Source organism: Mytilus californianus, unplaced genomic scaffold (genome assembly GCF_021869535.1).
Source record: "Mytilus californianus isolate M0D057914Y unplaced genomic scaffold, xbMytCali1.0.p SCAF_7, whole genome shotgun sequence".
Lineage (NCBI taxonomy): Eukaryota > Metazoa > Mollusca > Bivalvia > Mytilida > Mytilidae > Mytilus > Mytilus californianus.
This window is the reverse complement of record NW_026262723.1, coordinates 146,292-218,380: the sequence shown is the minus strand read 5'-3', so window position 1 is coordinate 218,380 and position 72,089 is coordinate 146,292. Positions and strand designations below refer to the sequence as shown.

The 72,089-nt window shown below is 34.0% G+C and overlaps 1 long non-coding RNA gene across 6 annotated transcripts; it reads left to right on the top strand.

The window, feature by feature from the left end:
• Nucleotides 1–35,944: 35,944 nt before the first annotated feature.
• LOC127709416 (uncharacterized) lies at nt 35,945–61,601 on the top strand. Of its 6 annotated transcripts, none has more exons than XR_007985632.1 (9): nt 35,945–36,097; nt 44,726–44,805; nt 49,832–49,886; nt 50,822–51,004; nt 51,726–51,830; nt 52,718–53,023; nt 54,670–54,796; nt 57,260–57,389; nt 61,065–61,601. It is a non-coding gene; the product is annotated as an uncharacterized LOC127709416 (long non-coding RNA). The 6 variants fall into 6 exon arrangements; XR_007985631.1 differs by lacking the exon at nt 61,065–61,601 and adding an exon at nt 58,338–59,456; XR_007985634.1 differs by lacking the exons at nt 35,945–36,097; nt 61,065–61,601 and adding exons at nt 37,098–37,197; nt 58,338–59,456.
• Nucleotides 61,602–72,089: the final 10,488 nt, after the last annotated feature.

Sequence of the window (72,089 nt, the reverse complement as noted above, 5' to 3'; positions counted from 1 at the left end):
ATAAGGAATAGAATTACAAAAAAAGATAAATGCATTTCTAAGGTTTTCATAAGTATTTATTTAATTCATAAGTGGGGTGAGTTGAAACGTCATAATTCAGTACAGTTTAATTCTTTCATTCATGAGTGGGGCGAGTTGTCAGACCTATATCTAACAGGGTTTTACCATTTTTCATAAGTGGGGCGAATTTTTAAAAAGTTGGGCAACATTTACATAATGTACGAGGGTCTGGATGGGAATCGAAATGAAAGATGGACTGAATGAAAGAAATCATAGCCACAGATAAATTTAATAGTAAAACAATTTGCTTGAGAAGTTTTCAGAATTTATTTTTTAACTTGGTAGTCTAGACCTATATTCAGCGGCATTTTACCCTTTTCTAATTTCATAAGTGGACAATCGTCAGACCTATATTCAACGGGATTTTACCCTTATTCATAAGTGGGCGAGTTGGTAAACAAGAGTGGGACGTTTTTTAACAAGAGGCTCTCAAGAGCCTGAATCACTCACCTGTAACTTTTTGCTGAAAATCTTTCATCAATGATTATTTTTGCTTTTCAATATTTATTAATGAGTGGCTAAAAATTGCCATCTAAATGTTCTTTGTATCTGTCATATTTTATTCAAAAGCAGAAAAATGCATTTTACCCCTATGTTCCTTTATAGCCATAGTGGCTATGTTTCTTGACGTGCAAGGAAATAAATTACAAAATTAATACTAGATTCTTTGAAACTCATTCAGCCCTAGTTTGGCTCAAAAAAATTCAGCAGTTTCAAAGCAGAAGATTTTTTAAAGTAAGGCAAGCAAACTAGATAAACAAAGTGTGAAAAATAGTCTTTAAAGGGCAATAACTCCTTAAGAGCATGAAGAGGTCAATTGACAATTTTGGTCATATTAAACTTTTTTGTAGATCTTACTTTACTGAACATTTTTGCTGTTAACAGTTTATCTGTATCTTCAATAATATTCAATATAATCACCAACAACTGCAAAATTTCCTTAAAATTACCAATTTAGTGGCAGCAACCTAACAATGGGTTGTTCGGATAGGCTGAAAATTTCAGGGCTGATAGATCTTGACCTATTGAACATTTTTAACTGATGTCAGATTTGCTCTAAATGCTTTAGTTTTTGAGATATAAGCCAAAAAACTGCATTTGACCCCTATGTTCTATTTTTAGCCATGGCAGCCATGTTTGTTGATGGATCAAAACTTCGGAAACAATATATTAACTAGATACCTTAAGGAACATTCAGTTAAAGTTTAGAAGTATTAGGCCCAGTAGTTTCAGAGAAGACGATTTTTAAATGTAAGCAAACATGATGAACAAATAGTGTAAAATTGTCTTTAAAGGGCAATAACTCCTTAAGGAGTCAATTGACAATTTTGGTCATATGGAACTTTTTTGTAGATCTTACCTTGCTGAACATTATTGCTGTTTACAGTTTATCTATATCTTTCATAATATTCAAGATAATAACCAAAATCTGCAAAATTTCCTTAAAATTACCAATTTAGTGGCAGCAACCCAACAATGGGTTGTTCAGTTAGTCTGAAAATTTCATGACTGATAGATCTTGACCTGTTGAAAATTTTTACCCGATGTCAGATCGCTGTAAATGCTTTAGTTTTTGAGATATAGCCAAAAACTGCATTTGACCCCTGTGTTCTATTTTTAGCAATGGTGGCCATGTTTGTTGAAGGATCAAAACTTCGGATACAATTTATAAACTAGATACCCTAAGAAACATTCATTTAAAGTTTGAAGGTATTTGGCCAAGTAGTTTCAGAGGAGAAGATTCTTGAAATAGTTTACGTCAACGTCGACAACGACGACAGAAGACAATGGACGCCAAGTGATGGAATAAGCTCACATGGGGCCCTTCGGGCCCGGTGAGCTAAAAAGTGGGGCGAGTTGGTGAAAAAATGGGGCGATTCGGTAGTGGGGTGAGTTGTCGTGGATTCCTTAATACCACAAACTAACACGTGGTAATAAACACGACTTGTTGCAGATCCACAAACATAGTAAGGTTTACCAATACGATACTCCAATTAAATTTACAGAAGTATTTGATATTGTGATAGTAAAACAAGCAACAGAGCCCCTATTTATTCTTTTAAAACATCAAAATCTAATTCATAAAAAACAAGAAATGATTGTAACAGGATGCTGTTACGAAGTCTCCCAAACGAAGCTCCCATAATTCGTAATTCCCAGGGTCGCCTGACATTAGGCAAAGTCCAGTGAAAATTGGTTTGGTTCAGTAAAGTTATATGCATTAGTGATGCCTGGGGACTAACCCTGTATATCATTCAAATCATCTTGACATGACAAACCAGAATATATATAGTTTAGGGGTGGGTATCTCGACCATTTACAAGATATTAGAACTTTCTCAAATGGCAGGGGGTCGGGATGACCCCTGGGGACTAACCCTGTATATCATTCAAATCATCTAAGCATGACAAACCAGAATATATATGGTTTAGGAGTGGGGATCTTGACCACTTACAAGGTATTAAAACTTTCTTAAATGGCAGGGGGTGGGGGTGACCCCTGGGGACTAACCCTGTATTTCATTTGATGGGCTTTATCATGACAAACCAGAATATATATAGTTTAGGTGTGGGGATCTCAACCATTTACAAGATATTAAAACTTTCTCAAATGGCAGGGGGTCGGGATGACCCCTGGGGACTAACCCTGTATATAATTCAAACCATCTTAGCATGACAAACCAGAATATATATGGCTTAGGGGTGGGGATCTTGACCGCTTACAAGATATTAGAACTTTCTTAAATGGCAGGGGGTGGGGGTGACCCCTGGGAACTAACCCTGTATTTCATTTGATGTGCTTTATCATGACAAACCAGAATATATATGGTTTAGGGGTGGGGATCTCGACCATTTACAAGATATTAGAACTTTCTCAAATGGTAGGGGGTCGGGATGACCCCTAGGGACTAACCCTGTATATCATTCAAACCATCTAAGCATGACAAACCAGAATATATATGGTTTAGGGGTGGGGATCTTGACCACTTACAAGGTATTAGAACTTTCTTAAATGGCAGGGGGTGGGGGTGACCCCTGGGGACCAACCCTGTATTTCATTTTATGTGCTTTATCATTTAGAACATTTTCAATTAAAAAGATTGTGTCTATCATAAACGCTTTTCAATTTATAATCATTTGAAAATTTTAAAAAATAAAATCCCATAGGGTTCTATAGTAAAACCTTTCTTTCTTTTTGCCCCTCAAAGTACCCCTTTATAAACCCCATTGCACAAACAAAACCCTGATTGCACCACTAGACATGTTAGTCTAACATATTGTAAAACCCTAAGTTAATCTGACAAGCGGTTTTGGAGAACGGGTGCGGACAAGTTCAAATTAAAAGCAGCGGAAGAGGAAGAAGAATAATAATAAGAAGAACTGAGCAAAAACAATAAGTCTTCCCAAACTTCGTTTGGGAGACTTAATTAAATTAACCATGTTGGTACGCTTTAAACTGGTAAAAAGACGGATCTAGATTAGACGATAGAGGGCGCTGAACTTCTTGTATCACTGCTTTCGAACATGAGACCTGTTACGTAACCTTTCACGGATAAAAATTTCTAAGTTATAGGGTTAACTATTAAACTTCCATTTAAGGAATGCTTAATCAACTTAACTTAATTTTCAATACAAAAATCAAGCAAACACATACTTTTACTCGATCTTTCAATAACTGTAGAATGAAAAACGTGTGCACTCTATTTTGATGATAAACAAAATGGCCATACCCGATAACAATAAAAGCAAATGCATTTAAAACCTAAAGACCGAGCCCCACCAAAGGTTGGGGTGATCTCAGGTGCTCTCGAAGGGCAAGCAGACTCTAATCCACATGTGGCACTTGTGTTGCTCATGAATGTAAGTACAAACTCAGTGATAGGTCTAATTTAAAGACGCTCGTCAATGGTTGAATACAATTTGGACCTCTTTCACTGAATGGTTGCTGTCTCATTGAGTTGACTTCTTGGTTAAAAATCTTATTGCTATTTTTTGTTTCCCATATATATTTAAAAAAGTAGATGAGTGCAAAATATTAATATTGTTAGCTCTTGATTATCTCGAGGAGCTCCACTTAAAGAATTTTAACAATTACAATTGAAATATATTTCTGAATTTCATTTGATAAAATAAATAGCTAAATGTTCCAATACAATTTGACTATAATGTTCACTTACCTTTACTAAGTAATAAATTGACTGGACTTGAATCAAATAAAAACAGTAGATCTTTAAACTGAAAATATAAAATAGCTAAAGTTCAGTTTCAGCTAAATATCGGTTGAACCATTTGTGAATATGTATATATACTGTATTATTAACAAGGCTGTCTAGTGAGAGTTATTTATGTGACACGTCACTGTGTTATAAACAAGGATGTCTAATGGGAGTTACTTTTGTGTCACGTCACTGTTTTATTAACAAGGCTGTATAAGGCAAAAAAAAATAATACTTGTGTTTCCGCTAACGTGCTGTGAAAAAATTGGGTAGGTAGGTAGGCAATATCATTTTATTTTACAAACATTTTTTAGCTGGTTACTACTAGGGAATCAGTCTGACTTTAACAGTGCTTGTTCCAAAATGGCATAAAAAGTGTTATGGTAGGCATTAATAATTAGGGTAGGTAGGGTAAGTGGAAACACATGTATTATTTTTTGGCCTAATGGGAGTTATTTTTGGGTCACATCACTGTATTATTAGCAAGGCTGTCTATTGGGAGTTATTTTTGTGTTACTTCACTGATTTATTAACAAGGCTGTATAATGGGAGTTATTTTTGTGTCACGTCACTGTATTATTAGCCAAGCTGTCTAATGGGAGTTATTTTTGTGTCATGTCACTGTACTATTAACAAGACTGTCTAAAGGGAGTTATTTTTGTGTCACATCAATGTATTATTATATTTAGCCAGGCTGTCTAATGGGAGTTATTTTTGTGTCATGTCACTGTATTATTAACAAGACTGTCTAAAGGGAGTTAATTTTGTGTCATGTCACTGTATTATTAGCCAGGCTGTCTAATGGGAGTTATTTTTGTGTCATGTCACTGTATTATTAGCCAGGCTGTATAATGGGATTTTTTTTTATACGACTGCAAAAAATTTTGTGGTCGTATATTGGTATCTCGTCGTCATCGTCGTCCGAAGACAATTGGTTTCCGGACAATAACTTTAGTATAAGAAAATAGAAATCTATGAAATTCGAACACAAGGTTCATAACCACATAAGGAAGGTTGGGATTGATTTTGGGGGTTATGGTCCTAACAATTAAGGAATAAGGGGCCAAAAAAGGGCCCAAATAAACATTTTTCTAGTTTCCAGACAATAACTTGTGGAACGGTGTATGAATCTCTCTGAAATTATACCACAAGTTTCCATACCAGAAAGGGATGGTTAGGATTGACTTAAGGGGGTTATGGCTCAAACCGTTTAGGAATTAAGATCAGAAAAGGGGGAAAAACAAGGAATTCCTGGTTAATGGACAATTTAAAAGCAGAAAATCCAAACACATTTAAAGTACAATGCTGTGTATGTTTGGATTTACCTCCCTTACACTTCTTTTAAATTATCTATAAAGACAGGTTGTATTGTCTTGAGGTGATTAGCTGTCAATTTATTTTTAGAAGTTATTATTAAGGATTATTAATATTAGACATGAAGATGTATGTCATTTTCTATTTTAAGACTTTTATGATGTATTTAAATTGGTAATTATGGTTGCAAACTCCATTGGAAATTTGAATTGAGATTAGGACCATATCTTGAGGGAAATAATTTTTTTTTTTGGGGGGGGGGGTTGGGGGGGGGGGTTTGGGGGGGGGGGGTTGGGGGGGGGTTGCGGGGGGAGGGGGGTTGGGCGGGGCAATCTTTTCTCATTTCAGATTTCAGAAATTAAAAAGAAAACATTTTTTTTTTTGGGGGGGGGGGGGGGGGGGGGTCAATTTACAACAGCATAGTGTATTGCACAAAAGTGCACAAAAGCAAAAATTGAATATAAATTCAAATCATATTCCCAATTCTAAGTTCTTTGACTACAATTATTTTGCACGTCAGAAACCTATTATGTGTCAGATATTTAATTACAATCCAAATTCAGACCTGTATCAAGCGCGAATATTGTGTCCATTTTTGCCCCAATTGTTCAGGGTTGTACCTCTGCGGTCGTATCCAGCTGCGCTCAGCGAAGCATTTTATTGTTTCATGTCACTGTAATGTTAATAGTCAACCTTTTTAATCTGAATCTCAACTTTATAAGTCATTTAATTATATTTTTTTCCACAATAAGGGAACTTTGTCTGCATCCCCCTCCCTTGTTACGGATGTGGCATGTTATAAATTTAGAAATTTTAGCAAAGACTGTAGTTTGATGCATGTTTATTAAACCAGATAGCGGCAATGTTGGTTGATCAACCTGGAAAAAAAATCACAAACTTTGTTGTTGACATTCAATAGGAGGTAATACCACCATTGATTTTATTAAATTGGCACTTTTCAAACAATTGTGCAGAATTTATCTTTGATTCAAATAAAGAAATACTTGGCATGAGTAAAGTTTTATCCTGATCAGTACTACAGACAAAAAAATCACATAACATTTCATTGCATATAAGATAGTCAATTATCAAAAGTCAACATTCAGTCCTCAACAATAGACATGTGTCCTTACAAAATGTCAATGAGGTATACATCAGTCAGATGATAGATCCATGTTTTTGCTCGCTTGGCTTTATAATAATTAATAACTATCTAATTTTCTATTCTATAAACTACATATATATATACATTTACGCTACAAATCTACAACTCCAAGTTTTAGGCTACACATGCTGTTCTTATCTATAGTCATGCATATTCATCAGCTTTGTAGGCGTGTAATAGTCACATAAGCGATAATGACCAGCCAGTACACACTGTTTTGATTTCATTAACCAGTATTAAAAAGATAAATATAACATCCCCGCCCACAAATTAGAAATTTCTAAAAATTTCTTACTGGTAAATGAAATCTGTATAAAAAAAATTATGAATAATAATAATAAAATGCTCCACTGGGCGCAGCTTGAAACGACCGCAGAGAACGAACCCTGAACAGTTGGGGCAAGTATGGACACAACATTCAAGCTTGAAACAGCACTGAATTTGGATTGTGATTAAATATTTGACACAGCATAGGTTTCTGACATAGAATGAATGTGGTCCAAGAACTTAAAAAAATTTAATTTACCTATTCAAACCATATCATTATTATTTGCTTTTATATATAAATCAGAAATAACCAATTTAAAATGAAAAATTTTAAAGAAAAAAAAAGGAAAAGGGAACCCCCCCTCCCCCAATTTTTTGAACCTCCTTAAGATTCATTACCCCCAAACTCAATCCCAGCCTTCCTTTTGTGGTATGGTACCTTGTAGTATAATTTCAGAGAGATCCATACACTTGAAAACAAGTTATTGTCTGGAAACTAGAAAAATGCTTGTTTTTTGGCCCCTTTTTGGCCCCAAATTCCTAAACGTTTAGGGCAATTATCCCCAAACTCAAACCCAGCTTTCCCTTTGAGATATGGAACCTTGTAGTACAGTTTCATAAAGATCCATACACTAACACACAAGTGATTGTCCTGAAACTAGAAAAATGCTTGTTTTTTTCCCCTTTTTGGCCCCTAATTCCTGAAAATTTGAGGCAATTACCCCCAAAATCAATCCCAGCCTTCCCTTTGTGGTATGGTACCTTGCAGTACAATTTCAGAGAGATCCATACACTAGAACACAAGTTATTGTCTGGAAACTAGAAAAATGCTTATTTTTGGCCCCTTTTTGCCCCTGATTCCAAAACGTTTTGGGCAATTACCCCCAAACTCAATTCCAGCTTTCCCTTTGAGATATGGAACCTTGTAGTACAATTTCATAAAGATCCATACACTTATACACAAGTTATTGTCATGAAACTAGAAAAATGCTTGTTTTTTGCCCCTTTTTTGGCCCCTAATTCCTAAAATTTTGAGGCAACTACCCCCAAAATCAATCCCAACATTCCCTTTGTGATATGGAAACTTGTGGTACAATGTCAGAGAGATCAATACACTAACACACAAGTTATGTCTGGAAGTTACAAAAATGCTTATTTTTGGCCCCTAATTCCTTAACTGTTGGTACCATAACCCCCAAAATCAATCCCAACCTTCCTATTGTGTAAAATTTCATAGAGATTCATTCACTTAAACTAAAGTTAGAGTGCGAAAACCAATGTGTCTTCATTATACGACCGCAAAAAAATCTATATGCAAATAAATTGTATACACATTAAAAAAAAATCAAAAGTTCTCATTAAGATACTTTGTTTTAAATTGAATAACAATGAAATTTGGTGACAAAAAAAAAAATATTTTAGTGCATAAAATGTAGCTTTAAAATATACATGATATACATACATGTTCAAAGTGATGACACTAGCAGAGACCTGTGACTCTTAATAAATTTCAAATAATAATTACTAGTTTATCTCACAAACTCACACAATTATCCATTAATCCCTGGCCGGAGATTAAACATTCTTAGAACATTCCATCAAAAAAGATATTAATATATGAAAACATTGGTTATTTCTAGCATAACATCTTTTGCGCTACTACATCTGTTGTTCAACGTTCAAACAATTAACGAAATCCCGGCCATTTTTGGCCACTAATATTCCACTTTAAACCTCTTGAATCATTTGATTCCACCCAAAAATTCCTAATACAATTCGCCACTCAAATAGCAAAAATAACTTTTACAAATAACCTTATCAGCACGATTTAAGGATCAACAAAATTACAACAAATTTTACTACTTCTAAATGCAGTCACGTGTAGCCCTATATATAAGCATGCAAAAGAACCAATTCAATATAAGATCAAATAAAACAAACAAACGAAGCAAATGTCACTAACAATTCCATGTCAATCAGTGTTCTCATTAACATCATGCTGATTAACACATATTAACAAAATGTCAAATTTCAATATTGTCACAAAAATGTTCTTTCATCTACATCTGTGGTTTGGTATTTAGATATATCGATAGTGGCGAGACAATCACTTTACAAGTGCCGAATCAATATTCACACACTCAATGTCAGAGTGAGAGTATGGTAAAGAAAGCATACAGTGAAAACTTTAACATGTCTAATGGTTTTTGTAGTAAAATAAAAGTGTTATTAGGCAAACTTGGTTTTCAGCATGTTTGGGAAAATCAAAATACTATGTCAAAGACAAAACTAATTTTTTCATTTCAAAAGAAATTAGAGGAGGAATTCATAAAATCCTGGAAACAAGCTCTTTTTTGTGACTCTAATAAAGATAGTCATGGTAATAAACTAAGAACGTCTCGTAAAGTTAAAAATAATTTCGAATTAGAAAAATATCTCCTACTGGACCTTAACAAAAGTGTTATTTTTAAAATGGTAAAAATTAGAATTAGTAATAGCAAATTACTAATAGAAGTTGGTAGATATACTAGAACGCCTTTAGAACAGAGAATTTGACCACTTTGCAAGGATGGAATTGAAGATGAATTCCATTTCCTCATTAAATGTAAAGCGTTAGAATTTAATAGAAATATACTCTTTTGTAATTTAAGTGATATAGTTCCATCTTTTGTTAAAATGTCTGAACAAGATAAATTTAGTTTTATTTTGAAAAGTAATGATACTGACATTTGTACTGTATGTGTAGCTGGAATAAGCGATATGTATGATTCGAACATTCATTTAAAGCAAACATAATGTTGTTAAGAACTGTTGTAGTATTAAAGCTTATTGTTATAGCTTGAATTAATAAAATAGTATGAATAACACCTCCACGCAATGTAAATATAAAATATGTGTCTCTTATCATTGAGAAAATATGTCTCTGTATATTTTTTTTTGTTTATTTTTGTCTATTTTTGTATTTGTATTTTGTAAATGTCAGCTGGTATCATTAATATTCCTGTATTGGAATTTACACCAATACAATTATTTGATTTGATTTGACTCTTGTGGCAAGGCAATTCTCACACACAAGTATAATTTCTTCAAATAATGTTCACTAGCTGTGGCAAGGCAATTCTCACACACAGATCAGTAAGAAACGTATGAAACAATGTTGGTTGTCATGGCTGTGGCGAAAGAATTTTCACACACAAAAATAAAATCACATTATTATCGGAGCATTTTAAATGGTAAAAATATATACACTTTATACAATAACATCTTCGTGATTATCCTTTTTTCACATTTAGAAGCAATTTTGGAGCAAATAGATATATAAATGCAAAATCCCAGAGAGTTTCGTAAACTGGCCTACCTCTAATATGAAGATGAAAATCTCATGGTCCATAATAATATTGAAAATTCCGTTGCTGTATATAGTTCCACACATAATATATAATTATGTTGAAAAGTTATGGTTAGCTAATATGTCTCACTTGTTTTAATCACCGTACTGGTCATAACACCACCTCCGATATCAACAGAAATGTTTTTAAATCAGCAAACAATCCATATAAATTAAATGAATAGTTTATTTATCCAGGAGAAAAACCTTTGTGAGCTGATCATCCAGCAACTACTACGAAATTAGGCGAGGTGTATCTTTCCGTTTGGCATTGTTTGAAAACACTTCAACTCGATGAAATATCCAATTCACAGAAAATTAATATACAAAGCTAGATAATTAAAAGTTTAAATTGAGTTAGGTCCTCCACCATGATACATGTAGATCCGTGTTTCTTCTCGCTTGGCTTTATAATAATTAATAACTATATTTCCGATCTAATTTTCTATTCTATAAACTACATAAATATAACACAGACAGAAACACAAGGGCAATAACCAAAAGTCAATATAAAGTCCTCAACAATAGACACATGTCCTTACAATTTGTCAGTGGTGTATACATCAGTTAAACAGCAACCCAAGGGCAATAATCAAAAGTCAACATACGGTCCTATACCATAGACAGGTGTCTTTACAATGTCAGTGGTGTGAACAATTAACATCAGTATGACAGCAACCCGAGGGCAATAACCAAAAGTCAACATACCGTCCTCAACTATAGACAGGTGTCTTTACAATATGTCAGTGGTGTTTACATACATCAGTATGACAGCAACCCAAGGTCAATAACCAAAAGTCAACATACAGTCCTCAACCATAGACAGGTGTCTTTACAATATGTCAGTGGGGTATAAATCAGTATGACAGCAATCCAAGGTCAATAACCAAAAGTCAACATACAGTCCTCAACCATAGACAGGTGTCTTTACAATATGTCAGTGGGGTATACATCAGTATGACAGCAATCCAAGGTCAATAACCAAAAGTCAACATACAGTCCTCAACCATAGACAGGTGTCTTTACAATATGTCAGTGGTGTATACATCAATATGACAGCAACCCGAGGGCAATAACCAAAAGTCAACATACATTTTTGTACAGTCCTCAACCTTAGACAGGTGTCTATACAATCATGAAAATATGTCAGTGGTTAATAAGACTGTTGTTTATAGATATACATGTAAGAAGATGTGGTATGAGTGTCTACAATATATATCACAAGGATAAGAACCAGGACAACCTCATAGGTACTTGGGGACAGGAGAATTTTTTTTGCCCTCCCCTTTTTTTCCAAAAATCAGTTATTTATTCGTTTTCTATTGATTTCAATTATTTTCGCGTTTTTCTGTATTAAACGAACATAAATATACGACAAATAACTTGTATTTGCTATTTACTATCAATTCCAAGTTTACTATCCACAGCTGTCACTGATGTTTTATATAGAGAGAAGGTATCTCACTTCGTACCTTATCACCTAATTAAGTTATTTCCTACTTGAATTCTAAGAGGAATCCCAATTCTAATTCATTAAATATTTAATTTCCTTTGGGTCAGTGGGTATGACTCGTTTTCGCAAACATTCCTCTTCTCACAGTGCCGACATTTTTAATATTATTCAACATTTATCGACAGAACAGATCAATTTTAATCGTCGTGTCGTCATTTTGATTCTTAATTGACGGAAGTATTGTATGGGCGACAACTCTAAATTTGGTTCCCTGTAACAAACGTTCCGAATGTTATTGTACAGCAGGATAAGGTACGAGAGCACGTCATAACAGTATAAAGTATAATTAAACGGTAAACCTGCTCGACTTTATTTATGCTTAATACTGTTAAGGGGAACTCTCGTACCTTATCGTGCTGTAAAATAACATTCAGAACGTTTGTTACAGGGAACCCGATTTAGAGTTGTCGCCCATACAATACTTCCATCAATTAAGAATCAAAATAAGACAACACGATGAGCAAAATTGATCCGTTTTGTCGATAGACGTGGAATTATAATATTAAAACTAAAAGTGCCGGCACTTTTAAGAAGACGAATGTTTGCGAAAACGAGTCATACCCACTGTCCCAAAGGAAATTAAATATTTAATGAATTAGAATTTGGATTCCTCTTAGAATTCACATAGGAAAATAGGTGATAAGGTACGAAGTGAGATACCATCTCTCTATAATATTAATAGAATATATAATAAAAAAATTAATATATCAGTGACTGCTGTGGATAGTAAACTTGGAATTGATAGTAAATAGCAAATACAAGTCATCTGTCGTATATTTATGTACTTATAAATACAGAAAAACCCGAAAATAATTGAATTTAATAGAAAACGCAAAAATAACTGATTTTGGAAAAAAGGGGGAGGGCAAAAAAAAATTGTCCTGTCTCCAGCTATGCCTATGGACAACCTGGGACCAACATTTTCAAACTACACGTCTTATTTTAACTTACTTCTATGCATTCTCATAATATCTTGGACATATCTTTGAGTATGTTTGACCAAAACCTGCTTTGCCATTTCTTTCACAAACCTATTTTTGACAGGGGGCGCGAAAACTAGTGCGCACAATATACAACTCGAGTCAAGATTTGTTTCCGGAAAATCTAAAGATGAGATAAGTCAGATAAGGACATCGAAAAATGAATGTTGGTTTCCTTTAATAGAGGGGCGTAATGGGGGGGGGGGGGGGGTATCTGCACAGAAGAACGCGAAATGAAATTGCCATTGTATGCATGTACGAAGATCCCTCCGTGAATGGAATCCATGTACACTCCCTATCAGGATTAATGGAGATGTAACAATTACTTATATACAACCCACCACCAGGACAATCCCAAACCCAACACAGAGGGAGTGTTCGGAGACACAGGGAAGTCTGTTCTAACGATGAATTCCTTGCACGTTGATCTTTTTACCGATTTCACGAAACACGGTGAATAACGAACCGTGGGCTTTTTCACGGCTGCATGTTGGGCGGGGGGGGGGGGGGGGGAGGGGAGGGGGGAGGGGAGGGGGGGGTTGCACCATGAAACCAAAATTAGATATTTGTTTAGAGATGTATATATGCGAGTGTGTGTGGTAATGGTTGTGGTGTGTGTGGGGAGGGGGGTTAGATCATCGTTTCTATATCTTTTATTTTTTTACCATTTCACTCTATTCTTTATTCTTTGGTCTCTATTATATTCGTCCTACACATGCATGAAATATTTGCCACTGGACATTAAGCCGGGCAACCAACAATCAATCAATCATTCTATTCTTTATATTTTATCATCTCTTTATTCTGTTTATAGTTTTTGGTCCGATCCTAATCTAACTTTTTTGTCCATTATTCTCTTATCTGTAAACCCCATCATCATATCCTCATAAATGGTGACCCATTCATAGCCTCATACATGGTATAAATTGAAACAAGAAAAATATTCATATATTAATTTACTGTATGCTTGGACTAATAGATAAATTTATTAGTCACAGATTATGTTATAAAGTAGTTCTTATAAAAATACAATAGCATTTTATTGATGATTATATATATTAGCAGAAGTCCATTACTAGACGTCTAGTAATGGACTTCTGATATTAGACAATGCCAATTCATTTTTTGTGGAAAAGGGGGGAGGGGGGCAAGGTGTTTTTAAAACAAAGTGTTGGTTTCCTTTGAAAATAAGAGGGTAAAGAAATACGACATTCAGTTAAAAAATCTTGTATGATATTGAAAAAAAATATTTTGCTGTTGAAGGAAGTCACATAAAAGATATTTTCGAGAAAAAAAATATATTCACAAGAAATGGTAATGTGAGTATTTTGTTATGCATGAAGACAAATCCCATATCGATACCATCATTCTTGACACTAAAACATCTATTTGTACCTATTATTTAAAAACACAGATTTTAGTTGGTAATTTCTTTCCTGAGTCAGAAGATTTAACCTGTTATTCAAACTTAATCTGTAATATATTGTATTAAAAACAAATAAAAATATTCGTACTATTCCAATCAATATGTACATGTAGTTTACATAAAAGCTTTTGAAATATAAATTACACACAGGTGTCAATATTTACACACCCACCGATAAGTTGTCATAAATCACGCATGTTGAAGATGGGGTTAATTAACGGCCAGTTTAAGAAGTCACATCAAGCTGTGATTAATTTCCTTTCTAGATAAGCAGATTCAGTAGCAATAAAATTATGTTAGAACATTTTTTTGTGACCTGGACCGGGGGGGGGGGGGGGGGCACGTGCCCCCTATGCCCCCCCCCCCCACACTTAATCCGCCACTGTTAACCTGACAACCTTATCACAAATAATAATATATTAAATGACAGTCAACATGGGTTTAGGAGTAAAAGGTCTTGCGAGACCCAACTCATTATCAGTATACAAGATGTAGCAAAATAATTGGCAAATGGCAATCAAATAGATGTTATACTTTTGGATTTTTCTAAAGCATTTGATAAAGTCCCCCATCAAAGATTAGCTCAAAAATTAGATTTTTATGGTATTAGGAATCAAAACTTAAATTGGATATCAGATTTTTTAGCTGACGGGCAACAGCAGGTCCTCTTAAATGGTGTTAAATTTTCTAAATTAGCTGTTGACTCTGGTGTTCCTCAGGGAACAGTATTAGGCCCAACATTATTTTATTATTTATTAATGACTTACCAGAACATGTAACTTGCAATGCAAGACTTTTTGCAGATGACTGCTTTATAATATTGTACGATAGAAATGTAAATTAAATTCTGACGCACAATTACTTTAGAAAGATTTATCTAATATAGTACAATGGGAACTTAAAAAACCGCACACGTAAGGTTAAAAACCTAACGTAGACATTACTTGTCCGTCTAGTCGTCGAATACTCTTCCCCTGTCTGGGATCCGTACAAAAAGTACCACATCACTCAGGTTGAGCAGATTCAGCGTAAAGCAGCCAGATTCGTCTATAATGATTATAAAGATAGAACACCGGGAGAGCAGTTTCCAACATGATTAATTCTTTACAATGGAAAAATTTACCGTGACATTAGGCGAAACAAGGCTAGATTAACTATGCTATATAAAAATTAATTTGGGGTTAGTAATAGTTCCAAAGGACAATTTAACAAAATCTGATAGACGTACTAGGGGGAAAAGGACAATTTAACAAAATCTGATAGACGTACTAGGGGGAAACATAAATTTCGGCAAAAAGCAACCAATTAAGACTTCTATAAATATCAAAACACTATCTCTGACTGGAATACACTACATGAAGCAATAGGTACCGGGTATGTCTGACACCCTGGAATCCTTCAAAAGTGGCATATCCATTCTAACATTTGAAGGACCCACAACAACTTTTTAAACTACCAATGCCACTGTACACAATGTATATATACGTTATTCTACAAATTATTTTTCCTTTTTCCTTTATTGTTTGTATTCATGATTTAATCATGTCCATATGTACATAGCACACAAGTTCCGGGAAGTTTTTAGCCTGGGATCCTGGCTCACTGCTCGACAGTATCGACGAAGTATCATAGATTGGGTCAGGTTGCCAGGCTAGGAAGTCTTACTCTTCTACCTAGGAGTCTACTCCCGTATTAGGAAGAAGAAGAAGAAGAAGAAGAAAATATTCTTTGTTTTACATTCTACTAAACACACCCGCGACATCGCGAATCTGTGACTGAATTAAAGTATCTGTCTTATGTTTAGCTTGGATTTTAAGCATTCGTATTGTCATCCGATAAAGTCATGCTGATAAGAAAGTGCACAATTGCTTTTTCTGCTTTCAAAATCTTTCTGTTTAAATCTGTCCTCGGGTTTACTTACTACAACCTGAGAACAGACCAGTATATCTAACTGAACCCGTCCTCTAGTTTTCTTACTACAACCTGGGAACAGTATATCTAACGTCAAAAGTCAATATATATGTTCCTGCTACAACTGTGTGTTCGTATTATTTATTGCACTTATTGTTTTGGGGTAAGGTTAACTTTCTGGTAGTAAGAGTCGTCACAGCCAGGCTGGGAAATTGGGTTGGCAAATGATCACATTAATTCTGTACTGATACAGTGAGTTAAAGGTCATCCTTTACACCATAACCCATGGATCATGTGGATGTGCTCCTATTAAAGGAGGGAGATACATACATTCAACCGGAAACTACATGTGACACATACTATTGGTATCGGTATCGGATTCTACACGGAACTTGTTAATTTTTCGTAATATTAATTATGTGGAAAACAAACGGAATGGTGTAATTTTTAATCAAAACCATTGTCCTATATTAGTTAAATATAAAGACGTATTCTTTGAAAGTGAGGCAAATTTAAATATAGTTGCCGCTCAAGTCCCCCAGAAGCTCTGGACATAATGACGCAAAATCGTGCATTCTTAGCGTTTCCAGGGCATTTTCTTAATCTGAAACGCAAGGTTTGTTTTAATTATTTTTTTGACAATATTCTGGTCTCAAAGCAAAATATATAGAGTCAGATTTAGCCTTTTAGTTTTTAGAGACAGCATCAAAAGACCGACATGTAGGATAAAGCAAAAATCATCATTCACATAGTTTAGGGTACATTCAGGGTAGATTCAGGAAAACTGATGTTAGACTTCATTGCTACATGTTTGTGCTGTTTTAATATGTATACCGGCTGATTAATGTCGGATTTGTCTGATCTGGTCTTGTATTGTGTTTAGACTTTGGTGTAATTTTTTTGTGACTTTGAAATTTATTCACAGGACAATACTTTAAGTACTGCTTAAATCGACGCATTGGGCCGTGTTGACCTTGTTGTAGGGTATGAATGATTCGATCATTAACGAAGACCTCCTGCGCCTGTCAAGATGAAGAACAGGAATAATTTGTATTTTTTCAATGAATTGTGTGCGATTTTGTCCCAAGCACATTAAATTTTACTCCATATCAAATTGAGAATGGAAATGGGGAATATGTCAAAGAGACAACCCGACCAACGTGCAGAAAAATCACTAATGGGTCTCCAACACAGCGAGAAAATCCCGCACCCGGTGGCGGGCTTCAGCTGGCCCCTGAACAAAAATGTGTACTAGTTCAGCGAAATTTGGCGTCACACTAAACTCCGAAACATATAAATGAACTAAAATTTTAAAAACCTACAAGACTAACAAAGGCCAGAGGCTCCTGACTTGGGACAGGCGCAAAAATGAGGAGGGGTTTTATGAGTGCCAGTGAGATAACTATCCATCCAAGTCATGCACAATGTGTAAAAAGTAAACAATTATAGGTCAAAGAAAGGCATTCAACACGGAGCCTTGGCTCACACCAAACAGCACGCTATAAAGGGCCCAAAAAATGACTAGTGTAAAACAATTAAAACAGGAAAACCAACGTTAAACATGTTTGGTGAGATCTGAACCCTCCCCTATACCTCTAGGCAATGTAGAATAAACAAACATACAGCAATACACACAGTAAAACTCAGTTTAAAAGAAGTCCGATGTCAAAATATGTAACATTCAGAAGAAACTACTAATAAGCAAAATGACAATGATACATAAATTAACAAAGGACTACTAGCAGTTACTGACATGCCAGCTCCAGACCTGAATTAAACTGACTGAACGATTATGTCTTCATCATATATCCCCGTTTATTTTCTATTAGTAAGGACCTGTACACGGCTTAATGCAAGTTTAGTCCTTTAATGAAGATAATAATATGGCAATACATTATTTTTCTTTTTAAATGATTTGATTCTGGGAGATTGGTTGTCTCACTTTAATTTAACTTATTCAGCCTTTTAGTTTTATTTACAGAAAAGAGAGTCAGTTTGTATTCTTTAATATAAAGTTTAATTTTCCATGAAAAAAAAACGACCAATTTGCCTATGTCCGTTTGCATCGTATCTTCTCAAAACAACATAAAATTGTCAAACCACACAACCGATCTTTTCCAAGTCTTAAGTCTTACGAATTTCAAGTATTTTTACAATTTAAAATTAGACAAAAGGTCCTTAAATATAATGAAACTCACGTTTAAAATTAAATTACTAATACAAATGAAATTCAACACTGAGACAATATAGTCACAAAGAAGGGAAATCAATGAACAAAAGACAAAACCGTAAACAAATAAGACACATAACGACAAACAATAGACAATCAACACTGAAAACTAAAATAAATGAGAAACATGGATCCTGAAAAAAACAGGGACACGTCAGAGGGTGAACAAAACTTGCTTCCTGCAAGACACTCGCCGTGAAAACAATTTGATATGAAGACAAGCTTTTGTCTCGACTTATTATTTTTTTTCAATTTTCAGCCTGAGGCATTTGCCTCATTTGCCCCCATGTAGTTACGGTCCTAATTTAATTTAATTTTATTTTATTAATTTATTTTTCTAATTTATTATTAATTATTTTAGTAAGATAGATATTGTGAAAATTAAAGGTATGTTAAATGTGCAATGTGGAGACACTTAAAAAAAATTCAGACAATTTTAAAAAGCATTATTGAAAATTGTTAATAGTAACCAAAGCATACACTTTTTTGTTATCTGCAAAAAGTCCAATGAAAACAAATGACCCGGAGGGTAAAAACAAACCCGACAGGGTTAGGGGAAACAATCAATCATTTTTGCATGACCTTAGGTTGCAGTCGCATTGGCGGTAACTCTGTTGATCGTCAAAAAGTTCTCATGTTACTCGCGATTTTAATGATTTTTAGCCATAATTGTCCAAAATAATTTCGGCCCGCTCCGCTTTGCGGTAAATATAAATATTCCGTTTTATGGAATTAAGCCCCCTTTAAAAAAAAAACACCCGTAAATGCCCCCTGAGTCTTGTATATTTACTGCTTCATAGTTTTATATATTGAACAGCTGATCTTTGTAAAAAATAAAATAAAATGCTACATATAATTGTCATTTATGTAGTAATCTGATACCAGTCTTCTTAAAAGTTTGGATTTTATGCTCGACATCTGGTCAGGCAAATGAAAAAAAAATATGCCTGACCAAAACATTATTTGAAAATGAAGAAAAAATGTCTGACATATGGTTAGATAATTGTATGACATAATTATGAAAATACTGCGATTATGATGTATTGTCAAAGAGAGAACTCTCCATCACAGACCAAATAGGAAGGAGGTAGCAACTATATTTATCGTTACGCCTACGACAAAGAGTAAAACCCCGGCGTACCGCATAGCAAGCTGTACAGGCTCCCGGAATTACAAATGTTTCAGACTGGTCGAGAACTAAATCAAACTTTTAAGTATGGTCTAGATCAGGGTCGAGTACAAATCAATACAGTTAAGTATGGTCAAAATTCGGGAGAAGTGATTTCTATGGTGGCCGGATGCAGCCATTTCACCTTTTCGCGTTTTCGCCTTTTCTTCTTTCTTTTGCAAACACGAAATCGAGAAATCGAGAAATCGAGAAATCGCGAAAACGAGAAATTGAGAAATCGGGAAATCGAGAAATCGGGAAATCGGGAAATAGAGAAAGCGAGAAAGCGAAATCGAGAAATCTATTTCCCGTTTTTGCGTTTTCTCCTTCGCGTTTTCGCGTTTTTGCTTTCTTGATTTCTCAATTTCCCGATTTCTCGATTTCTCGATTTCACGATTTCCCGATTTTATCGATTTCTCTATTTCTCGATTTCTATATTTCCCAATTTCCCGATTTTATCGATTTCTCTATTTCTCGATTTCTCGATTTCGCTTTCTCTATTTCTCGATTTCTCGATTTTTCGTGAAAGTGAAAGGAGAAAACGCGAAAACGCGAAAAGGCGAAATGGCCACATCCGGCCACCATAGATTTCCAGTATAATTCTTACTTATTCAGACGGTCGCGTAAGAATCAGAACAGTAGAGTACTGCTAATTTCATACTTTATCTGGTTTATTATGATGGGTAAACGAAAACTTATTGGATAGTTTTTAAAATAAATTTACATCATGAACATTTGCCTAATTTATATAAAGTATAAAGTATAAATGTGTAGACTTTCACATATTTTGGGAGAGGTAATTCAGTTCAATCACATTCCGGAAGTCGTCTTTTCATGTCAACGTACATGTATAATTGCTCCAAGTTCTCCTGGAAACTTTGTTATATAAACAATGTCATAATGTCTTTTCCTGTGGGAACAAATATGCTATACCCTTTTTTCCGTAAGGAGCAAATACTGTAAAAATTGTTCCAGTGGAAATAATACTGTAGAATATTTCTTCCACTTGGAACGTATATTATGAAAGAACTTCTATTTTTGTACATACAAAATAAAAATCTCTACTTCATGTAAGCAAATTATTAAATACATATTTACCCTAAAGCTGTCATTCGTATTCATAGAAAAGTAAATTTGGCCTCCAAAATTCTCATTCAGTAAAGATTCTTTGATGTCCCTCTAATTGCTAGTGTTAGATAACAACAACGTCCAAAGCACTTGACGTGTTTTCATTGGTTTTGTCAAAGTAGGTTAAACCACATCTTCTTTTTTATATTTAAATGTTCTTAATGCTCATTGGATGATTTGGTTGTGTGACACCATACTGAGGAACTGTTCTACTTAAGTACAAAATCGAGCGCACCAGTTATCTATTACGATACTATTTTCGTTGTATTTCAAGTAGTGGTTTTGAAAAAAAACTATATCAGAGGCGATTTGCCCTGCTCCCCCTGTTGTGGTAAAAATTTGGTTGATTATATAATGAATCATTGAAGCATGACTGGAGCGGGCCCCCCTCTTAGGCAGTCAGTGCCCCCCTCCCCACTTATAAACATTTCTGGATCCGCCACCATATGTAGCACAATACAAATTCTGCATACAAGGACTTCATCCAAACTTAATTTGAATCATTTACAACTTTGGCTCGTTTAACTATATATATAAACTGGAAATGGAAAAAGTAATGCATTTATCTGTTTAATTTTCTAAAATATTACTGAAGTGATCTTTCTAAGAAAATATAATATTTGTATAGAAACTACAATAAATAGTCTAAAAATAATCAAATCGCCAATCACCAATGCATAGATTTTTCTCAAAATTGATATATTGTAGATACATGTATTTCCGTTTTAATGATGTAAAATTAAAACACAGTTCAAAGTTTAAATTTCAATTTAGAATTTCCCTCTTCCTTAATGTACTACATGTATGATAAGAGGTTTCCGTTTCTCCAGGAATAAGCTCTTTTCTCGTCAATTGAAGTAAAACAAATTTTGATAACTGAAAAATCCTTTTAACAATTGTGTAACTATACAGTGTTTGACAGAGGATAGAAAGTTTTCAGAACCATAAGCATGATAAGCTTAAGGTTTGATTTCCACCTTCTCCGATAGCTTCAACAAAATAATTCATTCTTTTCCTGACAAATTGTCGTCAATGAAATCTTCCGATTGTTCCTTTCATTGTGGTTGTGTATTTTAAAAATCATTATAATATTTATTTCATTTATGTATTTGCTTTACAAGTCCGTTTTATGATCCTTCCTATGTTTAGTCTTTCTTTAAAAACGTTTGAAAATATTACATTTCTTAATTTCTTTTCTTCCCATAGTCTGAACAGGCCTTTAATTATCTTTCTTAAAAGATGGAAAAAAATCTGAACATAGTGAGGGGAAATGATCATATACAATGTAATTAATCATATTTACCGTTCTGGACAGTACGTTAGAAAAAAACGCCTTGTTGCCTTAAAAAGCCTCAGTTTGAAGGAAGAGTTCGATTAGTAATGACCACAGGAAGTGAAGATATGTAGTGAAAACGAGACAATCATAAAAGTACTGACGTACTGTTGACTCATAGATTGAGTTTTGTACACAATGTACATAATGAATGTATTCCCATAGCGCCATTTTCAAATCAATTTAACACAAAACTCTTATCGAAAAATGTCCTAATTGATTGCTACATTAAGAGGGAAATGATAACATGATATATAGGAAATTTAATTTTTCTTTTCATTTTTACTAGATTGTGTTCTTGTGCACTTATGACCAATAGAGTCCCCACGGAGAACGAGTAAAATATTGAGTTTAATTTTCCAGCGTTTAAGGAATGTTTTATCACTGGATTATCTGCTTTCCTTCGTCCCCGAAACCTTTTTTTTTCATTTCTAACTTTCACATTCGAATAAGTCTTAGGGTTAGAAAATTTTATCTATCAATGAAGACGACTTGTGGTTAGAATTAATATTTGTTAATGGTTATCGTATTTGTTGATGTTTTAGGATTAGAAAATTAACATGTATCAATGGTTTTTGTATTTGGGGATGTCTTAGTATTAAAGATATAACTAGTATCAATGATTATTGTATTTGTGGATGTCGTAGGATTAGAGAGTAAACAAGTATCAATGGTTTTCGTATTTGTTGACGTCTTAGGGTTACCGAAACAAGTATCAATGGATTTCGTACTTGGTGACGTCTCAAGGTTAGATAATTTACATGTACCAATGGTTTTTGTATTTGGTGACGTCTTAGGGTTAAACAATAAACTAAAATTGAGAATGCAAATAGGGAATATGTCAAAGAGACAACAACCCGACCAAAGATGCACATTTAAAAATTCGTTACTATATATAGGATGCCTTATCGATTGATAAGAAGGGCACAACTGGTGTCGTTTGTGGAGCAAGAACAGCTTGCCCTTCCGGAGCATCTAAATTCACTACTGTAGTTTAGACTCGGAACGATTTAAAGCTTGATATTTTGTATAGACGCGTGTGTATTGTTTAAAGACTGTATGTTGACCTCTTTATTTAGACTTGGAACGATTTAGGGCTTAAAATTTTGTAAAGACGCTTGTCTATTGTTAAAGACTGTATGTTGACATCATTATTTAGACTCGAAACGATTCAGAGCTTGACATTTTGTATAGACGCTTGTCTATATTTGAGTCTCTCTGTTGACCTCTTTATTCAGACTCGGAACAATTTAGAGCTGGATATTTTTTACAGACGCTTGTCTATTGTTTTAGATTGTATGTTGACATCTTTATTCAGACTCGGAACGATTTAGAGTTTGATATTTTGTATAGACGCGTGTGTATTGTTTGAGGCTGTATGTTGACCTCTTTATTAAACCCCCGCTTTAAAAAAGGGTAGTATACTGTTTTACCTCTGTCTGTCCTTCCGTCAGTCCATCCGTCAGTCCATCCGTCAGTCCGTCCGTCCGTCCCATGAATATTTTCGTCGCATTTTTCTCAGGAACTACTTGACAAGGATTTCTGAAATTTGGTTTCAGGGTTTATATAAGTAAGTTACACCGTGTGATGCGTTATCAGATTCATCACTCAACAACTTCCTATTTACCGAACACTTGTATTATTTTACACATGATAGCCAAGTTGAAAATTTTCGTCACAGAACTACTTGACAAGGATTTCTGAAATTTGGTTTCAGGGTTTATATAAGTAAGTTACACCGTGTGATGCGTTATCAGATTCATCACTCAACAACTTCCTGTTTACCGAACATTTGTATTATTTTACACATAAAAGCCAAGTTGCAAATTTTCAGGGTTTATATAAGTCAGCTATACCGTGTGATGCGTTTTCAGATTCATCACTCAACAACTTCCTGTTTACCGAAATATTTCGGCGGGGTATCATCAGTGAGCAATAGCTCACAGTTTTACTTGTTTAGACTCGGAACGATTTAGAGCCTGTCATTTTGTATAGACGCTTGTACATCGATTAAGGCTGTATGCTTACTTCTTTATTTAGACTCGGAACGATTTAGAGCTTGACATTTTGTAAAGACGCTTGTGTATTGTTTAAGGCTGTATGGTGACCTCTTTATTTAGAGCTTGACATTTTGTATAGACGCTTGTCTATTGTAGAGGTTCTCTGCTGACCTCTTTTTTCAAACTCGCGTAAAAATTTTGTAAAGACGCGTGTGTATCGTTTTAGGCTGTATGTTAACCTCTTTATTTAGACTGGGAACGATTTAGAGCTTGACATTTTTTTAAAGACGCGTGTCTATTTTTTAAGGCTGTATGTTGACCTCTTTATTCAGACTCGGAACGATTTAGAGCTTGATATTTTGTACAGACGCTTGTCTATTGTTTAAAACTGTATGTTGACATCTTTATTCAGACTCGGAACGATTTAGAGCTAGATATTTTGTACAGATGCTTGTGTCTTGTTTTAGACTGTATGCTTAATGCAAATAGGGAATATGTCAAAGAGACAACAACCCGACCAAAGATGCACATTTAAAAATTCGTTACTATATATAGGATGCCTTATCGATTGATAAGAAGGGCACAACTGGTGTCGTTTGAGGAGGAAGAACAGCTTGCCCTTCCGGAGCATCTAAATTCACTACTGTAGTTTAGACTCGGAACGATTTAAAGCTTGATATTTTGTATAGACGCGTGTGTATTGTTTAAGGTTGTATGTTGACCTCTTTATATAGACTCGGAACGATTTAGAGCTTGACATTTTGTAAAGACGCTTGTGTATTGTTTAAGGCTGTATGTTGACCTCTTTATTTAGACTTGGAACGATTCAGAGCTTGACATTTTGTATAGACGCTTGTCTATATTTGAGTCTCTCTGCTGACCTCTTTATTCAGACTCGGAACGATTTAGAGCTTGATATTTTGTACAGACGCTTGTCTATTGTTTTAGACTGTATGTTTACCTCTTTATTTAGACTTGGAACTATTTAGAGCTTGATATTTTGTAAAGACGCTTGTGTATTGTTAAAGGCTGTATGTGGACCTCTTTATTTAGACTTGGAACGATTTAGAGCTTGACATTTTGTATAGACGCTTGTATATTGTAGAGGTTCTCTGCTGACCTCTTTTTTCAAACTCGCGTTAAAATTTTGTAAAGACGCGTGTGTATTGTTTTAGGCTGTATGTTGACCTCTTTATTTAGACTCGGAACTATTTAGAGCTTGACATTTTGTATAGATGCTTGTCTATATTTGAGTTTCACTGCTGACCTCTTTATTCAGACTCGGAACAATTTAAAGGTGGATATTTTGTATAGACGCTTGTCTATTGTTTAAGACTGTATGTTGACATCTTTATTCAGACTCGGAACGATTTAGAGCTAGATATTTTGTACAGATGCTTGTCTCTTGTTTTAGACTGTATGTTTACCTCTTTATTAAGACTCGGAACGATTTAGAGCTTGACATTTTGTATAGACGCTTGTCTATTGTTTAACACTGTATGTTGACATCTTTGTTTAGACTCGGAACGATTTAGAGCTGGATATTTTGTATAGACGCTTGTCTATTGTTCAAGGCTGTATGTTAACCTCTTTATTCAGAATCGGAACGATTTAGAGCTTGACATTTTGTATAGATGCGTGTGTATTGTTTAAGGCTGTATGTTGACCTCTTTATTCAGACTCGGAACGATTTAGAGCTTGAAATTTTGTATAGACGCGTGTGTATTGTTTAAGGCTGTATGTTGACCTCTTTATTTAGACTTGGAACGATTTAGAGCTTGCAATTTTGTAAAGACGCTTGTCTATTGTTAAAGACTGTGTGTTGACCTCTTTATTTAGACTCGGAACGATTTAGAGCGTGACATTTTGTATAGACGCTTGTCTATTGTTTAAGACTGTATGTTGACATCCTTATTCAGACTCTGGACGATTTAGAGTTTGACATTTTGTATAGACGTTTGTCCACTGTTTAAGACTGTATGTTGACCTCTTTATTCAGACTCGGAACGATTTAGAGCTGACATTTTGTGTAGACGCTTGTCTATTGTATAGGTTCTCTGTTGACCTCTTTATTCAGACTCGGAAAGATTTAGAGCTTGACATTTTGTATAAACGCTTGTCTATTGTAGAGGTTCTCTGCTGACCTCTTTATTCAGACTCGGAACGATTTAGAGCTTGACATTTTGTAAAGACGTCTGCCTATTGTTTAAGACTGTATGTTGACATCTTTATTTAGACTCAGAACGATTTAGAACTTGATATTTTGTAAAGACGTTTGTCTATTGTTAATGGCTGTATGTTGACATATTTATTTAGACTCGGAATGATTTAGAGCTGGACCTTTTGTATAGACGTTTGCCTATTGTTTAAGACTGTATGTTGACATCTTTATTTAGACTCGGAATGATTTAGAGCTTGATATTTTGTAAAGACGTTTGTCTATTGTTTAAAGACGGTATGTTGACCTCTTTATTTAGACTCGGAATGATTTAGAGCTTGACATTTTGTAAAGACGTTTGTCTATTGTGAAAGGCTGTATGTTGACCTTTTTATTTAGCTTTTAGCTGGTGACTTGGCTGCCTTCTTTGGCTTTACTTCTTTCTTTGCTGACTAAATTTACAATTACAAAGATTCATTTATTTCCCCCAAAAAGGGGGATTTGTGTCACAGTGACGATTTTGGCTATACATATGCATTTTACCTATATGGGCGTTTTTCAATAAAAACGAGAATTCTTGTCCCAGCCACTTTAAAAATAATGTTTTTGATCTTTACAAGTAATTTTTTGTGCAGTCAGTACATTTAATTACATTTAACAAATGAATGTGTCCAATATAGGATCCCAGTGTACTGTCCTCTACTTGGTTAAGAATGTCATTTATTATTTTGAAGCCTAGGTGGTCGTGTGGTCTAGCGCGTCGGATACAGTGCAGGCGATTTGGTGTCACGATATCTCAGTAGCATGAGTTCGAATCCCGGCGAGGGAAGAACAAAAAATTTGCGAAAGCAAATTTACAGATCTAACATTGTTGGGCTGGTGTTTAGACGAGTTGTATATATATATATATATATATATATATATATATATATATATATATATATGCATGTGATTAAATGAAAAATAATTGCAGAACTGTTAAATGTTGAACAAAAACCTCCGTACTTTAGAGTTTCCTGCTAACTTTTAACATGTTTAATACACACTATTATTGTGGTAATTTTGACAAATAATAAATAGATAAATAAATATTCTAATATGACGTTCTTCTTTGACTTTGGATACAAAGCCATCTTCTAATTCCAATAAAACATGGGCATAAAACAATTGCAACGTATGTTTAATTTTGAACAACGTCAGGGATCAAAATGGACATTTGTGTTGGTGTTGCTCACTAGAAAATTAAATAAAATCATTCTAAAAGTAAGTTTGAATGTATCTGTTTATTTTTTATCGTTAAACTGTTGATTTTCTATAACGTTTTTTGTTCATCAAATCAAAATGGCGGCCTTTAAGCGTGTATTATAGGTCCGCTTCGAAGTACAAAATTTCAATATTGTCCTATTAGAATCGAAATAATTCTATCATGTCATGCTCTATGCTCATTTTAACATTGGTAGGCATTATATTTGTCAACATTTAACACCTCGCTAACGCTCGGTATTAAGATATTGACAAATATCATGCCTACCCATGTTAAAATGAGCATAGAGCATGGCATGAAAGAATTATTTCTTAAATAAACAGTTTTAAACGTCACTGCATTCATTGTAGTTTACTTGTATGATTTTGACAATACGTTATACGTCTTTTGTATTGTGCACATTTTAACAGTATATTTATATAGTACCGAAAAAAAAGTACTCAGTTTAATTTTAGAGTTACCTCCCCATTGACTAGTTGATATGAAATAGACAGCCACCCTTTGACTTTGCATACGTGTAGAAAAAGTCCACCAAAAAATGTCAGTCAAGTTGAACATGAAGAAGGGAGAAATGGAAAAACTCACATAATGAGAAAAATGATTTGTTCGGTTTAAGGTTAAATGTATGATTTTGACCCCCCCCCCTTTCCCCCTAAAAAAAAGAGCACAATAAAGCCCTATCATGACTTCCCTTAATATTAGGTAGTCATTCTATCTGATGCATAGATGTTCGAAATAGTATACTCTTAAGGAGTGAAATGAAACAAAAAAAGGAAATAATTGGACTGAAAAAAATATTTCGAAGAGCAGTGCAAAGTGAAGAGAAAAGAAAAGAAAAGAACAGGGTAGGGCTCAACTAGATTTAGTTTGATAACTGATGTACAACAATTGTAGATTCTTTTTGAACAAATTGGGTAGCCCTTAAAAGGGCTTTTGGTGGCTGAATAGGCTCTGCAGACTGAAGTTTAGGGTTAGGGTTAGGGTTAGGGTTAGGTTAGGGTTAGGGTTAGGGTTAGGGATTAGGGTTAGGGTTAGGGTTAGGGTTTAGGGTTAGGTATCATATAGAGGGGGCACCTGGGGGTGTAGGCTGACAATTAGGGGTTGTGATATGGCTGGCGTATGAATATATGAGGGTTAGGGTTTGGGTTAGCCGGATCTTCTTTTTTCTAACCCTAACCCTAACCCTTGCGCATGCGCCTGTTAGCTTTTATTCAACTGCGCATGCGCCGATATGTTTTGGATTCAAGGGTCCCCCTACAGTAATACATACTTAGTTGTATATATAGTAGTCTTTTTGTAACAATTTCCTCAAGAAGGTATGCCAAAATTTGCATATTGAAATTCAGGGGAGATAATCTGCTAAGGCTTACAGGCAAACTTTGAAAAAATCGTATCTCTGTTGTTGACCGTCCGATTTATAAACTGTTTAGCGTTTTGGAAAGGGAATTCAATTGCGCACATTTTGGTGTCTTGATATTGAAAATGTATCGGGGCGTTCAAAAGTTATAGGTCGCCGAAGAAAACGTGTCAGAAACTGTGGTACAACGATCCAATGTGCTCCACCTAAATGTTAAGAAATGATAGCCTTTCATGAACGAGTTTAAGTGTCAAGCTGCTATATTTGTTGTATTCATCAATATCTTGGGCCAATATTTACCCTTTTCCTTGAATATTCTCTACCGGCATAATAATTTTATTCTTTATGTACCTCACGATGAAAATTTTTTCAAAAATTAAGCGCTTCGTAAGTCTACGGTTATACTAAAACTTTTGTCGACAAGAATAAAAAGAGCCAATATTTCTTCTTTTGAATGATATTCTGGTACTGGCCTTATAATTGAGCACTTTTAAATACATCCTGATGGGTTGTTTGACATTCAATGGGAATGAAAACAAGTTTAAATAACAAAATTTGTAGTCGGTATCAACAAAAGGTGCCAATATCTTCCCTTCTTCCTGATTTTTCAGGTCCGGCATCATTATTTGAATCTAAGAATGAATGGTTTGACACAAATTGAGAGATTTATAAGTGTACGGTTACTGATATTTATGTCGATACCAACTAAACGTGACAATACTTCATATGTTGTATAATATTTATGAGTTTAGATGGATTCTCAGACACAAAAGTGAAGAAATGAATTTTTCAGGTTGCTGTATTTGTTGTCTGCATCTATAAATGGTGCCAATATCTATCCTTTTGATGATACTTGTGTGCCAGCATGAACATTTTATTCTTTTGATGGATAATTTGACACTGTATAAGTCTACGGTTACTTTTATTTGTGTCGATAACAATAAAAGGCGACAATATTTCTTTCTTTTTGATGATACTTCTGTGCCGGTATAAACATTTCATTCTTAGGATGGATAATTTGACACTGTATAAGTCTACGGTTACTTTTATTTGTGTCGATAACAATAAAAGGCGACAATATTTCTTTCTTTTTATTGATATTCTTGTACCGGCTTGGTAATTGAGTACTTTTTGTACCTCAAAATTGATTGTTAGACATTAGAGTGAAGGATTTTAAGTTTCAAATTGCTATATGTGTTGTACTCATCAATATAGGGTGTCAACATTGACCTTTTTCAAGGTTATTCCATACCGGCATCCTATTTTATTCTTTTTGGTTTATAGTTTTCAGTGTATGGAGACTAAAAACTTTGTCGACAGATATAAAAAGTGCCAATATTTCTTCTTTTATATGATATTCAAGTACTTTTATGCCTCATGCTGGACTGTTTGAATTAAATTATATTTTTTTTTTTTTTTTTTTTTTTTTTTAACTGGTCTGATAAATGCTGGAGTGTTAGAGTTAAATTAAAGTTAAAATTTTTATTTATTTATTTATAAAGTCTGAGTGCGCATGCGGGACATGCCTTGGATACAAGGGTTCCCCCCATTAGCATATGTGTACTGAGTGCTTTATATAGTAGGCTTTGTGTAATAATTTCCTCAAACAAGGTGTGACACAAAATTTGAATTCAGGGAAGATAATCCAATTAGGAATATAGGCAAAGTTTGAAAAATCGTAGCTCCGTTGTTTGCGGTCCGATGTATAAACTGTTTAGTGTTTTGGAAAGGACATTTAACTGCGGAAATTGTGCTGACTTGATAGTGAAAATAAAATGTGTATAGCCGTTAAGGAAGACTTGGGTATTTGTTTACATATCAGACGTAGTAAGGAATACGGGAGGCTATATGGCAAAGTTTGAAAAAGTCATAGCTCCGTTTTTAACCGTTTGATTTACAAAATGTTTAACGTTTTGGAAAGGACATTCAATTGGGCAAATTGTGCAGTCTAGGTTTGGAAGATCAGTTTAGGCATTCAAAAGTTATAGGTCGATAAAGAACACATGGGTATTTGTTTACATATTAGACGTAGTATGGAACACGGAAGTGTACATGGCAAACTTTGAAAAATCATAGCTCCGTTGTTTACCGTTCGATTTCCAAAATGGTTAACGTTTTGGAATGGGCATTTAATTGCGCACATTTTGGTGTCTTGATATTGAAAATGTATCGGGGCATTCAAAAGTTATAGGTCGCCGAAAAAAACGTGTCAGAAACTGTGGTACAACGATCCAATGTGCTCCACCTAAATGTTAAGAAATGATAGCCTTTCATGAACGAGTTTAAGTGTCAAGCTGCTATATTTGTTGTATTCATCAATATCTTGGGCCAATATTTACCCTTTTCCTTGAATATTCTCTACCGGCATAATAATTTTATTCTTTATGTACCTCGCGATGAAAATTTTGTCAAAAATTAAGCGCTTCGTAAGTCTACGGTTATACTAAAACTTTTGTCGACAAGAATAAAAAGAGCCAATATTTCTTCTTTTGAATGATATTCTGGTACTGGCCTTATAATTGAGCACTTTTAAATACATCCTGATGGGTTGTTTGACATTAAATGCGAATGAAAACAAGTTTAAATAACAAAATTTGTTGTCGGTATCAACAAAAGGTGCCAATATCTTCCCTTCTTCCTGATTTTTCAGGTACGGCATCATTATTTGAATCTAAGAATGAATGGTTTGACACAAATTGAGAGATTTATAAGTGTACGGTTACTAATATTTATGTCGCGAAACAATTAAAAGCGACACTATTTCATCTTTGTTATAATATTCTTGTACTGGCCAGGTAATAGAGGACATTTGATACATTCAAATGGATTGTCAGACATAAAAGTGAAAGAATAAATGTTTTGAAGTGCTATATTTGTTGCATTCAGCAATATAGGGTGCCAATATAGACCATTTTCTTGGTTATTACTTACCGGCATTAACATTTTATCCTTTCGGTACCTGAGGATTGATAGTTTTACACATGTAACATTCTGTACAATAAAAGATATAAGGCAATAAAGTGAGATCGAGATGACAATATCCAATCCGTCCTTTTGATGGCATCATAATGTCACACTAGATTTTGCGTCTCACAGGGTTTTGACGAATTCCTGAGTGTATGCATGTATATATGCATGTATATATGCATACATGTATGTATGTTTGTATGTATATATATGTATGTATTTATTTATTTATGTATGTATGTATGTTTATATGCATGTATGTATGTTTATATGCATATATGTAAGTATGTATGTATGTTCCAAAAAATATTTTACGTCGTTTGACGTCATGCAGCAAAAAAACCAGAGACATTTACTCCGTAAATTTTATGGACACCATCACGAATTGGTTGATTCATACGATGTGACTTTGTCCAAACTAACAAAGGACATTTTTATCACGTGTTAGATTGTGGTTTTCAATTACGTCGTCTGATCTTTTTAGTACCGAACGTGACTTATTCCCGATTGTGACTGTTTTGCTGTGTGTGAATTCGCATTGCTATAAGACGTGTCACGGTATTTTTCTATCCAAAATCCATGTATTAAGTTTTGATGTTTTATGTGTTATTCTCATCGGATTTTGTCAAATGTCTTATCGTTTGTATTTGTAAATCTTATTTTTTTTGTGTTCTATTCGTATGTTACGGTAAAGATAATTAATCACCCAGTTCATTTATAAGATTTTAGTTTGGGTCAACTAAATTTATACGATGTATTTGGTTTACAGTTTGATTTAGAAGAAATACCGACATAGCTTGATGATACAATTAATTATCTAATTACTACCACAATTTTATATAAATAAGTATTGTAATTTTCATTGTTATTAGTACATGTTATATCAGTATTACAAACATAATCATGAACTCTATCCTATTTTTGTGAAATTTATAGAAATTTAAATGTGACGTCACCTGGCGTCGATTTCTTCGGCTAACATATAGGACGTTGTTCGGTTGTGCCTTTTTTATGTGCTGATTTAGGTTGTTTTATGTATTCGTTTTTATTCTGTAGTTAGTCACCACATCGGTGTTAACATGTATATCTATTATATAGTCATTTTTATAAATTTACTGTTTGCAAAAGTATGAATTATTCTAAATACTAAGGATGTTCTTATCCCAGGCATATAACCACCTTAGTCGTATTTGGAACAACTTTTTGGAACTTTTGGTCCTCAATGCCCTTCAACTTTGTAGTTGTTTTGGCATTCGAACTTTATTTATCTGAGCGTCATAGGTGGTTCTTATGTAGACGAAACGCGCGTCTGGCGCATTAAATTATAAGCCTGGTACCTTTTGATAGCTATTATTTGTGTGTGTCTCTGCCCTGTATGTTCTACCATTTATTTGTATTGTAGTCCTGTCCTGTAATATTGTCATTTTAATGTTACATTTGACATTGCCATAAAAGCGAGAAGTTTGGCTAGCCAGAAAACCAAGTTGAACCCACCATTTTTTTTCTTAAAATGTCCTGTACCAAGTCAGGAAAATGGCCATTGTTATATTATAGTTTGTGTCTGTGTCTGTTGCATTTTAGTGTTGAGTTTATGTTGTGTCGTTGTTCTCCTCTTATATTTGAAGTGTTTCCCTCAGTTTTAGTTTGCAACCCGGATTTGTTTTTTTTTCAATCATTTTATGAATTTCGAATAGCGGTATACTACTGTTGCTTTAATTTATGAACACATCAATAAAAAAGTAAAAATTTCGATCCCCTGTCAATACCTGGCTCAAATGTGTTTTACAGCATATATACACCTCATATTAACCAAATGACATGAGTGCACATAAGCAGCGACTCTGCGTAACTCCACCCATACACAATGGCCTACAGACCTAAAGAGTATAAATATACAGTATAAAAACGGTGCCTCTGTGCATCCCATTTCTTAATCACTGCATCTGTGTATGCGCAAGTTACTTTGCACGTACCATCACCTCACCATATGTCCTCCAGACCACAGAAATATATAGTGTACATACATCCTATAAACCATTTTAAAATGTAGCTCTGCATTTTGTTTACATATATATATATATATATATATATATCATATATTATTCAAATAACATGATTGCGCATTATTAGCGCCTCTGTATATGCGCTGGTCGCTCTGCGCATATCACTCTGTGCATATAACTCTGCGCATATCGCTCTGCGCATATCCTCTCCATGTTTATATGTATAAATTTGAGAATCGAATGTCTGTATGTCTGTATGTCTGTATGTCTGATTCTATGTATGTATGTACGTATGTATGTATGAAAGTTTAAACAATTATGTTACGTCCTATGACGTCATGCAGCTTACAAATCATGTCGCCGTTATTCCATTAAAATTTATGCACATGCACAAATACAACATTGTCAATTGAATTTCATTTTCTGTATACATTTCATATCAGCTATGTCTGTACTCATAACAAATTATGTCCCTTAGTGCAACTCAGTTGCAGTCTAGTAAAAACCCCCTAACCCTAACCCTAACCCTAACCCTAACCCTAACCCTAAACCCTAACCCTAACCCTAACCCTAACCCTTACCAAATACCGTAAAAAAGTTACTATATACCGCAAATACTGACGGTATTTAGTAACCTTTTTGCGGTGAAAAGTAACTATTAAACGGTACTTGGTAACCCTTTTGCGGTACAAGGTAACCCATAAGCGGTAGTTGGTGACTATTTTGTGGTAAAAGTTTACTTTTTTCCGGTAATTGGTTACTTTGTATACAATTACCGCATTAAAGTTGCGGAGAATTGGTAACGTTTTGCGGTAATTGTTAACTTATTTGCGGTAGCTGGTAACTATGTATCCAACTACCGCATTTTAGTTACCAGATACCGCAAAAGAGTTACTATATACCGCAAATACTGACGGTATTTAATGACCCTTTTGCGGTGAAAAGTAACCAATAAACGGTAGTTGGTAACCCTTTTGCGGTACAAGGTAACCCATAAGCGGTAGTTGGTGACTTTTTTGCGGTAAAAGTTTACTTTTTTCCGGTAATTGGTTACTTTGTATCCAATTACCGCATTAAAGTTGCAAAATACCGTTTCCTCATTTGTAGTGAAATGGTAACGTTTTGCGGTAATTGTTAACTTATTTGCGGTAGCTGGTAACTATGTATCCAACTACCGCATTTTAGTTACCAGATACCGTAAAGTCATTTACGGTAAAATGGTAACTTTTTGGAATAAAGATGGTAATTTATTTTGCATTATAAATTAAACATAAAAGATAACTATTTGCAGTGTCTGTTAACTTTGTATCACATTACTGTATATAAAAACACAACATGTTTTATGTTGATCTTTTTTTTTACTCCCATTAAACTTATATTATAGTCATAATGTTTACTACTGCTTCTCTATTGGCGTATTAGACTGTAACAGCCTAAGCAAAAGGTAATTTCTCACATGATAGAAGTCAGCTTGTTGTATTGTTTCGGATATCTCCCCTTTTAACTTCGCCTCCGCCTCACTGGCATCATCACTCTGCCAAAATTCAGAAAAATCTTCTGGCGTGATCATGGTCTCTGCAAAACAAATAGCTCATCATTGTTTTGTATATTTGTGTTATTCAAATACATTTTGTATGAGGCATATGAGAAAAAAACACACACATACACACACAGACACAGAAACACACATACATAGACATACTTACAAATACACACATATACACACATATTCTCACATTTACACACATATACATTTATATTAACACACACATATACACACACATATACACAAACACATACAAATTCACACACATGCATATACACACATACACATTCACACACATGCAAATTGTTTGTGTATGTTTAAGTTTGTGTAAGTATGTGTGAGTATGTGTGTGTGTGTGTGTGTGTGTGTGAATGTGTGTGTGTGTGTGTGTGTGTTCTGGTACATGTATGTCAATGAGGACATGTGTAAGTATACACACCAGTAAGTGAGGACTTCACTCACAACTAAGGACGTCCTCAGATGAAAATTGTATGATTATCGCTAAATTGCTTTAATTTTCAATCAAACATAAAAGAAAAAGAAAAAATAAGCAAGTCTCACTCGCCGTCTATTATGAGGAAGTGTGAACTATGTGTGTACATCGATATTATTAAACGCCATTTTTGTGGTCGTGCTATAACACAATATCACCAGTGCGCATGCTTCAAAATCGGAACAAGATGGCGGCGTCTGGAGGAGCAAGGTACTTTTTTTTCAACATTTTATCACGTTTTACTTTTCATTACCATTCATGTTTTTTTATTTAGGAAGGGCAATGCCTCTAAAATTTAGCATGAGCTGCCGATCGACCATAACTACAGTCCCAGGCAGGGGCGGATGATGGATTCAGCTTTTTTCAAAGGGGCGTAATTCCATGAATTGCCTATAAAATTGGTAGATTTTCACGCCGAGTGGAGTGATGCAAAACAAATTTGGACGATTTTATGACATTTTATGCAAAAAATGATACTGTTTCAGATCAAAAGAGGGGAGGGGAGTATGCCCTCTACCAGAGTTGGTAAATTTACCAGCCTGCCCGAGGATGCACGGCTGGTAACTTTCAAACAGGGCTTGCTATTTTTTCCCAAATTTGTATAGCTATATAAATAGCAGAAATTTTTGTTCAGGATTGGCTTGAAATATGAATGAATTTGCTACCCTTACATAATTTCCCATTCTCAAGTATGAAAGCGATTTAATGAAAATATGTGGTCAGTCACTGTGGCTCTTTTATTTCAAGAATGCATGGACCTCATTTGATGAGCAGTTTGCAGTTATAGCCTTCTATTTCCATTTTAATAGTAAAAAGGATTTGTCTGATCACAGAGTATGACCAGTGTTTGATCTATGTACATGAAAAATGTACATGTAGTTGTAAACAAGGTTTCCAGAAGTAAGCAGCGGGAATGACTTACGAAATCCATCGCTGAGAATGCTGCATACATTACAAGGCTTAAATATAAGGAACAGGATCCGATTATGCATGCATTGTTTTATGTTTGTAGAAATTTTCTGTCCAATTCAAGTAACAAAGACCAACCCTTGTTTGATGCAGGGCTCAGAAAAGACCATAAATAACTCTTTCATGCACGTTATAATATACGACTATATTGTCTTACATTGTATACAGTTCTTTTACTAATTTTGTTTTCACTTTGAGAATATTATTTTATAAATATAACGAAAAAAAAATTCGCTGAACTATTGTACATTATTGTTTAGGGGCCAGCTGAAGCCCGCCTCCAGGTGTGGATTCTCTCACTTGTTGAGACCCATTGGTAGGCTTGCAAGGTTGGGTCACAGGTAAATACACATACCAGAATATAAACCTGGAATGTGTTTCAAAATACAAGTACCTGGGTTTATATTTAAGCTCATCTGGCTCATTTAGTTATGCTCAAAGTGAACTGTACAAGTATCCTTAAAAGCTTATTATCAATTGCGGAAAGATTTTTTATCTCTAAATCCTAACATCAAAACAAGTATTCATGCTTTTGATCACACTGTGAAACCTATTTTATTATATGGTAGTGAAGTATGGGGAATGTTTAATTCTCTTTCCTCTAAATGTAAGAAGGAAGATGTATCTCTTGAAAAATTATATTCATGTTTACCAGGTGAGAAACTTCACATTAAATTTAACAAATTTATACTTGGTGTGCACAAAAAAACAACAAATGTTGGGTTAGATTTCCAATTTATTTTAATATAATTAAAGCGATGCTATTGTATTGGTATCGATTAGAGAATTTAGGAAGTAATTTTCCTCTATTAAAAGATGCATATGAACAATTTAAAACACTTCACCAACTGAATAAAACATCATGGTATGGTTCAATAAATGTTATATTGAAGTTACTTGGAATTGATTGTACAAATGCAGTGTGTGAAACCTTTTGTTTTCTATACTCGCCAAATTGACAAGCAGCTTTTCATTTCAACTCACCAAATTGAAATTCCACTTGCCAGCTTGGAGAGTGACTTACTTTTGGGACTCACCGTCTTTTTCATACATAATTATTAAAAGATATTATTCCAAGTCCACTTACTAAATGTATGTACTTATGTACATTAGTTTTATCCATAACTGGTAACTTGACAATTTAAATTACTATTAACATATAGTAGTCTCAGTTATATAAGGGAGCAGTCAACTTATCTTTTGATTAACTTGGGAGAGGGGTATCAAATAGATTTTTACCACAGCTGACAAGTCAAAAGTTATTTTTATACCATAACCAGATCTAGACTTCCTTACCTCAATGATTATGGATAAATCTTAGTACAAATGCTGGATTTTGAGCAGCCTCTTCTACTATAATTGTCACTTTTTTATTTTATAAAAACATGAATATTACACTGTGTGGAAAAGTTCTGCACCAAAGGCTTTTTTATATTCAGTTTCTGGTTTTGCTTTTTTATTTAGTTTCTTTTGTTTTTTTAAATTATTTAGCCTTAAAAACTTTTCCATATTGAAATTACTATTTCATAATTTGCCTCCAGATTGAACTTGTTTAACATTCAGAGAAGTATAAAAAATGGCTTTCAAATCTGGTCAACGAATACAATGTCCATCCTGTATTTTGCTTAGGCAACAACCATTTTCTTATCGGGGGGGGGGGGGGGGGGGCTGGGATTTTTTGGAAAAAAATATTTTGATGGCCTAGCTGACCGAAAAAAAATTTAGATTTGGCACTGTAGCTGAATTTTTTTTATGGTTTTGTGAAAAACATGATAGGAAAAAAAAATTTTGCTTTCCTTCTCATAAGAAAAAAAATATTTTATCGGAGGAAGGTTCTGAAAAAAAAATTATGAACACAATGAAAATCCCAGGCCCCCCCAGATAAGAAAATGGTTGTTGCCTTAAAATAAACATACATGGACCATAGGAAAGTAATAAAATTATAAAATGTTTTATTTGTAACCCACTGATAGTCCCCACTGTATGCAAATTACAATTATTTTAGTCATTTCAAGAAATTAAAATCAGTGAGGTGGGGATCGTATAATAGGTTTTAGCACGCTGATTCAATGAAGTGTCAAGGTCGTCATAATAATGTTTTAGTTTGCCATCACTTCCTGGGTATATGCACAAGGATATGTCTTTTTTACCCTCTTTGCCATGGTATTTGCCTTTTTACCCTTCACACAATGCCTGATCATTTGTGTGTTTTATTAAATACAGTTAGTGAAAGAATTATGGTATATAATCAAATATTTAACTTAATCATCCATATTGATATGCAGTGTAATTAAACAAATAATGCCCCAAGGGTGACTGCATGGGGAATAGAAATATAGTCACTACAGGTCTTCTTCCGACCGGCAGTAAAACCCTTGCCAAAGTGGGGCGGCCATTTGGCTGTGCGGGATGTATCAAGTATGCAGCCACGTCCGGTCAGAAGGGGACGTTAAATCTGATGCCTCGTGGAGAGAGTGCCACGCTCTCTGCACGTTAAGAACCCTTTTAACAACTCTTTGAGGGGTCCGTAGGTGGCCTGTTGCAAGGCAAAATTTCTGTCCCTATCCAATATACCCTCATTTTCCAGTGGCAGCAGGGGTGTGGAAATGCTATGCCCGACTCGTCCATTTGAACAACCGGACAAGTAATTTTTGTCGAGCCTAGCTCGACATAGGGATAGTGATCCGGCGGCGACGTTAGCTAACTTCTTAAATGCTTTATATTTTAGAAGCTAGAAGACCTGGATGCTTCATACTTTGTATATAGATGCCTTATGTTACGAAGTTACTGTCTGTCATACGTCAATTGTCCTTGACCTCATTTTCATGGTTCAGTGACTACTTGAAAAAAAAGTCAACATTTTTTGTAATGTTAATTTCTTTCTTATTATGAGTAATAGGATAACTATATTTAGTATGTGCGTACCTTGCAAGGTCCTCATGCCTCAGACAATTTCCATTTGACCTCGACCTCATTTCATGGATCAGTGAACAAGGTTAAGTTTTCGTGGTCAAGTCCATATATCAGATACTATAAGCAGTAGGTCTACTATATTTGGTATATGGAATAATTGTAAGGTGTACATGTCCAACTAGTAGGTGTCATCTGACCTTGACCTCATTTTCATGGTTCAGTGGTCAAAGTTAAGTTTTTGAGTTTTGGTCTTTTTTTCTAATACTATATGCAATAGGTCAACTATATTTGGTGTATGGAAATATTTTATGATGTACATGTCAGTCTCACAGGTTTTATTTGACCTTGACCTCATTTTCACGGTTCATTTCTCAGTGTTAAGTTTTTGTGTTTTGGTCTGTTTTTCTTCAACTATAAGCAATATATCAACTATATTTGTTGTATGGAAGGATTGTAAGGACTATATGTCTGTCTGGCAGGTATCATCTGACCTTGACCTCATTTTCATGGTTCATTGGTCAATGTTAAGTTTTCATGGTTAAGTTTGTTTCTTTGATACTATAAGCAATAGGTCCACTATATTTAATGCATAAATTGATTGTTAGGTGTACATGTCTGCCTGGCATGGTTCATCTGACCTTGACCTCATTTTCATGGTTCATTGGTCAATGTTAAGTTTTCTTGGTTAAGACTGTTTCTTAGAAACTATAAGCAATAGGTCAACTATGTTTGGTTTATTGAATGATTGTAAGGTGTACATGTATTTCTCGTTTGGTTTATCTGACCTTGACCTCATTTTTTTGGATCATGTTAAGTTTATGTGTTACTTGTACTAAAGCTTTATATTTAGGACTATCAACATAAAATCAATGGTTAGTAAAGAAGGCGAGACATTTCAGTGTGTGCACTCTTGTTTTTGTCTGGGTTGCCCGTGGACAAGTAAAAAATTACAGTTGACAAAATTCATTTAATCAAAAATATAGAATTATTTTCATAATTTATTAAGATGTATTATTTTATGTAAAAGAAACCAATGATCAACACGTGAAAAACATATATTTAAATCAAAACATCAATGTTCATGATGACAAGTATTAAAAAAAAAACGGAAATAGATCGATAACCAAAATTAATAAAAATAAGGCCACATTTAAAAATATTTTGGTTTGCCCAAACCCTACCCAAAGGTAGAGACAGTGGGTAGGTAGGTAGGCATTTTCTTTTTTTTTTTCTGCAAAGAGAAATTGAAGTGTCAGATGTTTGTTAGTCTTCATGCCTATCTGATTAAAAAAAACTTTTTCACATCAGGACAATAAAAGATTTTGAGTAGGCAGCTATTTTCTGGGTAGGTAGGGTTAGGGCAAACAAACAGATTCTTTTTTATGGCCTAAGTATGCGAACCCGGGTCTCATAAACATTGCGATATCTTTGTCCATTGACCCGGGATCGTCGATTAGGTTTTATTTGCCATCTCACAGAAATGTTATTTTAATTTTTCATGATTGCATGGGTCTTATCGAGATGGATAAATACCTGATAAAAAACACCAAGACCTGGTGATCAAGACAAAAAGAATGAAAATAATAATGACGAGTCGAGTAAAAAACGGAAAACACAGGATGAGAAAGACAAGGAATATGAAAAAAAAAAAAAAAAAACAGAAGCGAGAATTCCAGACCTCGTGGCTCTTCAGTGAGAAACTTCTGAAAATAAATTAAATTTTTGCACAATTTGTAGGAAACGCCTACATCTTGCTGATCAAAAGTCTTACTTATTTGTTGGCAAATTAATAGATAGAAGGGACACCAAAATCAATGTTCTGCAAAACACCAAGCTTGTCTGATGAAAGAAAACAGTAAAATTAAACAGGTGTCTGGGGAAATGGACAAAACATTGCCCTCTAGATGTCTTTTGGTTGTTTTGCTTTTGGGTTTCTATCTGATTGATGTTAACCCCATACCACCTTTTATTTATTCACAAACAATATCACAAACATCATTTATATTGTAATACAAAACAGTTTTACGGTGACCTATAGTTGTTAAATTCTACGTCATGTGGTCTCTGGTAGAGCAGTCCGAGCTCAGACATAAACAAGTCGTTTTTTGTTTTTGACTTACAGAAGTAAAAAAATGTATTTATTATAAAAATGTGTTTTCATTTTCAGACTTATTTAAGTCAGAAAATGACAGACTTGTTTAGGTCTATTTATGTTTATGAAAAGACTTAATTTTAATTGGTGGCCAAAGTGCACCACCTATGACATCATAAACCTGTCTGAGAGTTCACAAGGACCTGAGCTATCTGTATATAATCATGTAATTGAACATTTTTACTTAACATAAGATTATTTCCTCATTTTGTGTGGTTATAGATGGTTGAATTGTAAAGTAAATAAACATTATCTCCGTTTTTTTAGGCTCTCATGCATATTTTTCTTTAGAAGACAAAGCAATGTTGTCATAATTTCATGTAGATGCATGACCTTTTTATAAATATGCTTGGGTCTTGAAGTTGACCAATTTTGGTAACTTATCGACTTGTAGGAATCAATATTTGCAACTTTTTAATTCAGGTCAAATATTTCTTGCTTATAATTAACACTAATTGACTTATTGAAGTCATAATTTGTCTTAAATTAAAGGGAGACAAATCTTGAAACCTACAAATATAGACCTCTACGAGTCAAAAGCAGATTTAGACTTATTTATGTCTGAGCTCTGACTGTAGAGAGTTGTCTCATTGCATGCAATCATACCACATCATTCTATTTTTCTAGTAAGAATCATACATGCTCATAGTAAAATACTTCAATATTTATAGGGAAATTCAGGGCAAATAACTTTTTTTCTGGACAAGTAAAATTTACAGTTTAACTTGCCCAGGGACAAGTGCTCACAAATATTTCCACACCCCTGGGCAGTCTAAATTTCCCTGACCTTCATCCCGGACGGCCTCTATTACAGGACCTACCTATTATATTTATTGTTAATTAATTTGTTCTCGTCCTGAACATGCATGAAATATTTGCCACTGGACGTTAAGCAACCAACAATCAATCAATTAAACAAGTAAAAAATATGTGAACATGATATACATGATATATATCTGTTCAATTATATGGTTAGAATTTTATATATATGTATTAGATACACCTATGAGCGCGTAAGCCCGATTGGGTGAATCTAATTTACACCAAGATATTATTGTGAATGCAGAATGATAGTTTTCCATAATTTAGGAGGGGGGTCTTTCAGCGATTTGACCATATGTTATAGAAAAGCATGATAAATGCAGGATATCCAATTTCATTTAACGACATCTTGGTGTAAATATATATCTATATCTTTTAAACCTACCAATATTGTTTGGTTTCTATTGCAATGACTGTAGGTAAAATAACATTCATTGCTGAAATATATCTAAATTAGAAATGTGAATACATAAGCAACACAACAGGTGCCACTAGTGCCGCAGGAACTGCTTACACTCCCAGAGTACCTGTCCACCCCTACTTTTTTTTATAAAAGGGTTTATGCTGCTCAATCTTAGTTTTCTGTGAAGTGTTTTATTAAGTTGTCTGTATTTCTGTTGCTTTTCTTATTCACTATGGTGTTGTCTGTTTTTTTTATTGCCCTATGGTATTTCCTTTCTCTTTTTAGACCGGTCATTTTTTGTTACATGTATGTATTAGATGTAAGCTTCTCATATCTGAGGGTCGTCAGACCCGAAGATATGAGACGATTACATCTGATTTACATCATTTGTACATAGAAGTAATAAATAAATATTTCATCTTTTCTCTTGTTCTAAAAAAGAGCAATTAGTTTTTTTATAAAACAGGAAAAGTGTCATTATCTCAAATTTTCCAGATGCAGTAACACTTTCAGAAGATGTTTTTTTTTTATATGGATTTGGAATGAAATCTTGATTGCGTCTATTTTTCTGTCATCAAATTGATACCTTATCACTGCTTTTGTATGGCAACATGAATCGCTGTACTATCTTGTCTTTTTTCTTGTTTAGTTGCCAAAACCGGAACTTTTTGCTGATAAATGATAACACTTCTATATATAAATACCCTAATAAAAGCTATAATTACCAAAGTCCTCCTTTCCATACATCTTCTCTTTTTTAACTGTGATATACATGTATTTAGTTGATTTTGACAACTCATGTTCACGGATAGCTTGGTGAACTTCCTCCAAGGAATGTACACATAGAACCTCATATGTATGCAGATGTATCTGGGGTAGTAAGTCAGCAATCAGGCAAAAGTAGGTCACTTGGACCCACATTTCATGCTTCAATGACTGGTTCAGTTTAATGTTTATATCTCAGCAACTATAAGTTGTAGGATCATGTAAACTTTTATGTACAGGGGTAGTAAGTCAGCATCCAGGCAAAGTAAGTCGCTGTGACCTATATTTAACTCTTTATTGACTTTATTGACTTTAGTCAGTATTTCTTAATAAAATTCAATGAAACTTTCACAGATTATTGTCATGGTGGATAACCTACGTCATTGTCACATGATTTGACGGACAAGGAACCCACGAAAAAGGTAAACAAAGCCCACTTTAAGACACGATATCTCAAGTTCTCCTGAAGCAAATAAAAAACTAATAAATGGCAAGACCCCTTTTTATGCCATATTAATCATTTGGAACAGAAATCAGATTTTGCAAACACTTCGAAAACATGACGTAGGTTATCCACCATGATTGTGCACCTTCTATTTTAAATTTTAATTCAAATGAATTTTGGGGTTTCCCATAGCAAAACATCACATAGGGGGGAGCAGGGGGTATCATTTAGTGAGCTTTGCTCACAGTATTTCTGGTTATATTACATATTAAATGCTGTTTTGTTCATAAAAAGACAAAGAGTTAACTTTGAAGAATGTCGTACATGTATTAGAATTTGGATTTTAGCATGATACTTATTATATCGTAGGTTGAGGAAAAGGAAGAAAGATATCGATGGACATGGTGGATTGGAATACAGATCAGACCAGACGGCGGACAGTCAAATAGGTATATCATGGTGATTATGGAAGTTGCTGTTTTTGCCTTGTTGCTATTGTAGTCTTGCCCATTTGTGTACAGATCATTGTGTCTTCTATCCATGTAATATTGTATACACAATTTCTAGTGTTATCCCCATGCAGGCCTTTAGGGTTTTCGACTCCTTCTTGTTAGAGAACTAATTAACAGAATTTGACCAAACTTGGTAGAGATTATCCCCATGAGGTCCCTTCCAATTTGTGTGACTTTGGTGCTGTTTCGTCTAAAAGCATGTCTGCCAGGACTAATCATGCTAATTGAATTTTCTTATTGGCCGATTTTCTAAGATCTTCTTGAGAACCCATGCTGGATTGAACTAAAATTTGGTAGATATGTTCCCATTGAGATGTCTTAATCAAGTTAATAAGTGTTGTTACTTTAGTAGTTGTTTGAAGATTGTAAATACATATAGCCACCAACCGAGGTCAAAGTTTACCATGTTACCCTGAAATCCTATTGGGAATGACATTTTTGTCTCTCCTGCAACAAAAAGTCTTGGTATGCGAGACATTGGGATTACAATCCAGTAGCAGTGGCAGCGGCGTTAACTATTTGTATTAGGCTTTTATATTTCGGAGGTTAGTAGACCTGGAGGCTTCATACTTTGTATATAGATGCCTTATATTACAAATATTCGGTCGGTCATATGTCTATTGTCCTTGAACTGATTTTCATGGTTCAGCGACTGCTTGAAAAAAAAGTAGTTTTTTTGTTACATGAATTTCTTACTTACAAATGTATTATCATGATTATGAGTAAAATGATAACTATATTTGGTATATAGGTTCCTGACAAGGTCTACATGTCTGTCAGACAGGGTTAACCTGACCTCAACCTCATTTTATGGATCAGTGATCAAGGTTAAAGTTACATGATCATGATGATTTAGGTCTGTTTCTTAGATGCGGTAAGCATTAGGTCAACAATATTTGGTGTATGGAATGATTGTAAGGTGTACATGTCAGTCTTGCAGGTTTTATCTGACCTTGACCTCATTTTCACGGTTCATTGGTCAATGCTAAAATTTTGTGTTTTGGTCTTTTTTTTTCTAATGCTATAAGTAATAGGTCAACTATAGTTGGTGTATGGAATGATTATAAGGTGTTCATGTCTGTCTGGCAGAGTTCATCTGACCTTGACCTCATTTTCATGGTTCATTGGTCAATGTTAAGTTTTCCTGGTTATGTCTGTTTCTCAGTTACTATAATTTAGCAATAAGGCCAACTATAAGTGATATATGGGATGATTGCAAGATGTACGTGTTTGTCTGGCAGGGTTCATCTGACCTTGACCTCATTTTCATGGTTCATTGATTAATATTAAGTTTTGGTTTGGTATGTTTCTTGTATACTATAAGCAATAGGTTAACTATATTTGGTGTATACATGTAATGATTGTAAGGTGTACATGTCTGTTTAGCTTGGTTTATCTGACCTTAACCTTTACCTTATTTTAATGGATCATTGATAATGTTAAGTTTATGTTATACTTGTTGTAAAACTTTATCTTTAGGACTTACAACATAGAATAAATCATATAAAGCAGGCGAGACATTTCAGCATGTGCACTCTTGTTGTCTTCTGTTTGAGAATTATTAATCAGAATTTGTCATTATTTGACCAAACTTAGTAGAGATCCTTCTTATGAGGTCCTCAACAAATGTTGTTACTTTGGTGCCAATTTGTCAATAAATATAGTTGACAATCATTATCTTAAGTGGGGGAATGCTTTAGTGGGTGGGACATATTATTTTTTTTTGTGACAAATACACTTTTCCGCTTTATTCTATTAGATGGATGGTTGCTTAACGTCCAGTGGCAGGTCAGATGCATATTCAGGACGAGAGCATGATAATGAGAAATGAATACTAACCCTGCTTTGTACTAGACCGACACTCTGAGCCGGATTTTTTACATGCTAGCTCACAAGGTAACAGTTTGCAGGAAGACATGTCACCCTACCCGGACACATTATTCTGACTCCGGGCCGACCAGTCTTTGCTCTTACTCCTTAATGCTGCGTGCTTAGCGGAGAAGCAGCAAATACCAATTTTCAAGTCTTTGGTTTGACCCGGCCGCATTTCGAACCTACGACCTCCCGCACTCGAGGCGAGCACGCTAACCGTTACACCACCGAGGCGGTCTATTCTATTAGAAAAAAACAAGTTATTTTTATTACACACTCTAATATCAAAAAAAATATTTATTGGCTCTTCGCGGTTAGAAGTGACAATGCATGCTGGGAATAATTGGTAGCTAATTTCGTACCTAATATAGACTAAATTAAGACATGTGATTGGTTTAATTAAGCACATGGAAACTTTAATAGTTTTGATTAAATAAATAAAAGGTACGAAATGGTCAGGGTACGAAATGGTTTTTGACAAGGTACGAAACTGAGGGTACAAAATGATTAGGGTACGAAATGGTTTTTGACAAGGTACGAAATTGAGGGAACAAAATGATTAGGGTACGAAATGACTATAATTCCAAAATGGGTCACCCATTCACAAGTTAATTTTAACAACTTGAACACTTAACGTCTTGGTGAGCAAATATTTTCCTTACAATTCTGAAGTGATATACACATATATTTCTATAAATAGACTGAAAGCTGGTTATCGATCGATTTGAGATCAGAATCTAGTGTCACAAATTACCTCCCTTGCAAGCAAAACATTATTATGTATTCGTCGTCTTGAGTTGATAGATTTGATAGTAATAACTGAATTACAGGCTCCTGACTTTGGACAGGCGCAAAGTAAATCATGTACCCTGTAATCACATCCGGTCCTCAGTTTTTGGTTTGTGACCTTATCTTCTAAATTCGATTTATGATTACCCTTTCAAGTATAACCCCCCTCCCCCCCCCCCCTTTTCAACATATAGGCTAACCACACAGATTCACAGTTCTGTCATCAACTGACCAATTCTTATAAGTTTATCCCTTTTCCCACCTTCCATCAAAAATCAAAACCAATTTTGTAAATATTTCTTTTCCTTGAAAATAATCCCATAATTTTTCTGTGCAGATTTAATTCCACATTGTTGCATAAGTAGAAACATTACAAATAACCTATAACCATGGAATGGGGATTGTTCGCCAAACATAACATTTTTGCCCTACAACCATTCGCCCACAGAGTCTGTTAACCCTGGGTTCATTTGCCCTCTTTTTAAATTAATACATTTTTATTAGTAAATACAAGTGATATTTGGTTTTTGAATTCATATATCAGGAACGTGCGGTCAGAAAGGGGATGTTAAATCTGATGCTTCGTGCTGAGAGAGTGCAACAAACTCTACATATTAAAGAATCATTGCAACAACTGTTTGAGGTTCTGTAGGTTGCCAGTTGCAAGGCTAAATTTCTGTCCCATTTCAAACATTGATCGCTAATTTCTAGTGGCAGTCCAAATCCACCCCTCCTTTCCTGGTAGGCCTACCTTGCACAGAATCTTCCTATTGTATTTATTGCTAATTTGTTCTCTCCCTGAGCATGCATGAGGTATTTTCCACTGGACATAAAGCAAACAACAATTGATCAATCATATACATGTATCATTATACCAATACATGTATATATACAACACAACAAAATTAAGGACCATTTTACTTTGGGGAAGGGTTTAATATGGTTTTTTTTCCATTTTGAAAATTTATTATGAAACCATGCAAGCATCAAATTATTTGGGTTTTTTTCATACAAAGTGAGAATTTTTGTAAAGAACTAAACATTTTGAAAATTTAATGACAAATACTCTGAGTATGAAACAGAATTTTTTTTCCCTTCTCCCCTATCAAAATATTTTTTTCTTTGATGTTGGGAATCAGTTTATTTTTTCATTACAAAAAAAAAGGAGAAAAAAGCCATCGGTCAGAAAGAAATAGTAACTTTTATATGCATGATCCACAAAGTACTAATATAAAAATAAGGAATTGCGGTATGATTGCCTTTTTTCCTTCAAAGATTTTTATAGAGGTTAAAAAGAGGGGGTGCACTTACTATGTATGGGTTGTAGGGAAACAACTGATGAGTCCCATCGAATATAATAACATTTTAACCAGTGTAAAAGGGACAAAACTCCCAAGGCCAAACAGACGCTAAATCTGTTTATTGCACTTTTGGTATCATATATATGATTACCAAAAATTTTCTCTAATATTCTGATGTATTAAAGTATTGCTTTTTATATCTTGCATTAAAATAAAATTTAAAAAGATTTGATCAGCTTTTATTTTTTACTTAAATCCTTTAAATTTAAGTTTGGCCTTAGGAGTCCAGGCATGATGAAAACAAATACCAAATGCAGAGCCAACTAATGCGTTCCATGACAAATGATTACATTTTTAACAATGTAAATTAGATGAAACTCACAAGGCTAAACAGATGCTAAATTTATTCATTGCATTTTTATTATCATTATCAAACTTTTTCACTGAAATTCTGAAGTATTGACCCTTTTTATCTTGCATTAAATTCATATTTCAAAGTTTCGATCAAATTTTATTTTTATTTAAATCTTTTAAATTTCAGTTTGGTCTTGGGAGTCTAGGCATGACAAAATCAAATATGCAACATATTTGTAGAACCACATCAGTCATAGTAATTTTCAAGTGTTTCTCCTGAGAGTTGTCCTTCATTGTAAATGTTTTGTGACTTCCTGATGTGTCTGCAGTATTACTATTTCAATGTGAAACAGTGTCCACATTTGCCCACCAGACAACACAACAGAATTTTAGATTTTGGAGTGCAAATGCGCCTGCTGGCACCCACAAGAATCCACCCCTGCACAAGTCATTATCAAAATTCGCCATCAGACAACACAAGTCTGTGTCCACATTTGTAACATAAAAGAAGAAATATTTTTGAAACAAGATGTTAAAAGGCCACACCAAATTAATTTCTAGTTCTTCGGACCCCTACTGTAGAATAAGAGGAGTGAACATGAATAATTTTATTTTACTCGCATGACATAATTATTGTTGTTTTGTAGACAAGTGACACAGAAGATGACTACATTGATGTTAGAAAAGCAAAGCACAAAATAGGTGAGAACAAAGAATTAATTAAAATATGTTAAAGGCATGAAACTTGAACAGAAGCTTAACAGTATTCAGAGGAAAATTTGAAAAGTATTTATTCTCATTTTCCGTGTTTTATTGATAAATGGACATATTTTTTCTGCATCTAACATTGATATACAGTCTAAGATTAAAGTTTTTCAAACACCAATAACCATTATAAGATTTTGATAAACTTTGACAGATGCTTCTTATGATCAAAAGACAGTATCAAGAACAATATTTTGAAATTATTTTTTTCATTTTCCCTAATAAACATGATAAACTGAATAATAGAAATTTACAAATGGACTTAAAAGTCTTGGGTTAAATTTTTATGACATCAATAACTTTGTTTATCCTTCATGGAATGTTATGAAACTTAGACAAGTATCTCCATGATTAAGAAATAGCATCTGAAAAAAAACATTAGATTTACAAAAGAAAATTCAGATATAACTGATAAATGGACAAGTTTGGTTGTTGGCAACCTCACACTTTAACATCAACAGCAGCAATAGTAGGCGAGACACATGATTACGCCAAACCCATTAAAAATTTATATTTATCCAACATATACACTTATGTTGAAAAAGACTTATCTGACTTTACGTCAATACTATCTACTGTTCACTAATGTTGAAATTAGAGTTATCTGAGTAAATTTATAATTTTTCAAGTTTTCTTTTTTCTCAAAAAAGGAAAGTTTGTTATATTGTCACTGAATAAAAGATTTGACATATGTATCAATGAGACTTTGAATCATGTCTTTCCATTTAAGACCAGGCGATATTTAAAAAAAGTCTGTTCCCCAAACCTTGGTCATGGTTTTTAGATAGAATAGACTGGCAAGTATTTTTTTAGAATTGCAAGGCTCTGATATTTCTCCAAACAACTTTATCTTTTATTCTTTTTAATTTTAGCCAGGAAACATGAAAAAACATCAAAGGTATTAAAAGACAAGGAGACTGACTTCAATGTTATAAACAGCCTTGTGAGAAAAAATGTTTAAGTACCAGTAACATTCAGACAATACAGACCTGTCAAGCTATGTTGTATAAAAAGACCCATGAGGAACAGTCAGATTTCATTGAGTGAAACATAAGGTATACTCAATATATATATATATGAATAGAATTTATTTGATTGTTTGATATGCAACAATACTTGGATTTATACAATTTCATAATGCTATATAACATGCTATAATTTGGTTGAGAAAACCATATTAAACCACCAAACCAATAATATTTTTTTGTTTTGTCTGCAACAAAGATAGCAGACTTCTGGTAGAAAAATAAAAAGATGTGGTATGATTGCCAATGAGACAACTCTCTACCAGAGACCACATGACGTAGAATTTAACAACTATAGGTCACCGTACGGCCTTCAACAATGAGCAAAACCCATACCGCATAGTAAGCTATAAAAGACCCCGAAATGAAAAATGTAAAACAATTCATAAGAGATAACTAATGGCCTGATTTATGTACAAAACAATAAACGAAAAACAAATATGATATACAGCAACAAACGACAACCACTGAATTACAGGCTCCTGACTTGGGACAGGCACATACATAATGTGGCGGGGTTAAACATGTTTGAAAGCGCCAACCCTCCCCTAACCTGGGACAATGGTGCAACGACACAACACAAGAACAAACTATGGTGTTTATTTTCTAAAAAATAATATGTCTCATGATACATACAAATAATGTAGGGATATCCTTTATAAATTTTACTCATTTCTTTCAGATCAGATGAAAACATGTGTTCTTGAGATCTATTTACATTTTTCCAAGTGTTTTTTATTTTTGTACACAGGTGCAATGATGCCAGTTTAGAAGACAAACAGTTGACTTTTGTGCTGACTGGTAGGAGAGTATGTGAATATGCATGGAGGATTGTGTATGGCATAAAAAGAAGGAGGTATAATACCATATTAGTATGAATAAAATAGTTAATAGGCTACACATCCATAAGACAGCAACCCAACATCAAAAGTAGCGATTCAACATTCTGTTGTAGTTTGCCTGGTTAATTTTTAATATATACAACATTTGTATTTAAAAAGGAGATGTGGTATAATTGCCAATGAAACAACTATCCATGACGAGGATGCAAACAACTACATGTCACTGTAAGGCCTTTAACAAAGAAAAACCCATTTTGTATAGTAAGCTATAAAAGCTCACAGAATGTGAATCAATTCAAACAAGAAATCCAACAGCCTAATTTATGCTAAAGCAATAAACAAAAACAAAATATGACAGACAGCAATCAACAACCATTGATTTACAGGGTCCTGACTTGGGACAGGCACATAAAGAATGTGGCAGGGTTAAACATATTCGAGCTGGCTGAACCCTCCCCCTAGTATGCTCAGTCTGTGGCTCCATTTTTTAGACATAAATAACTTTTGTCAAACACTCATGTAATTTATACCAAGGGTGCCACATGTGGAGCAGGATCTGCTTACCCTTCCGGAGCACCTGAGATCACCCCCGGTTTTTGATGGGGTTCGTGTTGCTCAGTCTTTAGTTTTCTATGTTGTGTTTTGTATACTGTTGTTTGTCTTTTGGTCTTTTAGCATTTTTAAGTAAAAGTTAAGGTACAGTCTGGAGGTTTTTTTTTAACAATTTACTTGAACGGTGTTCAATTTCCACAGTTAAAACAAATTGAAAAATGTTTGTTATGACAAAGACAAAATTTCAATAAAAGGATTGGTCAAATGGATCCCAAATAACCGAAGAAAAAAACACATGAATTAGGAGTGGTATAAGCCCTGTAATATTTTTAACATTTATAACATTCAGGTATTACTACATGAAAAAGAAATGTTTGTCTACTAACGAAGATTTAGACAGTTCTGATAAAAGATGTAGCCAACAATACAAGAGTCGCCAGTACCTTGAAGCAAAGAGTTTTGTGTCTGGTCTATGCAAGAGATATGGTGATGATCAGCCTGACATACTAGAAATACATTTTCCATCATGTCTCTCTATTCTACAAGTTTGGACGGATTATAAATCTTCCTGTGAGAATTTAGAATCCCCTATTTGTCTTACCCAAGGTTCTATGGAATGTGGAGTGAAGAGTTTCATCATGTTAAAATTCCAAAGGTTTGTATGGAATAATATTCAGAACAAAGGTGTTGGTTTATGAACATGATGAAGGGTCAATAATGGCTCTTAAATTCATTGAAATTCATTTCAAGGTATAATCAGTAAAAATTTGATAACAAAATATGCAGATGTCTAAATCATATCTGAAAAATAGGAAATCATCAAGGTCTGACACATCTCAACAGTAATTATGCCAATGCTTTACCTAAAAACATATGCTATCAAATGTATTTTACAAAGATGTTAATGTGTATAAAATATATTTTTGGGTAAAGTCATGACAGACATCAATTTTGTCCAAAAACTATGTGTTAAATGGTCAAATATGTTAATGTCAACATGTTTATGAAAAAAAATTTCCTTTCTGCACTCAAGTATAAAATAAGTAATGTGGTATGATTGCCAATGAAACAACTATCCTATAGAGTCCAAATAACATGGATTTAAGCAACTAAAGGTCACCTTAGGCCTTCAAAAATTAAAATAATTACTATATTTCAACCTTTTTATTTATAAAAAAAAATGAACTTAATGTTGTAAGTCTTGAATAACTTAACTTTTTTGAAATTTCATTGGCCTGATAAAGGCTATTTATATCATACCTCCTGCTTTATGGCAGATAGTTAACACTTCCGTCATATAAAAAAAATGTCCATTCATGCATAAATTAATAATTGTACATAGAATTAAATAGATGTCCTTTTTGTTGAGCCTGCGACATTTATGTCGCGAAAGCGAGACATAGCGATCCTAGATTCCTTCGTCGGCGGCGTCAATATTTAGGTTCAGTCTGTGGTTAAAGTTCTTTTAGACATCAATAACTTTGTCAAACCTTCATGGAATTTTAGGAAATTCGGACAGAAGCTTGTTTATGACCAAAATACAGTATCCAGAGCAAAATTTTGAAAATATTTATTTTCATTTTTCCGTATTTTACTGATAAATGGACTTAGTTTTTTTTTTACAGTTAACATTCAGATTTAGTCTGAGGTTAAAGTTTTTCAGTCATCAATAATTTTGTCAAACCTTCATGGAATATTAGGAAATTTGGACAGAAGCTTGTTTATGACCAAAAGACAGTATCCAGGGCAAAATTTTGAAAATATTTATTTTCATTTTTCTGTATTTTACTGATAATGGACTTGTGTATTTTACTGATAAATAGACTTAGTTATTTTTACATTTAACAAATAGATACAGACTGGGGTTAAAGTTTGTTACACATCAATTACTTTATCAAACCTTCATAGAATTTTATGAAACTTTGGCTGAAGCTTTTTTATGATTAAGAGATAATGTCTGAAGCAAACTTTTGAAAATATATTTTTTTCATTTTCAGTATTTTTCTGATAGATGGACTTAGTTTTTTACAGTTCACATTTACAGACAGTTTGGGATTCAACTTTTTTGACATGATAAATTTGTAAACCTTCATAGATTGTTATGTAACTTGGACAGAAGCTAATCTTCAAGACCATGAAAAAAGCATCTAAAGAAAAAGTTTGATTTTTTTTTTTAAATTCTGTGATTTACTGATAAATGGACTCACTTTTTAAGTCAACATTACACTTTTACACTGACGGCAGCAACAGCAGGCGAGACACAGAGTTCCGCAGAACCTCTTACGAATTTTTTATTTGTAGTATCAGAAGCTCAGCAAATGTAACGAGTGTGTAATCTTGAAAGAGACCATCAGCGAAAAACTGACAAAGATTGATTTGGGGTGTTGAAGGACAAGAGAAGATCTAGAGCACATATGCTTCTTCAATAGTAAGAATTCTTTCCACACTTGAATATGAATTTCTTGTATTTTTCATGTTTAATGCAGATACATCCCCATTTTTAGCTCACCTGACCCAAAGGGCAAAGTGAGCTTTTCTCATCACTTGTCGTCCGTCGTTTTTCATTAAAATGTTCTCCTCTGAAAGTACTGGGCCAAATTTAACCAAACTTGGCCACAATCATCATTGGGGTATTTAGTATAAAAAAGGTGGTCAATGACCATGCCTGCCAACCAAAATGGCTGACAGGGCTAAAATAGAACATAGGGGAAAAAATGCCAGTTTTGTCTATTATCTTGCAAACTGCTATTAATAGAGATAAATCTGACAGGGCAGAAATGTTCAGAATGTTGTGATCTACCTTCTGTCCATTTACATCAAAACCGTCAGTTGACTCTTTATTGGAGTTATTGGTCTTAAATGGCGATATTTACCAATTTTTAGTGTTTTTGCCTATTATCTTGAAAACTATAAAAGATAGATACACTTTAAAAAGCAAAAATGATTAGCAAGACAAGATCTACAAACAAGTTAAATTTTGCTGAAATCTTTAGTAGACACTTTATATGAGTGATTGCCCTTAAATTACTGTTTTTTTTACCCTTTTTTGTGTTTTGGGCAAAAACTAAAGAAGATGGAGAGAAACTATCAACAGAAAAATGATCAGCAATACAATATCAACAAAAAAGAGATTATTGTCATAAATTCTATTTTAGTCTACAATGTTGGAGAATGTCCATTGTTGAAGATGCACATAGACCTAGGTGAGCGACACAGGTTCTTTAGTTTAGTCACCCCTATGCATAGGTATAAAGATAGTTTACGCTTCCTAACATAAAAATAAAATTGAGAATGGAAATGGGGAATGTGTCAAAGAGACAACAACCCGACCACAGAACAGACAACAGCAGAAGGCCACCAACAGGTCTTCAATGCAGCGAGAAATTCCCGCACCCGGAGGCGTCCTTCAGCTGGCCCCTAAACAAATATATATACTAGTTCAGTGATAATGAACGCCATACTAAACTCCAAATTGTACACAAGAAACTAAAATTAAAAATAATACAAGACTAACAAAGGCTAGAGGCTCCTGACTTGGGACAGGCGCAAAAATGCGGCGGGGTTAAACATGTTTATGAGATCTCAACCCTCCCCCTATACCTCTAGCCAATGTAGAAAAGTAAACGCATAACAATACGCACATTAAAATTCAGTTCAAGAGAAGTCCGAGTCTGATGTCAGAAGATGTAACCAAAGAAAATAAACAAAATGACAATAATACATAAATAACAACAGACTACTAGCAGTTAACTGACATGCCAGCTCCAGACTTCAATAAACTGATTGAAAGATTATGTCTTCATCATATGAATATCAGGCACAATCCTTCCCTTTAGGGGTTTAGTATCATACCATCATAACATATATGAGAAGAACATAACCCGTGTCATGCCAACAACTGGTTTTTAAATAAATGTGTTTAGTGCCGATGCAAAGACCCTATAAGTGAATCAATATTAACGCCAAAATATGCAATCTTTAATGACCTGACAACAGTATCGTAACTATATCCCTTCTTAATAAGTCTATTTAACGGTTTTGTTAGTTTCAGAGGTGAATACTGACATTTTTGTGCTTTATAAAGAATATTTCCATAAAAAATTGGATGTGAAATACCTGAACGTGTAAGAAGTCTGCATGTTGAGCTATATTTACGAATGATGTCCTTATACCGATGATAAAATTTAGTAAATGTTTTGACTAGTTTGTGATATCGAAAACCCTGGTGTAACAATTTTTCAGTAATACATAAATTTCTCTCGTTAAAATCTAAAACATTGTTACATACACGAGCGAATCGTACAAGTTGAGATATATAAACACCGTAAGATGGTGACAAGGGAACGTCACCATCTAAAAATGGATAATTAACGATAGGAAATGAAAAATCATCTCTTTTATCATATATTTTAGTATTAAGCTTTCCGTTAATGATATAGATATCAAGATCGAGGAAAGGGCAGTGGTCATTGTTAGTATTAGCTTTATTTAAAGTAAGTTCAACAGGATAAATTTCTTTAGTATACATACTGAAGTCGTCATTATTGAGAGCCAAAATATCATCCAAATATCTAAAAGTATTATTAAATTTGTGTATCAGATGTTGTTTCGATGGGTCTTTACTGATTTTTGCACTACACCTTGATGTTGGGTAATGAAACCTGGCATGATTAATCACCACTTCTAGAAGGTGTGTTGGGTATAAGGAAGTCATGGTCATAGAATTTGCGCAACTTAGTCGTGCATCCATGTGCATATTTATTTTTTTTAAATACATTTTTTTTCTCTTAACTTTAAAACCCGTTTGAGTTTTGGGGTGTATTGATAGTGGTGCATCAGTGAAATTCTGCCATTTGTGGGTATATTGTATATATTTTGATTTTTTTTTCAGTCTCTGCAGAGAAAAATATTTTAAACACATCAAGAAATCCAAAGAACATCCAAGCATGTATACATCTGTTATCAGTGACAATATGGATCAGTCCAAAACAAATCTGCCAAGATTTACGTTACATTTTAAGGTGAGTTTATTTTGGAAGTGTGTATAAAATTGCAAAGTCCATTATGTCTATACAACTAGATTTAGGTTATCTGGTCTGACCACTGGGATGATACATCACTACATACTTCTTACATAATACATTTCATGGTAGTTACTTTAATGTATATTTCTGAAAATAACATGATATTTCACTGCAATAATCAATTTCAATATTGAAAACGGGTTGACAGTGTTAGATTAATCATATTTGTACTTTATAAAATCACTTTTACAAATATTTGGTATATCATTCGAATGGTCTCTTTTAATTTTGCTACGAATGTCAGGCAAATGTTAGAATTTGTGATAAGGTCACACATGGGAAACCTATCTCTGTGTTGACATTTTATTTAGTACTATATTTACTTGTTATTAAATGATTGATTAACTTAAGGCGAAGCAGCAATCATATGAACTAACTGGATGTGTAGCTAAAATAAACATTCTGACAGGAAAAAAACTTCTAGCAGTATTTATTTTCTTTTAGGCATTTTGTATGAGACAAATATACCATTCTAGAAGGGGGGCTATATTGGTATCACCTTGTCTATCTGTTTGTACAACAAATATTTCGTTAAACTTTTCTAGAAACTACTAAACAGAATGACTTCATATTTGGTCAGCAGCTTGACAGTGATGACTTGTGATATGTGAAGCATCTGAAGATCTGTCAGATACCTACTTCCTGTTTGCTAATACTTTGAATTTTTCAATATTTGAATGAACTTAACCTTTTTTGTCACATTTTTCTCAGAAACTACTGAACACAATGACTTTTTATTTGGTCAGCAGCTCAACAGAGATGAGTTGTTAAGTGTGCACCTTTCAGATATGTCAGATAACTACTCCCTGTTTGCCAATATTTTGAATTGTGAGTGCATTCTGGTTTGAGTTATGAGCACATGTTTTTCAACAAATTTTTTTTCAGAATGAAACACTTGAAAAAATGCACCACCATGTCACAGGTGTTTTATGTCACGGATTAAATAAGGCATACACATTTACATGGACAGATCAGTTTTCCTCTGATTGTAATATCACCTTGAATTGTTTGATGTCTGTGTTAGGCGATGTAAAGTTCACATGCAGGAGAAAAACACATTTTTATTAACTTTACAATTTATGTATCTACAAGAAAGTCAAAGTGTATGGAAGCCACTTTTAGTCCATTAATTTTAAACATCAAAGAACCATCTACAATATAAAAATTAAGAGATGTGGTATGATTGCCAATGAGACAACTATCCAAAGAGTTCACATGATAAAGTCATGAAAAATAACAGATGAGTCCAATCTAGCATATCATATTAAATTGGAAATAATAATTTGACAAGGTTGCTTTAAAACCCTTAAAGTTGGATACATCGATATCACTAACAGTTATAAACTTATATGAACTTTTCATTATTGGACTGTGTGGTGCCAAGTTTGCAACAAGTATGGAAATCAGTATGAAATTTTGGTGGCTTCATTTTCATGACTATGATAAACATCATAAGAGGATAGGCCTATAATTGCTTTTCTTTTATGAATACAATTATAGTATTGTTCTTAACCCTGCTTTGTAGGCTTTTCTCAAAATCAATACTTAAAAGTCATTGACAGATGTGGTGGGTGTAATGTTGCTATATATTTCATATAAAAATAAGGATAGGTATGATTGCCAATGAAACAATTATGCATAAAGACTAACGGACAATGATGTTGACTATTGCAGGTCAAAGTATGGCCTTCTGCAGTGAGCAAAACCCATACCCTATACTTAGCTAAAATGCCATGTGATGACAAAATGGAAAACAAATTCAAAAAAGAAAACCAACAGCATACTTGTGTCAATCTCTTGCTGACCCTGATAGTTTTAAAAAACAATTCTGAAAGTCTATTTTGTTTACTTTTGCACTTGAACACTATGTAAATCTCATTTGATGGAGGATTATTTTCACATTCACATTTCTGAATTATATATATATCTAAATGCATGAACATCTATATGCATGAACATTATTAATAATATAGTCTATAAATTTCAATTGCATTTTTATTTTCTGTGGTATTTAATGGTTTTCTTTAAACCAAAAATTAAGTAAAATATTATGGAAATATAAGCAAAATTTTTGGCCGGGAAACCGGATTATAGTATGGTGATGATGGGCAGGCAGGCGGGGGGGGGGGGAAAGTGGGTACCTAATTTGTGTAATCAACTCCACCTATAGTTTTCAACCCAGATCCCTGAAACTTCACAGGAAGATTGCACATATGTGAAAGTTGTGCACCTGCTATTATGGAATTGTTTGAGGAATTTTTTCTCATTTTTCCAGACTTGGAAACTTAGTCATTTTTTCAGCAAAATTTATGAAAGAGGGTACAAGTTTTTGTGTAATCAACTCCTACAGTTTTCAACCCAGATACCCATAGACCATTCTCCATTGTTTAAGAAACAATGTGTGCAACCTGGTCATTTTAGTCTTTTATTTTTTTTCGAAGAAATATGATAAATTCACTGAAAAAGTGGAGAACAAATTGCCTATCTCATGATAAGAGGTGAAATGAAACAATTTATTCATGCAGTTTCACCATAAATTAACATTGTTGAAAATACATCTTTTCTTAAAATTCAGCTGTGTTACTTTAACTTTGGCATACTTTATATGCTAGGTAATATGTCTTGTTCAGTATTAAAGGATTTGAAAACTTTTTATTGTAAAGATATCATGAATATATAATATGTATAGCTGTTTCACTTTTTTTCTTTTAGGAAAATGGTGGTTTACCTCCTACACTTTATATTCAAACTGATGACAACAAAAATAAATTTGTGATAATGTTCCTAGCAATATTGATGAAAATGGAAATTGTAAAAAAGGTAATTATTTATTTTATTCTTTTGCATTTTTTTACTGATAGATGGACTTACCATGGTAACAAAATTTGGTATTTGAATATTATTATAGAAGTTCTTTTGCATACATGTATGATTTTTTGTTATGCTTACTTCCAGTTACTGTTAAATTAAGATATTACAGCATGCAAAACATTTTTAGTTCCAATATTCGTTTATTGCAAATTTAAACACTTTATCACTATATCATGTATATGTTTGTCATTACAAAATTTCACAAAATTTCCTATAAAATTATATCATCAAAAGAGAAAATGTTTCACATAACAAAGCAAAAGTGCTAGTCGTATGACCTTATAGTAGGTCAGATGTCACAGAATCTAAAAATCACAATTGATTCAATTGCTTAAAATGTACTGAAATTCTAAAGTTCATTTAAAAACACAGATTAAGAGTTCAACTTGATCATTTGATCAGTGACACTGCCTTGAGCAGCATGTCAAGTTTGTAAATTGTCAGTAAAATGTATAGATGCCAAAAATTACGATTTTCAGTAATTGGAATTATTTCCCGACCATAGACCATAACGTGCTATAGTCCATATTTTGCTTGTTTTTGTTCTGTTAATTATTTGTGTTGAACAGAACAGTCCCCACTAGATATTGTGGTGATCATATTGAGACTTGATTTTCTGTTATTATCCTGCACCAAAAAAGGGTTGGCATCTATGTAATTTTATTTGAACTATATGAGAATTGGAATTGAAGCATTAGTTACTTATTTCAAATCTATATCTATTTATGTTTTTTTTGACAGATCAAGCTGACATTCCTCATGGTTGGTAGAACCGAATATGGAAAAAATTAGTGGTATCATTCTGTTGATGAGAACAGATCTACCAAAATGGGTAAAGAATGGTAAACTAAATAGAGAAGATGAACTTTGGTGGATCAACTACTTATCAGCCTTGGAGAAGAGAAGACGTCCTGCGCTAAAGACTCCCTTGCCACAAAATATGGGAAGATACAAGAAACCACAACATCCACAACCAGCTATGGAGGATTATATGTTGGCGGCAATTAACAACCACATACAGACATTCAATAGGAACACCAATGTCAGGATTGTCACACATCGACCACGGGTTTAAGACCTCAAAACTGATTTTTATTACTGAATTGTACTTTTTATATTTGTCTGTAATGAACCTCATAGGAACATTTGATAGATAAACCATCTTCTAATGAGCACTGTACTGCCAAATTTGTGTTGCTATTAATGAAATGACTACAGCATGTTTTGTGTCAAGTTTAATGCCCAGAAACTTGTAGCTATGTATAATATTTCACTCTCTTATTACCGTTCCTACTCGCTTATTAGTCGGAAAATTGGGAGTAAAATTCATAATCCAGAGAGGGGGGGCGACTAATAGACGAGATCTAGCGACCAGAGGAAAAATCCAAGCTTGAGAAAAGTGGTCAGGAGTGAATTTCCTGGTCAAAACTACGTTTTTGATTGCCAAACCTACATAAATCAATAAATAAAAAGTTTTTGTTGAAAATAAATGACTACAATACTGTCTTTGTGTTTTATTTGTTCTTTGGTAAACATTTTCTGCAAATTCGTGTTGAAATTCTACTGTTTCCGGTTTGTGTATTGATTTTCATGGTCACATGGTTTTCCTATAAACCCAAAAGAAGAGCCAAGAACCAAAAATGAAAAGGAGATAACAATGTACCAAATATGTGAAAGGATGTTTTCAGCGGAGTTATTGTGTCATTATTGTGATATCATGATATCAATTCAATGCTTATAAATCATATAATAATCAAAAAATAATTTTAAGATTCATTCCCAAAATCAAAATATTATTCATTAAAGTGTCTCAGGTAAACAAAAATTACAAAATTGATTGACAAGCCAATATAATCCATTGATAACCCCAATTAAGAGACAAAGAGTTGTATTTACTAAAGGTGTGAAAACTATCAGTGATAGGTAAACAGATGACACTAATGAGTTGGAGTTAGTTATTTTAATATATTGATTAGCTTCACTTAATTTTTTTAATCCTTTAATCATCACAATATAATAAGAATTATGAAGTGTACATGCTCATTTAACACCAAGTGTATGTATGCTGTGAAAAATGTTTTCATCAAGTCTTGATTGACTTTAAATTTTTCAGGTTCATATTGGTTTATATTCGCTTTTCTCAAACAATAGGTTATTAGTCATACCCTACAAAATCATTGATGCATTATGTAAACAACACATGGCTAATCTAACATTTGAACAGTGAACAAAACAAGAGAAATGAATACATCTTTATTATTAACAGCAATATAAATTATCATGATGAGCATCAACTAAATTCAAACCAAACAAACATTAATGCAGAAATGAATATTATTCCTGGATTTGCATTGGTTTTACCGGCGTTCAGTTACTGTCAGCTGAAAAAAAAATGCCCAAATTTTGTCCGACTTATACGAGGGTCAAGACTAAATCCTTAGAATTTGGAGCTGAAAAGGGCCCCCGACTTATAGTAGGATCGACTATTAGTCGAGTATCTACGGTAAGTTGCTATACAGCAAAATTTCAGTCACTATCACAAAGTGTTGTTCTTGAGTGACTTTAGAAATATCTGTAGTAATAAATCATTCTACTGCTGCCCTTTTGTAAAGACAGCTCTGCAATATAGAAGTCACAATGATTTGAGTTAAAGCTGTAGTGACTTTATCAAATTTTACTTCATGAGTTTATTTTTTAAAGCAAAATGGAATATATATATCAATGAACATGTTAGTAATGTATCATTTTAAACCGTTTTATCTTGGCCAATATCTTAGAAACTAATGTTGTTGAAATGGTATGAATGTATAATTTGACACAAAGGTGAAAAGGCATTTCTTAATTTAAAATCTGAATTGATTGAATGCAAGGCCACCCTTAAAAAATTCTTTGTTACATGTTTTAGACAAGAAAACGACGTTAAAGCAGGAAAAAATCTTTTAAAAAAAAATTGGAAACAGTTTGTGTCATAAAATTTTTCGGGGTAGGTAGGCAACATCAAACAATTTAAATTTTATTTTTGGCCCAATGGATATAAAATTTTAAAAGCTTTGAAGCTGATACTTAGTTTGGCTTATTGTTGTAATGGATATGTTATGGTGTTATTAGACATTCCAATTAAACATGGAAGGAAGACATACTGACACCACTTCTATGTCTTGACTTCCTTATGAATTGAGGGTTTTAGCAGATGTCTGTATGAAGCAAAATATCATCTGCATTGATGTACTATAGTTTGCCTCTGTTGCATGGAATTCTGTTTTTAACTTTAACACACAAAAAAATCATGATTATTTTGAAAACTAAGTGTTTATGTATAGCAGTGCAATATATATAATGTTCACAATTGTATAAATGTAAATATAAAACAAAATATTTGTAAATAATATTTTAATTGCTTCAGTCAGTGTTTTGACAAATTCATTCTGTGATTATTTTAAAAATGGTGAAATTGCTATTTCTATTCTGAAAGGAGTAGATGTGGTAAGTGCCCTATTATGTCCCAATTTGAAGTAAATTATTTCAGGCTGAAAAGCTTTTGAAGATGATGCATAAAAACCTATTGAAATTAGCCTGTTTTAATTGGTAGGAAATGAAAGTTATACTTATTTTTATTTCATGAAAAAAATGCCGATAAATTAATAGATAAAAAAAACAGCATTTCTCCTATCTATTCATTGTTTTAACTGTGATGCATTGTAATAAAGGCCATTCAATAATAATTTGTAATTATAGGTAGTAGTAGGGGTCATATTGGGGCTTTATTGAACCTTCTCTTTTGTACAAGATGAGAAATAGAAAGCTTTACTTAGCCTTAAAATTCAAATGTATGCATGTATGATTATTAGACAATAGAACTTACTTTTTTTACTCATATTTTTTTTATTAGTCAGGCTTTATGCTTTGAAGTATTGACATTTAATGAAAAAGATGTATATCTTAGATAGAATTCACCAGTGTAAATAACAACTTTCATTTGGAAAGAAATGTGTTGATGTATCAATTTTCCATAGTTCTTTTGTAAATACAAAATAAATATTTTATGTCAGAAATAATTGTCTTTTTTTTTAATTTGTTTGTCTTAATACAATAGTAGAGGTTTTAATTTATAATTTTGTTTGTAAAAGGTTCTGGGTTGTCCTTTCATCAACTTACTGGTCCTTCATTTTCAATTCAAGGCCAAGAAACCTCATTACACTGTAGTTAATGTATTATTCAAGAAAAAAAGAGAATGTGTGAAATATTTGTAAGGTTTCTAAATGTAATCATTTAATGGTCAAAGTACCAGAATCAAAGGCCAAGGCGGGAAACATTTCAAATTTTTAATTATTCTGACAAGTGAAATATTAAAAAAAAAAGAAGACTTTTTTGATGGTCATGCAAGCATGAGAAATAGTTTGAATATTCTAGATGTTTATTTGGATTGTCAAAGTAATAAATTGCCATTTATTTCATGAGAAATGTGGTCCTTGCTATTGGATAAGAAAGAATGTTGGGTAGAAAACATTTTCATGAAATATTACGAAACAACTACACATAAAAGTAATTGCACTATCATCAGTGTTCCCAGCTTCACATGTATTTGGTCTTCAAAATGAGCTAATATGTGCACATCCAACTTCAAGACTCTCCTGAGCAGCACCCTTTGAACCTATTCAATGATACAAACAGGTTTTGTCCTGGCTGGACAAAGTAGAAAACGCCAGACTTAAACATGATTTTTTTCTGGCAGTGTCGGCGTCAACAATGTACTAGTTTGTGATTAGGTTAGTTAAAGAGGCACCACTGGTGGTAGGTCAATGATATTTAGTATGCAGCTGTATTGACATTGGCAAATCTCATTTCCATGGATATTGTTAGTCCCTGCCCCCTCAGTCATGGTCTTTTGGTTTTGAAACTTTTGCATAGTCTACATGTTAAAGTTTGTGTTTAGGTCAGTTTTAAGGAAGGGAAACACTTGTGAAATTTGGTATGCAATTGTATTAGTATTGGCATTTCTCATTTCCAAGATGGTTATTTGTCCCTGCACCTTCAGTTATGGTTCATTGACTTTTATTGTTTTGCACAATTTTAATTTCAAACAATTGCATCATACTATCAAAATTGAATAAAGACGAAATATATCACTGCGTCAACAATTTATTAGATACAAAGCGTAATCTATTGACCACATAAATACTGGTGCAGTCTCTTCGAATTGATTTTTTTGTCATTTCAAGCTTAACTAGTAAGTGTAAATGAAAATGATTTACAGTATCTGTTTCTTGGTATTTTTAAACATTGTTAAATTGCTTCTTTGTGGTAAAACATTTATTTGAAAGGTAAAAATCATTAGGACATTTGTTTTGTTGAGTTGTTTTGTTTTTATTGTCTTGCCTGTGACGAAAGTCGCAGAGTGAGACCGGTATTACTATCCGGTGGCAGCGGCGGTGGCGTAAACTATTTCTATAAAGCTTTATATTTCAGAAGGTAGAAGACCTGGATGCTTCATACTTTGTATGCAGATACCTTATGTTACGAAGTTTCTGTCAGTCTTATGTCCATTGTCCTTGACCTCATTTTCATGGTTCAGCGACTGCTTGAAAAAAAATTATAGTTTTTTTGTTATGTGAATTTCTCACTTACTATGAGTAATAGAATAACTATATTTGGTATATGGGTTCCTTGCAACGTCTACATGTCCGTCAGACAGGGTTCACCTGACCTCACCCTCATTTCCTGGATCAGTGATAAAGGTTAAAGTTACGTGATAAGGTCCGTTTCTCAGATACTATAAGCAGTAGGTCAGATGTGGTATGAGTGCCAATGAGACAACTCTCCATCCAAGTCAAAATTTATAAAAGTAAACCATTATAGGTCACAGTACGGTCTTCAACACGGAGCCTTGGTTCACACCGAACAGTAAGCTATAAAGGGCCCCAAAAAATTACTAGTGTAAAACCATTCAAACGGGAAAACCAACGGTCTAATCTATATAAAAAACGAGAAACACTTATGACCCACATCAACAAACGACAACTACTGAACATCAGATTCCTGACTTAGGACAGGTGCAAACAAATGCAGCGGGTTTAAACGTTTTAATGGTACCAAACCCTCACCCTTTTTCTGAAACAATAGTGTAACATCACAACATAGAAAGACACACTATAAAATATCAACTGAAATAGCTTAACTCAATCAAAGGACATATTAACACCATTGAACATACACTGAACAAATAAATTTGACCTATGACACAATGTAAATACAAAATAAATAAACTAAGGGAAGAATAATAAAAGTAACATGTTATATCGGTAAGAAATGTTAAACAATTAAAGAAAAACAATATGCTCGAACAAAAATACCATCCATTTGCAATAACTTTAAACACAGGTAAATGAAAATAATTTTGTTGTTAGGTATACGTGTACAGTACCAATAGAGAAAGGAAATATTTTTACAAAATAAATAATTTTGATTCAAAATAAATTAAGGGAAGAATAATAAAAGTAACATGTTATATCGGTAAGAAATGTTAAACAATTAAAGAAAAACAATATGCTCGAACAAAAATACCATCCATTTGCAATAACTTTAAACACAGGTAAATGAAAATAATTTTGTTGTTAGGTATACGTGTACAGTACCAATAGAGAAAGGAAATGTGGTGTATGGAATGATTGTAAGGGGTACATGTCAGTCTGGCAGGTTTCATCTGACCTTGACCTCATTTTTACGGTTCATTGGTCTATGTTAAGTTTTTGTGTTTTGGTCTGTTTTTCTAATACTATAAGCAATAGGTCATCTATATTTGGTGTATGGAATGATTGTAAGGTGTACATGTCTGTCTGGGAGGTGTCATTTGACCTTGACCTCATTTTCATGGTTCATTGGTCAGTGTTAAGTTTTTGTGTTTTGGTATGTTTTTCTAATACTATAAGCAATAGGTCAACTATATTTGGTGTATGGAATGATTGTAAGTTGTACATGTCTGTCTGGCAGGTGTCATTTGTCCTTGACCTCATTTTCATGGTTCATTGGTCAGTGTTAAGTTTTTGTGTTTTGGTCTGTTTTTTCTAATACTATAAGCCATAGGTCAACTATGTTTGGTGTATGGAATGATTTTAAGGTGTACATGTCTGTCTGGCAGGGTTCATCTGACCTTGACCTCATTTTCATGGTTCATTGGTCAGAGTTAAGTTTTCCTGTTTAAGTCTGCTTCTTAGATACTATCAGCAATAAGGTCAACTATATTTGATGCATGGAATGATTGTAAGGGGTACATGTCTGTCTGGCTTGGTCTATATGACCTTGACCTCATTTTCATGGATCATTGATAATTTTAAGTTTATGTGATACTTGTAGTAAAACTTTATCTTTAGGACTATCAACATAAAACCAATCATGGTTAGTAAGGCAGGCGAGACATTTCAGCGTGTGCACTCTTGTTCTATTTAAGAAGGACAATTAATCATTGATCCTTTTGCATATTCTGAGGTAAAGTTTACAACTCTGGTTTTGAATTATATAGATCTATGAGACTGTAAGCCAACAATACAAGTTAAATCAAAGTACTGAAGTACTGAACATCGGATGACCGCAAGTTATGTTGGATGATGAATAAATGACAGGCGGTAATATGATTCCTGCCAGACAGGGTTCGCCTCTCAATTTCTTTCAAAGCCCGCTCTTGTTGGAATGCGTTTTCGAGATATTCATCCGCAAACACAATTTTTCGGTACGTGTGCATAGATATTATTGATTGTTTTACTTATATATATATGTTTCTCACGACAAAACATTTTCATATTATTTATTTATGTTCTTAAAAATTATTTTCATGAGTATTCATTGAAGAAATGAATTTATAACAAGCGATAAGGAATGTTATTTTGCACTCGATAATATCCGCGTATTTATACGAAATACGTTCGGTTATCAGTCAAAAGCGCAAGGGACGTGTGCAGAATTTCTGCGGCAACATAACACCGGTATGACCTCTCAAGGTCACATCCGATGTAAAAAGTTTTTATTGTCGCAAGGTCTAAATATACCTTTCCTATTGATGTTTGATACTCCATGTTCTGGACCACGCAGACTATTCGCATTGACGAGCATAAAAGTATTGGAATGTTTGAAGTGCATGATGTATTATTTTGAGGTTTTATTTTTAATCAAATATGGAAACACTATACAAACAACACCATAAATATATTGTGTAAAAAAACAGCAAACCTGATAAAACTGTCCTACAGGACAAAATGTACATGTATCCAATAGAAAAAAATCCTACAGGACAAAATTTATCATAAGGGAGAAAAAAAAAATCCTACGGGACAAAATTAATCCTAAGGGAGAGAAGAAAATCCTGTGGGAGAAAACAAAATCCTATAGGAGAAAAGAAATCCCATAGGACAAATTAAATCCCTTAGGAGAAAAAATAATCCTATGCGACATTTTTAATGGGAAATAGTCTTTCATGATAATCCTGTAGGATAGCCAAGGCGGGAAACATTTCAAATTTTTAATTATTCTGACAAGTGAAATATTAAAAAAAAGAAGACTTTTTTTATGGTCATGCAAGCATGAGAAATAGTTTTGAAGATACAAAGTTCATATAACTTGATAACGTTCATACAAGACTTATATTGTGTTTAACGGTGTGTATATCGTTAAGTGGTTAAATCGGGCAACTATATGGCTAACAATAACAAAGGCGTCTAGCATGTATGGATCTCTATTCAAACTCTAATATCAATACGTCACACTAAGGTGACGTTACAATGAATAGCGGCAGCGAGAACGTTATGTTTATGCATTACTTCCAACAGTGTATGACCCTTCGGTAACGTTCATATTAAACTGGTACACAGTTGTTCAAGGCGTGTGGCTTTACCAGATAGCATTCATATAGCAGAAATACTAACAATTTAGTTCCAACAGGTCTATGACCCCTGGGTCACGTTCATATAACACTGGTACACAGTTGCTCGAGCAATATCACCACTTGATTTATGGATTATAACATTGAATTTTCCATACCGACAGAGTATCAACTCGAGACTCCTATATATAGCCCGAGAGCTGTGCGCGAGGGCTGATATGGGTCAAGGTGTGATGCGAGGGACGATATGGTCTTTTTCATTTTGCCCTTGTTATCAGCCCTCAACTGATATCGTCCCTCGGACTAAAGCCCTCGGTTCCGAATTCAATGTCTTGGGCTGATAACAAGGGCAATATGAAAAAGGCCATGTATATATGTTTCAAACAGCAAAAATACTTACAATTTAGTTCCAAGAGGTCTATGACCCCTGGGTCACGTTCATATAACACTGGTACACAGTTGCTCGAGCAATATCACCACTAGATTTATGGATTATAACATTGAATTTTCCATACCGACAGAGTATCAACCCGAGACTCCCATATATAGCCCGAGAGCTGTGCGCAAGGGCTGATATGGGTCATGGTGTGATGCGAGGGACGATATGGCCTTTTTCATATTGCCCTTGTTATCAGCCCTCAAGTGATATCGTCCCTCGGACTAAAGCCCTCGGGTCCGAATTCAATGTCTTGGGCTGATAACAAGGGCAATATGAAAAAGGCCATGTATTAATCTATTAATGCAGTCATTACTTTTTTATCACATATTTTCAATGAAAATGCAGTCTCATACGGACTACGTCAAAGCGTTTTTGATTCGAATTCATTCATTTATATATACTTTTTTCAGATTTCTAGTAAGAACGTTGCTTTCCTTAACCGATGACATTACAGTTGACGATGGGCTGATATCGATAACGTGGCTATTATCGACGGACCGATAAACGGTTATCAACCCGGGGTGATATCGGCATGCAATTTCTGGTCTATAACATGGGCAATACATCCATTTTAAATAAACTGATATAACATGCTGATAAAAACGTTTTTTAACACTGATACTGAGTTCCTATAGACGTATAACCCTTTATAACATTCATATAACACTGGCACTATAATGTTCGACTCGCCTGACCCCTAGATAAGGTTTTTATACCTGTTATACGGTGTTTCTCGAGGTGTTTGAACCACAGATACCTTCATACAAAACTGGTACTGAGACCTTTGTGGTGCCAGACTCTAGATAACGTTCATATAACAAAAAATATTGTGTTCCTAAAGATGATTGATTCCCCGATAACGTCCATATAAGACAGATAAAGAATGTCTTGAGGCGTATTACCTCAGATGACGATCATTAAACAGTGATACGGAGTCTTCGAGGTGATTGACCTCATGACAGCGTTCATACGATCGACACTCGTACTGAGATATTCGAGTTAAAAGACCCCTAGATAACGTTAATGTAAGTTATCCTGGCCTCCTCGAGGTGTATGACTCTTTGATAACGCACATACAACAGTGGTACTGTATTCCTTTGGGTCTATGATCTGCAGAAAACGTTCATATTACACTAATAGAATGATGCCCGAGGTTGCAGACCCCTTTTCTACAACAGATATACTTAGTTCCTCGAGGTGTATGATCATTTAATAACGTTCGTATAACACTTATACTAAGATGTTTGATCCCTAGATAACGTTCATATAACACTAGGACTGAGTTGTTCGATGTGTACGGGCCCTAGATAAAGTTCTGTAAACAGTTATATGGAGTTACTTAAGGCATTCTACGGTTAGATAACAATAATATAACATTACTACATAGTTATTCGACCCCTTCAGTGTACCATTCACATATATTAACCATGATACTAAAATGTTCGAGAAGTAGGATCCCTAGATATAAACATGTTACGTTCAGCTAACAGTGGCACTGAGGGCAACACGCACATACGGTTAATTGGAGACTTTTTTTCAAACTGAGGACATTTTACACACTGAGGACATCGGTCACAATCGGAAAAAAATATACATTGGTTGAGAAAATTTGGTTAGACGACTTGAACGACCCCTGCTTTTTAAGCAATGAAATTTATGGCTCAAATATAGGTCCAATGCACTGACAAAATATGTCATAAAAACCATATCAGTATTCCGAAGGTCCGATAGACAATGTTCATATAACACAGGTACAGATTTCCTCGAGTTGTATGACTCCTAGATAACGTTCATACAAGACTTATATTGTGTTCAAAGTGGTGTATGACCCCTCGGTAACGTATATATTAAACTGCTACACAGTTGTTCAAGGCGTGTGACTTTACCAGATATCTTTCATACAGCAAAAATACTTACAATTTAGTTCCAACAGGTCTATGACCCCTGGGTCACGTTCATATAACACTGGTACACAGTTGCTCGAGCAATGTCACCACTAGATTTATGGATTATAACATTGAATTTTCCATACCGGCCAGAGTATCAACTGGAGACTCCCATATATAGCCCGAGAGCTGTGCGCAAGGGCTGATATGGGTCATGGTGTGATGCGAGGGACGATATGGCCTTTTTCATATTGCCCTTGTTATCAGCCCTCGACTGATATCGTCCCTCGGACTAAAGCCCTCGGGTCCGAATTCAATGTCTTGGGCTGATAACAAGGGCAATATGAAAAAGGCCATGTATTAATCTATTAATGCAGTCATTACTTTTTCATCACATATTTTCAATGAAAATGCAGTCTCATACGGACTACGTCAAAGCGTTTTTGATTCGAATTCATTCATTTATATATACTTTTTTCAGATTTCTAGTAAGAACGTTGCTTTCCTTAACCGATGACATTATAATTGACGATGGGCTGATATCGATAACGTGGCTATTATCGACGGACCGA